Below are 72,089 nucleotides of genomic sequence, written 5' to 3'. Positions count from 1 at the left end.
ATAAAACGCATTATGAATATGATTCACGTTTGCCAATAATGCAAGTCTATAAGCCGTTTTATTGATTCACTCTAAAATCTCAAAAGAATTGATAAATTTGAGGGCCAACTTTCCTTTCGTACCAAATCTTATCACATGTCTATATGGAGCTTCTCTAATGAATACCTTATCCCTTACAACAAACTTAAGATTTTTCTCTTCTTGTTAGTATAACTCTTGCAACTCTTCTATCTTTTTAGTTATCTCTGCTCCAATTTGGTTCTTTCATCCAAATCAACCCAATGGAGAGGTGGCCTACACCTTTTACAATAGAGTGATTTATAAGATGTCATCTTAATTATCGCATGATAATTGTTATTATAGGTGAATTTCATCAAAGGTACAATCTCAACTCAACTAGCGCTATGGTCCATGCAATAGGCCCACAATAAGTTCTTAATAATCTAATTTATCTTTTGGATTTGATTATGCTTTTATAAATTGCAATATTTTTGATTTAATAGTTTGATTAATAGTTAAGATATTATCTTATTTAGATATATAATCTATCATAATTTTGTTTTTATTTTTTATAACTAAAAATATATGTTGATAGCTTAAAAGGCTTCTATGCTAATTAACTATTCATCTTTAAACATCTCTAGCCATGTACGATACATACATGTCCAAAATCCCTCCTGTGCCCCTTAGAGAACTTAAGGGTAAAGTTTGCTCCACCATTGCACGTAGAATAGATTTATCTATTTTATTTTGTGAAAGCCACGATGAATAGATTTTTAAGACTTATATCCTCTTCCATTAATGTAATGTCTCAATATTCTCTTCCTCATGTTCTACAGAGGTGAAGGACGGTTACAGTGCCAAATTACTATAAGTTTAACCCCTTTTTAAAACCCAAATTTTTAGAACATTCAGTTGCAGAATTCGAAGCAGCAGCGGATTTTTTTACTTATCTCCTAATCGTCATTACAACTCACGAAATCTGATCCCAACCTAGAATTTTCCATTTATTGCTCATTACACGGAAGAAAAATCGAAGAACTTCAACTCACTTTGCAAAAGCAACCGTCAGCTCTGCTTTCGTCGTGAAGACTCGCTGGAAGCCACCGTCTGCCACTTACAGGGGATAAAAAAGTTTTTGAAAGAGGTACTGTGTGGTCAATTTAATTATGCAAACTTTATAAAATCAATTTTGAATCTCGGTTCAACGTCACGATCTCACTCTTGGTTTAATACCTTGACGCAATGCAGGATTGTGAAATTCGAATCAATTGTGTTTAATAAATTGGTTATATTTTTTTTATTTTTGATATTCTTTTATTTAGATCTGTACTTCCAGTGATTTTTAGTAGCCATGGACAAATCAAGTGCGCTGGATTACATCAACCAGATGTTTCCCACAGGTTCTGCTTTGTCCCCATGCTTGAATGCTTGATACAGTGGCAGTGTCCATTTTATGAAGATTTCTTTTAGTTTAAAATGCAATGTTTGATTAATTTTCAGTGAAACTTTAAAGATATGTGAATCCCGGTTGGTCAAAAGAGTTTATTTGCATATTGCCTTGTTCAGTGTTTATCGTATTAACTTTGTGAGATGTGGTCGATATTCAGAGGCTTCATTGTCTGGTGTTGAGCCGCTTATGCAAAAGATACATAGTGAGATTCGCCGTGTGGATGCAGGAATATTAGCTGCTGTTCGCCAACAGGTCAAGATTTCTTACTTGTCTGTTTCCTAGTGAGGTGCATGGTCAAGTTTATGAAAGTCTAACTGTAACCTGTTTGGGTTTGTTACACGCCATGATCTTTGAGTGGTTGTTTTTCTGTGGAATAGATTTTTTTAATGTTCTCACATTATTTCCACCTATCTAGTTATGTTTTCTACAAGATTATTAATTATGTCAGAAGCTTTGTAGATCTTATGCTAAATACTTTATGATTGGATTATTTTGAGGATACCCAAATCTAATGTGCTATTATATTATGTTTAATTAGTATTTATCTGTTCTTTATTTTTTAATCTGGGGGAAGCTTTGAGCCTAGTAAAAAATAGTTTGCAACTACAGAACTCAAAACATTGCCTTGAATGCAAAAATAATTCCTGCTAGATTCTATGTTTTGAAAAACAACTTCATAATGGTTGAAAATCAAGAGTGGATTACAATGGAGAAGCTCTTGAAATCATAAAATGGAGCTTGAAAACCTAGCACTTTCATTTAATTGTTTACAATGTGTAAGTTCATTTATTGGGAATAGTGTTCACATTATTATTTAAGCTAAATTCTTCTAAGAGTCAATTGGAAATAAACAAGTTTGGCATTTAAGAGAACTGGTGAACTTATTTGATTGAGGGTAGGGTAAGTTACTACTGTTTTGAAAGTTTTCTCTTTGCATTTCTTCTATTTAATACTCAAATTGCATATACATTTTAGGAATAGGCAAACTCATATTTGGGGTAGGCTTCTATAAGTCGGTGATTGTTGCTTCATTTTATTTCTCTCTTGTCACCTTCTTTTGGTAAAGCAAGCTCAATTATTGGCTCTTTTCCGTCGTATAGTTTAGTGGATATTATTAATTTTTCTTTTCACTTCTGGTGCCAGTATGTCTCAACCTTATTGCTAGACAGTGTGTTTAAACCCTAATTGAAGTATGACTTAATCTGTTACTCTGAGCCTTCCCCACCTTTATGCAAACTCCCAAAACTATTGATGGTCCTTTATTTTTGAATTTCTACCAAATGGAGTAATTGGAGAGTGTCATACAATCACCTTAAACTCATGCATCCAAAAGGATTATATAATATTATTATTAATAGTTCTTTGTGGATTTGCTACTGTGGTTTCAGAGTAACTCAGGAACCAAAGCTAAGGAAGATCTTGCTGCTGCTACGCATGCCGTGGAGGTCAGTTCCTTTTGTATAAAGTTAAAACTACTATAGAATATGTCTATAGTTATACAATATGGTCACTCAAGGAAAAGTTTAACTGTTGCATTTGTCTCTCCTTTTACTAGCTTTAGCTTTCAAAAACTGAAGCCTCTATTATTGCATGTGGGATCTTTTGATTTGAGCTTTTTGGTGGTAATACAGGAACTCATGTATAAGATCCGTGAAATAAAAACCAAAGCTGAACAGAGTGAAACGATGGTTCAAGAAATATGCCGTGACATTAAGAAGTTGGACTTCGCAAAGAAGCATATTACAACTACAATTACAGCTCTTCATCGCCTTACGATGTTAGGTTAGTTGATTATGTTACCTTTATACCTTTATCCCTTTATAGTGAAATTTTTTCTGTGTTCTTATTGTGAAATGTCATCAAGATCGAGGTTGTCAAAAATTTTAATCTAGAATGAAAACTGGCTTTTGCTACCTGAGAATGTTAATCTATTATAAATTTAACATATCTATAATGAAAATATCTTTGATGTTGGATATGTGTCTGAAAGTGTGAGCATTGCTTAGTTAAAGTTCTTTCAATCTACGTTACTCTTTGATATTAATTTTCAGTGCTAAAATTGCCTTCTTCGTCTGTCACTTAATCAATACACTCTTTTCCATGCTATGTCAGTGTCTGCTGTTGAGCAGCTTCAGGTAATGGCTTCAAAACGGCAATATAAGGAGGCAGCTGCACAGCTGGAGGTATTTAATGGGTCAATTATTTAATTTTTAAGCCCCATTATAGGTCAGAGATGATTTGCTTTTGCTTCTCATGTTGCCCATTGGATGTATTTTTGCTTCCTGTTTTGGAATAAGAAATGATAAAATACTACTAAAAGTATTTGAGGTGATGTGAACCAGCAGTATTATACTAGACACAATACAATCAATATATCAAGACTCAACAAGGATATTATCTAACAATAGCATCACCATCAATAGTTTGGGCTAGCTTATTAGCCTTTAAAGAACCATATTTTATCCTTGAAGGTGAAGAATGCTTGTGTGTTGCTTGAAGCTTGCATTATCTACTTGTTGATTAGACTTGGGCCATTAGAATTAATCTTTGCCATTGTTTATTATTATTTTACTGGAAGCAGATTCCCCAAAGATTGATTCTACAACCTTTGAATATTTTGGCATATCTCACCCCTTGAATTTTCTATTGCGGGGAGAAATACCTTGCTCTTGCCCCCCGGATACCACAATGACTATTCTGTTTTTTCCCTCCTGCAGTTTCTTGAAGAATGATGGTATCTGTGGTAGTCCTTGTGATCAGTTCCTTGATTACCACACTTTCTTTTTATCTTTTTCAGCCATCCTATAATTCAAGCAACTATATTCATATTGAACTTCAAGACCCTGACACTTTAATCCTTTCAAGATTAGCTGATGTGAGGCCTCAATATTTTTCTGCAATTTTGTTTTCTGTTAGTTCTTTGACAGAGTCATTAGTGTCTTTGTCATACTTTTCCTCTATTTTCTATTTTCCTCCACTACCATCTTTTTTGTCCACAGTTCCTATGAATCTTTCTTGAGTTGAGATCACTCCTTCCCTGTCTCTTTTAAACCATTTTCCTCAATATAATCAAAACAATTGAACCTTCGTCATTTTTAATCATTAGGTATTTCTTAGGAAACTTTTGGTGCATCTTCTGTTGTTGTCTCTTCCATTACTTCCATCAGCATCTTCTAATTTTTTTTTTTTTTTTGGTTGCTGAGATCCTCTTTAACTGACCCTATCTCCTTCATCATTACTCTGAATATGATCTAGATTGCTTAAGATGAATGAACCAATCCTTAGGAAGCTTGTTCTACTGACTGAAGTTTGGGCTAAAAGGGAATTGAGTTTTTTATTTTGGGTGTTTCTTCTATATTGTGGTTAGCTCTTTACTACATTCTCTTATTTACCATATTTCATTTTTCTGTGGATTATATTTTTTCTGGCATTTTAATTTAAAACTGCTTTGCTTTTTTATTTTAATTTTTATGAGAAGGCATTATGCTTACTAATGCTAGTTGTGATGCATTTCAGGCTGTAAACCAGTTATGTAGTCATTTTGAAGCCTACAGGGATATCCCAAAGATCACAGAGCTTAGGGAGAAGTTTAAGAGTATAAAACAAATACTTAAGTCACATGTGTTTTCTGATTTCTCAAGGTATGCAAACTTTTAATCTTTTGCTCTCCTTTCCCATAATATATAAGTGGTCTATTATAATGCTAATTTTAATTTTTATTTCTGCATAGGGTGGTTACCCCACTTGAGGGTTTTTGTCCTCATGATGATACACTAGTCCACTTTTGTTACTTCATCTGAAAGTAGCTATGATACAAAATCTATAGTTTTTAATTAAAAAAATTGGCTATTTCTGCAAAAGACCCATTATATATTTTAGCCTTTCACTGATGGACTTAACATATAAGTTAGTAACTTATGCTGAATTTTTGTCAGTGACATTTATTCTCTTAATGTTTGATACATAGACAGCTTTTCTGACATCTTATCATAGAATTCTTTTTGATATTCATGTTGGATAGCTTTTCTGACATTTATTTTCTTGGAGTTTTTTCCAACTTGTTTTCTCTTTTCATCTCAGCCTAGGTACTGGCAAAGAGACAGAAGAAGGTAATTTACTGCAGCAGTTATCTGATGCTTGCTTGGTTGTTGATGCCTTGGAGCCATCTGTGAGGGAAGAGTTGGTAAATAACTTTTGTCGCCGGGAGCTAACTTCATATGAACAGATTTTTGAAGGGGCTGGTTTGTGAGACTATCACAGTGTTCATACTTTGTGAAGGTCCATTTTGATGTCCTAGAATTTGAAATCTTGATGCTTGCTGTGTTGACAGAATTAGCTAAGTTAGATAAAACTGAACGAAGGTATGCATGGATCAAACGTCGTATGAGGACAAATGAGGAAATATGGAAGATTTTTCCTCTGTCATGGCATGTTTCTTATCGACTCTGTATTCAGTTCTGTAAGAAGACAAGGTATCTCATCTTTGACATTGATTCTTAATTCTTCTTAATCATACCATCAATCGACTGCTTCTTCAATTTGTAAATGTGTCATAAAAGCCAAAAACCAATGTGAATTTGTGTTGATTTTGTATCACATTTGGAAGCAAAAATTTGTAATGCTAGGAATAGAGGAAATGGGAGAAAATCTAAAACAGAACAATTTTCTATTTCTTCTTTTTGGTGTGACTTTGGCAGGAAAGTGTGATAGTTTCAAAAAATACTTCTTTTCTGTCAAATTATATGGTATAATTACTTTTTATAACTAAGGTAAACATTTTTATGTGCGTGTGTGTCCATTGAGAGGGAGGGGGAGGGAAGGTTGGAACAATTTAAGGTTCCCTTTGCTGCTAATATTGAATTTTGTTGTTACATTACAACATTGCTTTTGCTTTTTCTTAAAAAATTGCTATCTACAAATCTCAGATATACTTTTTGCAAAATTAAAAAAAAAAAGAGTCTTTTTGGAAACTGACACTAGCACTTAATAATGCTTGATTTTGGGATGAGTTTTCAATCTTCAGATAAATTTTATTGGCATAGCTACTGAAAATGGTTCGGCATGACATATTCTTGTTTTTTTGAGCTGATGCTATATGGCTACGGAAATTTGAGGAGGCTGTTAAAAATCTGCTTTAACCTATATGTTATCAAAGAGCTGTTAGCTTATACGTTCTGAAGAAGTTTTAGATTTGGTGGTTTTCTGATTTCAGGAAACAGCTGGAAGACATTCTAGAAAATCTGAAAGAAAAACCAGATGTTGGAACATTATTGTTGGTACTACACATACTCTGTCTGAATGGTGAATGAAAGTCCTCTATTATTTCTTTGATATAATATATTTCCATGTTGCATGTGCTTGGATATTCAAATCTGCATGTAAGTTTGCATGCTTGGTGTCATGTTTTTTCATTCTGTGGCATTTTGTGATTTTAGTTTCAGCTTGAACATACATTTTCTTGTCTTTTTCAAATGTTAAAAATGGAGTATGCTTTATATCCACTTCATCTTTGTAGTGCTTGCAACTGAGTGTCACAAGCACACTTTTTAGATAAAAGTTTTGGTTTTAATTTTGAGCATTCAACCCATGTTTTCATTGCATATCAGTCTCTTGATTGTGCACAGCTGGAACTATGTAATGCCAAGCCAACTGGATCCTTCAATGAATACCTTGGGAATATGACCATTCTATCCTTGTGATGAAGCTTGGTCTTTTGAGGCTACTACTTTCCTGGATGATAGTCTCTTCCATACTGCACGTAGCTTAGGTGCAGGATGTGTTAAAGAGCTATACCAAAGAGACATAGATTAAAACAAGTTTTACTTGGAAGACAGAGCTTGATGCTATATAAGAAGGATACATTTATGGAAAAAGAGATAATTGATTGATAATAGAGCATCTTCAGTGGCTACTGGGATTCGCTTTCTCGAATGTCTTATTTCACCTTTTCAGTCTTATGTATAGGAGGAGTTCTTCCAGCTTGGGTTTATATTTTCACATATAGGCATAACTTATCTTCATACATGTAGCAGTATTATATACATGCCTTTCACTTTTATTTCTGGTTAAATTTTCTTCTTAATGGTGTTTTTTTGCATTATTAAATTTTATAGGCACTACAACGAACCCTAGAATTTGAGGATGAATTAGCTGAGAAATTTGGAGGAGGCAGTATCAGCAGAGAGGTTGGTGCTGACATTGAAGAAATAGGTAGAGCAGAAGATAACAGTCAAAAGGCATCAGATATTCGAAAGAAGTATGAAAAAAGGCTTGCTGTTCATCAGGGAAGTGAAACCCAAGTATGGATCCTATATTCCTATATTGTTTGAAAAACTGTTTGCTCAGTAAGTGATCCATGCCCTATTTTTTACTTATTGATCCTTTCGATTCTGTATTGACAGGAAAAGGATGGAAATACAGATTTGTCAGTGCCAGGGGCTGGGGTATGTACTTGTTTTAGATGGATAATTATGATGTAGTTTTTAAATATACTGTGAGCTTGTAAAGGCCTGTGTTTCTGGGTCCTTTTTTGTTTTCCCTCATAGAAAATAATTTTATTACCTCTAGCCAAAAAAGAAAAAAAAAGTGTTCTCCTTAAATTTTGGTTACATTGACAGGTTTCACCAATTAATTCATTTTTCTTTGAAGTTCTGGCCTTCTTGTCATGTTAGTAGTTTATTTTAACTCTTTTCACTGAGAAGATATCTCACTTTGTAATGAATCCGATGTGGGTGTTCTTACTGATATGTTGCCACTGTAAATTTTTCTTCTCTAAGTGGTATTACGAATGTTTTGTTCTTGTTTCAAGCTTGAAGCTTATGAAGATTCAGATAACTCCTAAATTAATCTTTCCTCATGATTGGCAGTTCAATTTCCGAGGGATTATCTCTTCTTGCTTTGAACCGCACATGATTGTTTATGTAGAACTAGAAGAAAAGACACTGATGGAGAATCTGGAGAAGCTTGTTCAGGTAATTTGGATGTGACATTTTTTTCATTTTGGATAGTTCTTGCGCTTATCTCCAATAATTATCTTGTAATAGGACGAAACATGGGATATTGAAGAAGCAAGTCAAAATAATGTTCTGAACAGTAGCATGCAAGTAAGTATTTAATCATTGGTTTTTGTTTATTCTATTGGCATGTGTGCAGTGTGTCCTTACAAGCTGTGGATCATCATGTGAAGCTCTCTTTCTAGCTTAGTAGTTCAGCTTGGTGCACCTCCATAATTGATTTATTGATATGTTTGGTGTGTTAAAATCTTGTTTGATCTGGCTCTTGAATCCATTTGATCGTGAACCTTGCATTATAATTTTGTGGGACTCCACAGACTAATTTACTAGAGACCTACTGTAAAGATAAAAATATAAATTAATTAGCATCAGTTTATATTGTGCCACTAATAGCTTATTGATAATGAAATATACTCTTGTGAGAGAATATCGAATCTATTCTGATTCACACCAGGAATTTAATTGTTCTAGAGTTTAGGAGTGGAGAGTATGGTGGAGGTAGGGAGACAATGAAAATTTTCTTGCCAATCTAAAGTTTGTTTACTTGTTAGGACTCTTACTGGATGCAATCTTTAATTGTACTAGAGTGTTGTGGGGAGTATGGTGGAGTTTGGGAGATGAGGAAAATGTTTCTTGCCAATCTAAAGTTTGTTTGCTTGTTAGGACTCTTACTGGATGCAATCATCAATTAGATGCCTATCTCCTCTGACATTCTTACGTTAATTATACCATGATCATGTTTAATGCATGCTGAACATTGTTAGATTCTTATATTTAATCAATTATTTTCATCTAGTGATAAAGTCCAATGGTCTTTTATATAATATAGTATCAGGCATCCTAACTATGAATATGGTTATATCATGATTATACTTAATCTCAATTATATTCTTATATGTGAAAATAAGTGCCATCCAACAAGATTTTAAGCATGGTCCTAACTAGAGAATTTTGTGCATATCAAGATGTTTCTTATGTTGATGACCTAATAGAAGCAAAAATGCAGACAGATTGTAAGAATCAAAATAGTCTAACAAGTTATAAGAAAAGGCTTAACCAAATATCAAAGCAAAACACAGAAATTTATGGAATATTAAATGAAGGTGGGATCATTATTCAACATTTAGTTTGAAAACAGTATCTTAATATTAAATTTATTCAAACAAATTCTTTTATCTTGCCCTCTCTTCTTTACCCTCTCACCACTTTCTTGTGTCCATCAAATCTCCCATTTTCTTTTTCTTCAAACTCTTTAAATCATAGGAGCAAATTACTTTCAGAACCAAAAAACCCAACAACAACAAAGAAGAGATAATTATTATGTGAATAATGTTTTTGGACATTTGTTACTAATCCAATATCTTTGTTTTTGTTCTCATTTCACTGTTTAACAAACAAACAATATCAATGGGTCATACTTTTATTCTTGTATCTAATTATCAGAACCCATGATCCCCTATATGTAGTTTCACAATGACTAACTGGAGCCTATTGATCTCTCTGTGTTCTATGAATCAACCTTGGCTGCTCTAATCCCAACCCAATCACTACCAAATGATTTTATTCCCAATTCAACACCTACCCTCCTCAAAATGATATGATACAATTTTGTGTCAATTAACAATCTTTTTCTGAGGTTTCTTTCATTTAATCTATAAAATTCAAATTTCCTTTTCCTATAAACGGTGTTTGAAAAAAATGGAGAGAAGTGAAAGGAGAGCAAGTGACATGAGTGGAAGGAAGAAAAAGAAATAGAGGCAAAAGAGTTTGTTTTCATTAAATTTATTATATATTTAATATTCTAGAAGCCAATTATGAAATGATCCACTTTCAATTATTATCTCGCGTCTTTCTTTGATATTTAGCTAAGATTTTTTGGATATTTTGTTGGATCAATTTTAGTTCTTCAATGAATCCATTGGCCTTATTACGATTTTCACTTTGGCATCTATCAAGTCACCAGCATGATACACACACATGCAAACAAACAAAACACATGGGCACAAAAGTGCGCACACACAGTAATTTTCTAGTCAGAAAATTAGGATATTAAATGTTTTAGGATTGTGCTTAAATGACATTGAATTCATCATCATTTGAGTGAAATAAAATATTTTACAGGTGAATCCAATGAACATGGTCTTGACCTGAAAATTTCCATAAATATAGGGGTACATTCATATATGTATTCTATGTATCGATTTCTTTTTCTTGCATATAAATTGTAAGGACTTCATTCGTTTACCCTTTTTGTGAAATTGCAGTTGAGAAAAAATAGAAAATGGTGGGTGGGAGAGAGAATGCAGGTCCACCCTTTCATACAGTAAAATTAAAATTTTAGATTAAATATTCATATATTCTCTTTTCTTTTTATATTTTTTCATCACTCTTTGGAAAAAAAATCTTTTTGAAATTAGGACTTTTTAACACAGAACTGTAATCAGTATCTAACAATCAACAGTTCATCTTGAATATGCCAATTATTGATTCTCTTTTGCAATTTTGTATTAGGAGTCTTGATTTGAAATGAAAGTTTTCGTTTTAGGAAAGAATAGAGAAAATATACATAAGGAAAGAGAATAAATGAATATTTTATTCAAAATTTTAATTTCTTAACTGAAAAGGGTGTTTCAGTTTCTCTCTCCTACCCACCTTTTCCTTTCTTGGATGCAACTACACAAAAATGGTAAACATGCTTTGTTGTCACGAATTTTTATGCAAGAAAGATGAACAGTAAATAAAATACATTATAGATAGATAGATTAAAAAAAAATAATTAAATCAGGTTGTCTTAACTTATATATATATATATATATATATATATATATATATATATGTATGTATGTATGTATGTAAATGTGTGTGTGTGTGTATTCAAATGCTTCCAGTGCATCTGTTAATACATATTATTCAGCTAAATATGCTATCTATCCTTAGCACTGCTTTAGTCCAACCTGACCCTGCTCTATAGTAACCTGTATGCACTTGGCCTTCAATCTCAACGAGTTAATAGATGCATCATTCTTCTTTATTCACCTTAACCATAATCAAAATTTGGGTTGACCTATATTTTTTGGGGGCTGCTTAACATGTATTCTGCTAAGATTATTTTTTTCTTTAAACCTTGGGGTGATTTATTAGTATCAGTTGATTTCTGGTCCGATCTTTTTTCTTTCTGTGTATCTGAATAATATCAAGAAAGAATTGGTGCAGTCTTGATATAGTTAATAACCTAAGTAACTAGATCCCTTTAACTACTGACAATTAACTCTGTGGTTAAGTGTTTTGGTGTTAAATAATTTTAGTTCATCCTTGGTGCAAATAACTTGCAAATATTAGGATAACACTGAATGCCAAGTTGGTAAAATTGGGAATTTGAACTGTAATTTTTCAAGATCCTTTCATGCAGTTTGTTTTGGATGCATTAATAAAACTTATTCTTATTGGAAAATATGTAATATAATATGATTTCCCAATTATCATATTCACTGTATTTTTTTGTTGCCCTCGGTCATCAATTGCAGTTGTTTCTTATAATCAAGAGAAGCTTAAAGCGGTGCAGTGCCCTTACAAAAAGCAACACATTATTCAATTTGTTCAAGGTTCATTCTTTAAACTTGTCATTAGATCTCTTAAATTATGTTTGTGTTGTATTTGTTGTATGTGTTGTAAGATTATAATTTATACCAAAATAAGAAAATATTTTAACCTCAGGTTGAATTTTAATATAATCTTGAATTGCTACATTTTTGAAAGAGAAAATCTTAATGGATTTAGTGCTCATAAAAAGTTAAACAAAGCTTAGGGAGCCTTTTCAAATGCTCTTTGCTTCCACTGAGGACTAGACCTAGAATTTGCGATGTCTCATGTTTGAAGTTGTACACAATTTGGATCATAACTGTGCCATTGCCAGTTAGACATGGCTAGTTAATTTGTTAGATATTGCTTGATTAAAGCTAATGTTTTCTACCTCTTGCTTGGTTGATTATACTTTTAAAGTAAATTTGGACTGATGCATATGTTTGTCTGGAAGTAGAAACCTTGTTTTCTAAACTCATGGGATGGTTTTGGTATATTCATTCTACAGTTTTTGCCTCCCTCCTTGGGTAATTTGATACTTTGTGGATATCTAATCAACTTTTATGCTCCTTTCTATTTATATGATTTCCTACAGGAAAAAATAATGTGCAATGTGCAAGAAAAAGGGGAAAAGCACTAGCCTCTTGTTTCATGTTTGTTCTACTGCTTCAAATTTGTGGTTTAATATATTCATGGAACCCATAATATCTTTGTCTGTTCTGGGCTCATGTGTGTAGTTATTCATTGAAAGTCATTCTGCTTTCATTGATGATGAAAAAGCTTTGGTTATATGAATGATTTGTGTTGTAGCTGTTTTCGTGGTCATTTTGTTTGAGAAAATTAGAGGAATTTTTTGGTGGACGGGTGGATAAAATTTGTCCTTCAGATGTAGTCTTTTAGTTCTAAACAATGTTGGAATACTACTGTATTCTTTATCCATGGAGACTGGGAGTTTGTTTTAGCTTAAAATTGGGATCACTGTGTTCTTTTTCTCTTTGTAAGATCTGGTCTTTGGCATTAGTGGATGCTGGTTCACCGGTTTTTTTTTTTTTTTTGGTTATTTTGACAAATAATAAAACTTGTATCTTGTTTCTTCAATTAGAAAAAAGAAAAAGAATATCAGTGTTTGATAGTGTTGTGCCACAACTTCTCTCTACTCCATTAAGTGTCTATGAGCACACATCTTTAAAGAGTCAGAGGTGTTTTAACTAAAGTATAAATTTACTAATAGTACTTGAGAGAATTTTTATGCTTAAATTTTCTTGGAAATCGAACACATATATGGGATTGCTGTAGGGGAAAGAGGATGTCATTTCAATAGCAATGGAATTTAGAATTCCATGATCTCCACCAACCTTGCAGCAGATGAGCTTTATATTATCAACACCAAAAGGAAAAACCATAATTGCATCTCCTGTGTTAGGTATTCCAAAAAATGCTCAAAGCATATGCGGCAAAGCTCTTTGCAAGACTTCCTAAGGGTGGTACAGGAATTGTTGCAGCAGCCACTGGTATGGATGGACAGATAAAGGTGCATGGGATTAAGTTCTTTTCTAAAATCCTTTTGGTGATTTTTCTATTTTTGGTATCAAATACTAATTTGTGTATGCTTTTTCTTTTACTATTTTGAGCAGACTTCTGACAAGGATGAAAGATTGATTTGCTATATTGTAAACTCGGCTGAGTATTGCCATAAAACGGTTAGTTTGTTTTTCTGTTTCTTGGTGCTTCTTGTAACTGGTTTTGAACTTATGTTTAATCCAGCTTTTGTGACATATAAAAACTTTGTTGGTATGGTATTAGAGAAAGGTTCTGGGTTCAGATATGAAAACTTATATTGTTTATTATCTCCCTTTGATTTGCATTTGTTGAATTAAGGCAAAGTATTCTCAGCCATGCTTTTTGAGGTGCTGGCATGTATGTTCTCTTAAATATTAAATTTCCATGATGCTTATGTTCTTTGTTGATGATTTGATATAACTTGCTGGCATAATTTTAGTATATCTTTTTATTTATGTACCTGCATAGCACTTTGGCTATAAACAAGGGAAGCATCTAAAAAAACGTTTAGTAACTCGGGTCTGTTTTGGCAGTCTGGAGAACTGGCTGAAAGTGTGTCCAAAATAATTGATTCACAGTTGGCAGATGGGGTTGATATGTCTGAAGTTCAGGTATTAAACTGCTTCATGAAGTTCAGGTTGATGCTTTTGTACTGTTTGCTTCTTTACAATCTCAAAAAATCTTGCAGGATGAATTTTCAGCAGTTATAACAAAAGCATTAGTAACCTTAGTTCTAGGATTGGAAACTAAGTTTGATGCTGAGATGGCTGCAATGACACGTGTGCCATGGGGTAGCCTTGAGAGTGTGGGTGACCAATCCGAGTAAGATAGTTTTTCTAAAATCTTGGAACACTAATTAATTTAAACTCCGACATTTGCATGTGTAACCATGCCACTTTATTGCAGGTATGTTAATGGTATAAATATGATCCTTACTACTAGCATTCCCGCACTTGGAAGCCTTCTGTCCCCCATTTACTTTCAGTTCTTCTTGGATAAGGTGATTTTACAGAGGACTACCAATATTTGTTTGACCTTATAATGATAAGAAATGTTGATAAGGAATGTTATGTTTGAGTATATTAGATTTGATTTATATTTTCTATGCCCTTTTTTATACTTAATTGCTATGTTTGCTGATCTTCTAAACTTTGTTTACTGCCATCTATTTTTCCAAACTTCATAATTGAATGTTGTACTTTATCTAAAATTATGACCTGTCTCAGCTTAATTCATTTTCAAAGCTGCAAGGTGCACTTTATTTTCTTCTGAAAGTCATAAAATACTCAAATGTTCTGCCAAAATGATACCATGTCATACATCTTTTCGACTTATTTTTCTGTAAAATCATACAGTAGCTCATTGCTAATTTGTTTTTTTTTTTGGTTAATCTATGCAGCTGGCCTCATCTCTTGGTCCACGATTCTATGCCAATATTTTCAAATGCAAGCACATATCAGAAACTGGAGCCCAACAGGTACTGACCATTTTCAACATCTATAATTTTTATATGTCAAATTATGCATTTTTCTAGCTAGAAGATGGACTAGGGTATAGTACAACCATGGCTTTAAAAGAAATTTTATCTTGAAGATTTGGGAGATTTGTATTTAATCTTTGTTGTGCCTTGATTCGTAGATCCTTAATTACTTCTTCAAGGCGTAGAGGATGAAAAGTGACAGGATATTCACCTTGACATTTGCATTATTTTTATGTACTTCTCACGCACTAAAATGATTTTGTGTGCATGTTCTTTCTTGCTGAAAAAGCTTTATTTCTTGGTATGTTGCAGTTGTATATCGTTCTGAATTATTGAAGTGTAGTTGATTGCCTAGCATCAGTTTTCTTTTCTTAAGTTATTTTTCCTTGTTTTCAGTGTTAAGAGTTTTACTTGATAACCTCTGTACAAATGAGTGAGACTTGGTATCACTTGTATTTAAAAGAGCAAAGCTACTGAATTGCTTCTTTTTCTTGCAATTATTGTATTTATTTGTCGTTTATGACAGATAAATGCAAAGTTTCTGGATCAATCTTTTTTGCATAGCATGAGAATTAGGCTTCCTCTTATTGTATTAACACTTATTTCTTTTCTTTGGTGAATTGTCATAGCCATTTGACTGATACTTGTAAAAAGATTTGCCACTAATCATGCCTTAAAAATGCATAATTTATAGGCTCTGATCTTTGTGATTCACTCATGTGCCTTGATGATAAATTGTAATCCTGTTGCAGATGCTATTGGATACACAAGCTGTAAAAACCATTCTTCTAGACATACCTATGCTTGCTCGACAGGTGAGTTGGTGCTCTTAATAAACATCTATAGTTATATGATACGATTGAAGAGTCTAGACGAAAATTTATGTATTCATCTGTTGAACGTTCACCAACATCATTGTCATCATCCCACCACACACATGGGTGTTTGTCCACTTGACTGAGTAACTGATTCAAGTTGAAGAAGGGACCGACTTAAAATAGAAAGTAAATATGGTCTTTAGTGAACATGTGAATTGTTCTTTTCAATCAAGTTGAATGACAAATATGAGGATTGAATTGATTGCCATGGTATTTGAAATATGGGGGTTGTATAATCTAATAGATGAAAAAGAACATATTTTACCAGTTCCAAATTACTTTAACAATAAAATTAGTTTTAGATTACCATTTTATATCATATGCTTTCGCTGTGATTACATTGCGAATCCATGAAAGTATCATTGCCAGGGCTTTGTTCTTTAATTTATACACAAATCTAAACTTACCCAGTTCTTTTTTTTTGGCAGTCATCAAGTGCTGCTAACTATTCAAAATTTGTGAGCCGTGAAATGAGTAAAGCTGAAGCACTTCTGAAGGTTTGTGACCAAATTAATGATGGGTTTGTCTTCTGACCGATTAAAATTTTTGTTCTCAATTTAAATTTTGGTTTCAATTTACAGGTAATACTATCCCCAGTAGATTCTGTAGCAGATACATATCGTGCATTGCTACCAGAGGGAACACCAATGGAATTTCAGCGTATTTTAGAGCTTAAGGTTATAGCCAACTATCACTTGCCTTATTTATTTCTTTCTCTCAAACATCTACAATTGAGATTTGATATTGGATGATTTAATTTTTTAGGCAGGGATCTTTATTCGTTTTAGGCAAAAATGTTACATACGGTTAGCTAAATGGAACAACCCATTTTGACTGAAAAGAGACTCGTGACCCTTGGAGAAGTACAAAATAGAAGGAGTGAGGATTGTACTTATTTACAAGTTATAAAATTACCATATAAAATAGTAGTTAAAATTGAATTAGATTAGATATCTTTTATATTAGTGAATAAATGGTGAATCCTTTCAGAGGATCGCTGCGTGATTTTCAAGAGGTTCTTTTCCATGTCAGTCAGTTTCTATCAAATCCATCAGAGACCTGCGAGGGTGACTCTTTCCTAAGGGAATGGTTTTACTGACTGGAAGCTTGAAAAAGTTATATCCAAGAATGACCATTTAACTGAGATTTATTGAAAGAGATGATAAGTTGAAAACATTCTTTCTTTCTTTCTTTTTCAAAGAAAAGAATTTTCTTCGAAGTTGATTAGTGCTGTGATTTTATTAAGAATGCCCTTGACTTTTGAAGATGTTGAAGATTTGTGGTTTCACAGTTGCCAATTTGAATTAATCAATGGAATTCAATACTAATGCCATAGTAGGATGTATTTGATCAGTCTTGAAGATAATTTTACGTATTCATTAGAATTTCCAACTGTGTTATTGAAGATTCTCTACTTATTTGTATTGCCAAGGGGATATATGCTTTATGGGCAAGATAATAGTAGTATGATATGGTTCGAGTTTAAATGTTTCATGATGCATGCAATTAACTTTTTATTTATGGGCTTAATCAGAGTATGGCATTTACAGGGTCTTAAAAAGGCTGATCAGCAGACTATACTGGATGACTTCAACAAACATGGACCAGCAATTACACAACCTTCTATTCCAGCATCAGTTGCTCCGGCTGTCCCAGCCGCTCCAGCAGCTTCTGTGATTGCAAATAATGCTTCACTTGGCTTTATTGCTTCGCGAGAAGACGTACTGACAAGAGCAGCTGCCCTTGGACGAGGGGCGGCCACAACAGGATTCAAGCGGTTCCTTGCTTTAACTGAAGCTGCCAAAGACAGGAAGGATGGACCTTTCAGGAAACTCTTTAACACATGACATTCTCAGTTGCAATATTTTTTTTGAATCAGATTTTTTTGTAGATAACATATATGTATTCTCTCAATAGCTAATAATTTCCATCTGTGTGTTTACCACCTGTCACAGACAACGCAGGCTTACTTGTATATCACCTTGTAGTGCTTCTGATTGAAACAAACATGTTAAAGCTCGAATTTCTGAAAATTTTTATGGGTGCTAAAGTGTTTTGTATTTGTTTTTACTTTTCTGGGTTGATTATTTTTTGGTAAACATTTTTATACTCCTTGTGCTTTTAAAATAATGGAACAAAATCTGAGAACTGCAAAACTCTATGGGGGCAAATGATACGAATTGGTGAGAGAACCACAGGCAGACAAAAATTTGGGAGATGAGAGAGAGAGAGAAGAAGATAAAAATTAAGTACTCAAATTCACATCTTTTCTCGTTAAATAGAATATATATATATATGTATATATATATATATGTATATATGTAAAATCAATTCTAGAATCCTAAATAATAGCTTGTTCACGTAAGCTTTAATGCAAAAATTATTCAATTAAAATTTTCATATGATTCACACCTGTTTCTACGTTCACACCTCTAAAAACGGTGTGCTTCATTAAGATGACCGCTGGTGTACAAAGACATTGTTTGGGCTAAAATGGATCAAATATGTAATATTGCCCCACTCTTTGATTATCTTGTTAGGGAAGCGACTCCTCGTCTCCTTTGTAGACTCCCATAGTGATTCGACTTTTGGAAGACCCAGCTATCGAATCAAGACTTGAGCAGCTGCAACTTTCTTTTGTTTGACCATCTGACAATCCAATATTGTTTGTTGGATTCAATTAGCTGGTTGACTAAATTTGGGTAATGATGATGATGCTTGAGTTAAAGCATGCATAGGTTTCAATAGTGACACGTGGAAGACATTATAGATGTTTGTGTTTGGTGACAATTGGAGGCAGTAAGCAATGGTTCTCATCATGTCTATTATCTGAAATGGGCTAAAATACTTCGCTTGTAGTTTCGCATTTCCTCGGTGCATCATGCTTTACTTATAAGGTCGAAGCTTGAGGTAAACCCAATCCTCCACCTGAAACCTCCTCTCTAATCTTTGTTTGTTTGTACCTTATTGAGGCATCTTTTAATAGTTGGATGCTTTTTTCTCTTCATCCTTAGAAGGCATTAACTAACACAACTTTGGTGTCGTTCAAAAAGTATGAAACATGAATCGAATGAGGATAGCCATACAATGCTTGAAAATGAGTTGTTTGAATGTTGGTGTGGTACAAAGTATTTTACCAAAACTCTGTTAGTGTAAGCCATTTTGCCTAGTTATGTGGTAAATCATTTGCCATACACCTTAGATAGTTTTCCAAACAACAATTGACTATCTTCGTTTGGTCATCCATCTATGGATGGTACAAATGAGCATTTGAAAAAAAGTACCTATCAGCAGACATCCTACACTTGATGGCCCAAAAGTTCATCAATCTAAAGTAGGGCAACATGTCAGTTAAAAAGTTCCTTATCAAATTAAATGCATTAGCCAAGTATGCTCTAGAAGTGACAAGCATAGATATGGGCAAGATGAAGGTTTTCCTTGGAGGGCTTAGGTCAGACATTACCAAAGATGTCATGATGGGAGATCATGCCCCTAGATCCCATTCAGAGGCCCTAAGCAAGGCATTAAGGTCAGAAGCCATAAGGTAAAGAATGACTAGAGAGAGTAGTATTGGATCAATCAATACCAATAACCTTAACCTAGAGACATGAATAAGCAGTGTTAGAAAGTAGTCGTGATGGTGGCATTAGGCACTTTTGTAGCAAGACGACCTTGCAGTCCAAGAGCAATAAAAAGAATTGGTGAGGTAAGAAATAGAGGAGAGAGGATAAACCAATACATGATGATCCTTTTGCTTGTTGTAGATATGGGTAGAGACATGTTGGTGAGTGTTTGGTTGATTAGACGGTGTGTTGCAAGTGGAAGAAGCATGACCACTTTGTCAGAGGGTGCACTACGATAGTAAACCAACCCATATATATTAGACAATTGGGGGAGGACAAACTATAGTATTTACAGCCACTCAAACTTAGGTCGAGGCCACCTCAACAATAATGACAGGCTAGTTAATCTTTCATTCTTATCCTTTGTATGTTTTAATTGACTTCAGTGCTACACATTGTTTAGATGCAAGTGGCATAGTAGAGAGAAGATAACTAAAGCCCACACTAGTCTCATAGATCAATATAGATATGTCTGATACAGATAAAGTCCACAATAGTCATATTTGATAGGAGATACAGTTTCTTTAGAGGCTGAGAGTTGGTCGTGGATTTGATAGTGATGGATATGCCTGATTTTGATGTGATAGTCAGTATAGACTTCTTAAGCAGATATAGTGTAAAAGTTGACTCTAGAAAGAAAAAAGTTTTGTTTTGTAACACCAACAAGTAAGCCTAAAGGTGTTTTAGTCTTTTTCCTAGTTTAAATTAGGTAATTTTAAATTTTCAATAATATATGCCCATGTATGGTCCATACAAGCCCATGTATCACATCTCAAAGATAAAATAAAAATGTGATCAACCCTAATTCTCATATATTATTTTACTTTCAAACCATTCAAAAAGTGAGAGAAGGTGACAGAGGAGTATGTGATTGCTGAAGGAGTCACTGTCAATCACTAGAATCACCTTAACAATGTAAGAGAGACATTTTCATTGGAATTCAAGTAAGTGGAACGGTTTCCCTTATTTGATCATGACATCTTTGAAGTTTCTCCAATATTCACATGATCCAAATTTGTATAGATATGAGTATGTTGATCTGTATAATGAACTTGATTTTGTATGCAATTATAATGAGCCATAAGCATGTCTAGCCTTTTGAGCTTGAACATTATGTGTTTTGAGTTGATAGTTCAATAATGTCATTGATATGATATGTGTAGTTGTTATAAAACATGATTTTCAATGAATAAATTATTTAGAAGACTTAAAGACTCTTAGTATTGGCTTGAATGTGTGCTTGAATGGCTTTATATGTGATTGAAACAACGTAAAAACCCTAAGATATGATTTCTAGATCATGATAGACAACCGTGTGTAATCTTATACATGTCGGTGTGTCATTCTAGAATTTTGAAAATCGAAGATCTTGCACTCATTTTGAGGGAAGAAATGCACGGTCATATGGTATATGACATACGCTTGTGTATGGCTTTCCAAAAGTAGACGATGTGTGCTAAAGGACATGTGGATCCAAGTACACGAGAGTATATCCAAGTTAACTTCCTATGTTTATCTACTCTCACACGACCATGTGTTGAGTGTCACACACCCACATATATGGTTTAGGGGGCGCACAACTTTTACTGGGGCATCAGATATGTCAATTCTAGCTTGGGTCTCTATAGTTTTCATGGATAATCCATGTCAGGGCATTGAGGTGTCGTAGTGTGACAATAGTTAGCACACTAAATGAAATGTGAGTTTTACCACCAGATAGTTTAATAGGAATGGATGTTGAAAAGTCTCCGTTTAGTGAGTTTTATTCCTACATTTCCTTTGTATGTTTTATAGGTAGAGATAAGTAGCAGGACAGACAAGGATCTAGTGGTCTAGTGAGCAACTGCATGAGGAGAGAGATGCTTATGTCACCTTAGTATTAGCAGACATACACTTGTTATTATTATTATAAGTATTCTCGAATACATTGATGCAACTATTTTATCACAGAGATTTTCAGATAACAATTATTTTATGAGTTTGACTTATAAAATGTTTTTATTACATCACCTTTTTGTGCACTTTATAATTATGATCATGCATTAAAGTTTTCAAATAGTCTAATTATACACTTTTCTTTTGATATATTTTCATCAAAAGAATGTATCTAGAGAGAGGTGTTACATCTATGGTATAAGAGCATGATATTGGTACCCAAAAAGGTGAAAAGTTTTGTGTTTGAAAAATGCATATGAATTTAAGCAAGAAAGTAGCCCCTTATACAGTGTTGACCACTTTCATATGCCTACCACTATAAGTATAATATACTTACTTTCAGATTAAAAGCAATATATGCCTAAAAGTTATTGTGATTTCAAGATAAAGAGATCTAGGAGATTAATCAAAGATGCTTTAGAGGTTTTTAGTTAAGAGAAGAGCCAAGCTGAGGCTTAAGGACAGGTATCCGGTGTACCAGTTACACCCTCCATTAATAGTGTTGTCATCCATCAAATTGTGAAAGAGGTTCTGAGATAGATTAGATAGGTGTTAGCTAATATAGGGTATCTAATCTAGGCCCTACCAATGCTAGAGAAACATTCAAAAATAGAGGCACCCTCTTAGTATAGTAGAGAGAGTGTAGAAGCACCTCAAATAAAGATTAAAGGTAGTAGTCAAAGACATGCACATCTTATTTATAGCCTATTTAGTTGTCATCAACCCTCAGATTTCAAAGGTAGTACAGTGTTAGAAGGATTACTAATTGAGGAGTGGTTAGAGGTAGTGAAGGATGTCATGAGGATCTATTTGATGACGGATGCTGATAAGACCCAGTGTGCCAGTCTCTTGCTAAAGGATGATACTAAGGTCTAGTGATGGATATTATGTAGAACTTGTTGAGTTTCAAAGATATCATTAGTAGATTTCAGACAGACCTTTGAGTTGAAGTATATTTCAATTGAAGTCGTATATGTGAAGTCTCAAGAGTTTATCCATTTGAGATAGAGGAACATGTTTATCAATGCGTTCTCGACTAAGTTGAACTTATTGGTTAAGTATATTCCTAGTATGGCTAGTTCAGAGAGAGATAAGCTAGATATGTTCATGGAGAAGACCGAGGCTAAACATAGCCAAAGATATAATGATAAAAGATAATCCTCCTAAGACTTTTTCAGAGGCCTTCAATCAAGCACTAAAATCTGAGACCATGAGGCAGTGCATAGCTAGGGATAGAAAGTTGTTAGAAGAGCTTACACCACTAACTTAGGTATAGAGGCAGTGTTAGTTAACTACTAGTGGCAATTGAAAAAGAGGCAACAAAAATGGTCTTGGTAGAGACAACAAAGGCAAAATGCCCTTCCAGCTTAAAAATAAGAAGAATTAGGAAAGAGAGAGAGTAATAAATAGAGAAAAAAATAGCAGCCTAGACATGATGATTTCTTTACATGTCACAGATATGGTAAGAGGCACACCAGTGAGTGTTTAGCTTGATAGAGAATATATAGATGTAAGTAACCAGGACATTTTGTCAGGCAGTGCACAACCCCAACAGTGGTACCAACCTTAACAGAGAAGAAAGTTAGAGAAGAACAGGCTTAAGTATTTATAGCTATTTAGACATGAGCAGATGTTATCCCTACAACTATGTTGTTCCATAATTGACCTTTATATGCTTTAATTGACTCTGGTGTCACACATTATTTTTTGTTAGAGGCACAATTATTCCCCAAATTAGAATAGAGATGTTATATTAGGTTCAAGTTCACAATAGTTTAATATTGGTAGAAGAGATAGTCTTTTTGAAAGGCCATACAATGGTCATAGATCTGATTATCATAGACATGCCAAACTTTGATATGATACTAGGCATGAACTTCCTGAGTAGATATGAAGTTGAAATAAATTAAAGGAAAAAGAAAGTTATATTCAGTATGGATGATGCTAAATAGTTCATATTTGAAAAGGGTCGAATCCTCAATATGATGATTAGCAGTATCATGGCTAAGAAGATGCTGAGTAAAAGGTGTATGGCGTACTTGGTGCACATGGTTAAAAAATCAGTAGACATGGCTTTAGGCATAAAAGGTTCTCTAATGTTACAAGAGTTTTCAGATGTATTCCTTAATAGTCTTCCAAGATTAGCACCAAAGAGGGAGGTAAAGTTTAACATTGAGTTAGTCCCGAGAGCAACACTAATTTCTAAAGCCCTTTACAAAATGGCCCTAACAGAATTGTAGGAATTAAAGAAGTAGTTACAAAAACTGCTAGATAATGGGTTTATCAAATTAAGTCACCATAAGGTGCACCAATCCTCTTCATAAAGAGGAAAGATAGATCAATGAGGATGTGCATTAACTATAGAGAGTTAAATAAGGTAACAATAAAGAATAAGTACCCATTTTCAAGGATTGATGATTTGTTTGACTAGCTCAAGGGTGTTTTAGTGTTCTTTAAGATAGATTTGAGGGCACAATATTACCAAGTCATAGTAACAAAGTAGGATATACCCAAGACTACTTTCAGAACTAGATATAGGTATTATGAATTTATAGCCATGCCTTTAGATTGACCAATGCCTTATAGTATTTATGGACTTCATGAGTAGGATTTTCTAAGATTTTCTACATAAGTTTTTGATGGTATCTAGTAATGACATCCTGATCTACTCTAGAACTTCAGATAAACATGAACAATACTTAAGATTTATGCTCGAGAGGCTAAGAAAGAGGCAATTGTTTGCAAAGTTCTTTAAATGTGAGTTCTGGCAAAATAGAATGGCATTTTGGGTCATGTGGTTTCAACAGATGGTATAGTAGTGAACCTTAGTAAAATTAAGATAGTGTTAGAGTGACGAAGGCCTAAGACAACTAAGGAGATAAAAAGCTTTCTGGGTCTGATAGATTACTACAGACACTTTGTTGAAGGATTCATTAAGTTAACTCGACCGCTTACAGAGTTGGCACGTAAAAAGATTTCTTTTAGATGGTCAAAAGCCTATAAGTAGAGTTTCTAAGAATTAAAAAAAAATTGACCTCAGTTCTTATCCTTGCCTTGCTAAAGGAGGGCAAGGACTATAATTTATACACATATACCTCATATTAGGGTTTGCGAGCAGTATTAATGTAAAAAAGGAAGGTGATGACTTATGTTTCTTGTTAGTTAAAATAGTATGAGATTATATACCATACTTACAATCTTGAATTGGCAACTGTGGTGTTTGCACTTAAGATATAAAAACATTACTATGGGGTAAAGAGTAGCATCTGTATAGATCACAGGAGCCTAAGATATTTCTTTATTTAAAAGGAACTAAACATGAGATAAAGGCAGTGGTTAGAGTTTGTAAAGTACTATGATTGCAAGATCAAGTACCACCCAAGTAAACCCAATTTAGTTGCAAATGCCCTTTGCAGGAAAATGATCCTATCATAAATTACTACTCATCATGAGTTACAACAGGAGTTAGTAAGAAAGTAGATTAAAATTATTATAAGATAGTTGATAGGTTTCTAGATTCAGTCGATCCTATTAGAAGAGATTCGTGTATTATAGGCTTCATATGAGAGATGTTTATAAATTAGGTAACATATGACTAGAAATTTTGAAATTTAGTTTAATATGGTAGAAGACATTCTAAGGTTTTGAGGGAGGATATATGTTCTTCAAGAGTAGAGTTTGAGTTACATGACCCATCTTTGGAGTATAAAGATGTATCAGGATTTGAAAAGGACGTTTTAGCAGCTAGGAATGAAGAAAGATATGGTAGACTTTGTGGCTAAGTGTCTTGTGTGTTAGCAGGTTAAAGCTAAATATCAGAGGCCATCTGGACTTTTATAGCCCCTTAGTATTTATGATTGGAAGTGTGAACATATATCAATGTATTTTGTAGTTGGATTGTCAAGGATCAAAATTGGCTATAATGCATTATGGGTTATAGTTGATTGGTTGACCAAGTTAGCATATTTCATAACAGTTAGAGACACCATGAGTACTGATTAGTTGGTTAGATCTATGTGAAGGAGATTGTCAGACTTCATAGGGTACCTAAGATAATAGTATTAGATCGAGACACTAGATTTGTCTCAATATTCTGGTAGAGTATATAGAAGTCTTTGGGTACGAGATTAGCACTCAACACATTATATTATCTCTAGATTGATAGATAGACTAAAAGAGTCAACGAGGTGATCAAGAACATGTTGAAGGTTTGTTACCTAAACAAAGGAGCGAGTTAGATGAATATGTTGCCATTGATAGTGTTTACTAACAATAACAGTTATCAGGTAACCATCAAGATAACTCCATACAAGGTTTTGTATAGTAAAAGATGTACATTAACAGTTGCATTGGGATAAGATAGAAGAGAGAGATGCCCTAGCTTAGTCATTTGGACCCAAACTAACTTTAAGGATAATTAAGGATGTGAGGATGATCAGGGAGAGAATGAGGTAAGCCCAAGGCTATTAGAAGAGTTATGTAAATCTGAGGAGATGTGATCTTGAGTTTTAGGTAAGTGATAAGATATTCGTTAGAGTAACCTTCTATAGGCATGTTATGAGATTCAATAGGAAAGACAAGTTGGCACCAAAAGTTGTAAGACCCTTTGAGGTATTGGAACACATAAGTAAGGTTACCTACCAACTTGTGTTAGTAGCGAGCATGGATCACATTCATAACATGTTCCATATATCGTTGTTACGAAGTATATTAGTGATCCCAACCATGTGCTTAATGTTGAAGATGTCGAGCTCAAGGATAATCTGGTCTAAAAGAGCAACTAATTCATATATTAGACAGATAAGTTAAAAAACTTAGACATAAGTAGATTCCTATGGTAAAAGTTCTTTAAAGGAATCACTAAGTTAAGGTAGCCACATAGAAAGTTTAGCAGGATATACAGTAGAGATTCCCACAACTGTTCAAGAGAATTTTGAGGACAACCGTGTATGGGCATTTCAATCTTTTTTCTAGTTTAAATTTGGCGATTTTAAATTTTCAATAGTATACATCTGTGTATAGAGATATACATGACCATATATAGTCTGTAGAAAGTTAAACTTTTAGACTAGATTATGATCATTGCAAAATAGAAAGTTGTCTTAGTTGTGTAGCTAGACACACAACTGTGTATGATCTATACATACCCATGTATCGCATCTTAAAGATAAAATAAAAATGTGATCAACTTTAATTTTCTCATATTTTTTTGCTTTCTAGCCACTCAAAAAGTGAGAGAAGGTGAGGAAGAAGTCTGTGATCACTGAGGGAGACGTCGTTATTCACCGGAATCACTGTAGCCATGCAAGAGAGACATTTTCATTAGAATTCAAGTTAATGGAGTGATTTCCCTTTTTTGATCATGAAATTTTTGAAGTTTCTCTAGTATTCACATGATTTAGATTTGTGTAGACATAAATGTGATGATTTGTATGATGAACCTTGATTCAATGCCTAAACTTAACAGGAACCAAAAATATAAAAACTTTAACCTAATGATTATGGATAATCATGACTTAAAGGTATAAAACACTGACTCAATGTCTACAATTAACATGAACCAAAGGTATAAGTTGATGTCATGAGCTAGAATAGAAAAAAATGAGACTGATAAGTCATATTTGAATGCCACAAAAAAATATTCTTGATAAGTTCATAAGTTCTCAAAAGAGCCAAAAGAAAAGATCTCACAATTTCATTATACAAATGTGTATCATCTATTGTAAGGTTACATGATTATTTATAGTCTTAGTCTAAATAGGATAATAACAAACATAATTTCTAAGATAATAACAATCCTAATCTTAATAAGATAATAATAATTCTAATGTAATTATAATTCTTAAATAAAATAAAACTAAAACTCTTAAAACAAATAAAACTTTTAAACAACTAGAAAACTAGAAATACTAAGAAGCTGAACTTTAATTAAATTCTCTTGCTTTTTTCGTGTGAGTTTTTGCCTAATCGAGCTTCCACTTTATATTTTGACAAGTCAAAAACGTTACCAAAGATGTGTCATGTAACACCCCAGATTCTAACCTCACTTGAAAATGCAAAACTAATTTAATCCATAACTTCATTCTAAAAAAAATAATTATATAGCATAATATAATCTTATTTTTGCCAAAATAATCCCCAAAAAGAAAATAATTAAACATAATCACACATTCTAAATAATCCACAATTACAATATTCATAAACAATAAAATCTAGACATCAAAACTCTTCAATCTCCCAACTCAGCTTGAGTTTATTTTATTCCACCCCTCCTAGCTAATCTAGAAAACTTATTCTGCAAAATAAAGGAGACGAGGAGTGAGCCGTCAACTCGGTAAATAAAAACAAACATAATACATAACTTTTTAATAAATAAACATCATAAAACTTCTTTATTTTCAAAATAATTAGTCAAAATAAAAACCCTTGATATTTCTTAACTATAACGGAACTAAAACATTTCCACAAATTAAAAAAAACAATATAAACAAGTTCATATTCATTATCCTAATGAGAAACAAACATAAATATTTTATATCAATCATAAGGGATAATCTTAAAATAGTTCATAAACATTACTCGTAAATAAATAAATAAAACATAAAATTTGTACTTAGCCTTTGTCACATAGTGTCACCTACATTCGTGGTGACTTGGTTCGATTCTTATTCATATTCATCATAAGTCCGCAGACTTTTCATAATTCATATTCTTATTCATATTGGTCCGCAGACCCTTCATCGTATTCATATTCGTAATAGGTCCGCAGACCTTTCATCGTTTTCATAATTGGTCCGCAGACCCTTCATTGTGTTCATATTCATAATTGGTCCACAGACCTTTCATCATTCAACATATGTCCCTGGATGTTTTATGATCCGGTCATATTTATCGATCCATAAATCCTATGGACATTTGGCAAAATAATCTTATAAAACTTGTTTTTCTAACAAATCTTTATCTTTGAAAAATAGCATAAAATCTTTATTCAAGGAATTCATTCAAATATTTTTATCTTAACAACAGTATAATATAACATAAGTTTTCTTTTATAGAAAAATACCAAAATGCTTTTTAAAAGTATTTTAGATAACAAGATCATATACCTCTAAAACAAAACCATAATGTAACTTATCAATCTTAGTAAAAAGAATTTTATAACATAAATAATCATATAAACATTTTTTTCATATAGAATAAAAATCATTACATATTATGTAAGCTTTTACTTACCTCAATAATTTCTAACTATGTCTTTAATCAACCAACGAGATACCAATATCTTCACGTTGTCCTAGCAATCATAATTCAAACTTAATACTATCAGATCTTAATCTTAGAAGTATCCATTAATAATCTATAAACCGTACAAATCATCACCCTAGTGTTAAATCATACTAAACTCCATTAAAACCAACTGTGCATATACAAACTTCTTACTGGACAGTTATGATTGCAAGATTTTTAATAAATTACTCACTCATGGTAAATTCACAAAATTCGGACAAATTAAAGTAGACATGTAGTAAAATATTGACAAAAAGTTTCAAATGAAACAAAGTTAAATTTCGTTTTCAAAACGTTCAATAAAGAGAGCACATCAACCCTGTCAAAGAAACCAGATCTTTACTGGACAGTCCTTATTTCTTGATTTTTAAAAATTTCTATAGGCATTGAAACTTTATGAAATTTGGGCATGTATGAATAGGCATATAATACAATTTGCAGAAAAATTTTCAGATAAAATTGAGTTCAAATACTTTGTCAAAATGTTCAAGAAATCCAGATCATCAAATTGCCAGAATACAGATTGTTTTTTCTATTGAACAGTCATTGCTATAAGATTTTTAATAAATTCTGTAATTATCAAAAATTCACGAAAATTTGATATAATTGAAAACACATGTTATAAAATTTCCAGAAACTTTTTCGATTGCAAATAAAATAAATTTCTTCATCAAAACATTTAATAAAGATAAAATAACAAACTGTCCAGAATTTTTAGTTTCTAATATGCACAAACACAATTATTGACCTAACTATGATGCTAACATAATTTAAATCTAAATTTAACTAAACTAAATAAAATAAAATTGAAAGATTAAACTTACTCAAATCTCCAACCCTTTTTGTTGATCCAAATAACTTTACACCTCTCCCTTTTTCAATTGCCAAGTATAAAAATAAAAACTAATATTGTTAATTTACTTATGAGGTCTAAACTTTTAGAGAAATAATTTTATAGCCAATAAAAATCTATTCAAAGGGATAAAAACTATTTCAATTAAAATCAATCAATATCTTCTTATCTCTCAATCAATCCAATCATATCCTTTCTTTCTATTTTAAAAAAAATCCATTAAATCCTAAAATCCTTATTTATAATCCTCCCACACATAATTTCCTTAATTTTTGTTTTGCAACCATATCTATTTACTCTTAATATCTCTTCATATCTTCTTATCAACAAGCATACAAAAACTGTATATTACAATTCTCCCCTTCTTACAAAAATTTCGTCCTCGAAATTTGCACCTGCTTTCGTAAGATTATACTCTTCGTAAAATTTCACCTTAGCATGATACCTTGCGAAACAACCCTGTCCGTGTATAGCATCAAAGTCTCACATGTCTGAAAGTAAAAATCCATGCCAAATTCACCATCACCCAAAACTAACCATGCAAGTTTTACAAGCCATATCAATTAGCAAGTCATCACGTAAAAATAGCAGCAACTAAAAAAATAATTGTCCAATGGTTCAAGGGGCTTATTAATATAACCAGCAAAGCAGGAGGGATAGCAGAGTGGGTGGCACCTGGATCAAACTGTACTGTAGCTTCTTTATTAAATAAAGATAAATTACCTGAAACCACTTTATTAGGAGCTTCATCATCTTGCTTGGTTAGGGCAAAAACACGTCCTTGAGTCCTTAGCTTCTTCCTTTCTGTTTCATCACTGGAAGCTCCCATAATAGCACCTCTTTTCTTTGGACAGTCTCTGATTCTATGTCCAACTTCACCACACCCAAAACAAGCACCTTTTCTCTTCAGACATTCTCCAATATGTGAATTACCGCAATACTGACAGAAGGGAACGTTTTTATGCGAAGACCCATTATTGGAATGTCTTACTAGCTCATCACCCTGCTGGTTTGATCCTCCAATTCGAGATTCATACTGTTTATTATTTTTGTTCCAAGTGTCTCTACCAGTTTGGGACTCCCTCAAATATCTTTCTGCTATCATAGCTCGATCAACAATATCCGAATATGTTGTCAACTTAAGAATTGATAATTGAGCCTTAATGGATGGACGCAATCCTTCAAAGAATCTTCGACACTTACTACCCTCTTCATCAATTAATTTAGGAACAAAACGCGACAAAGCTGTGAATTGCTCTTCATATTCAGCCACTGATTTATTCCCTTGTATTAAACTTAGAAAATCAGCCTCCATCTTGAAACGAACTCGATCAGGGAAATATTTCTCATTAAAGGCCTCCTGAAACATGCTCCAAGAGATGGGTCTATTTCCTAAATGAGCCCTCATAAGGCGAGAGGTCGCTTCCCACCAATGATCCGCCTCACCTTGAAGCATAAAGGAGGCAAGCACAACCCTTTGATCATCTGTGCACCCAATAACTGTGAAAATCTTTTCAATTTGCTTCAGCCATGACTCAGCCTTCAAAGGATCCGTTGTCCCTTGAAAAGATGGAGGTCCAAGCTTTTTAAATCTCTCCAACACAAAGATAGGTCCCTCATTGGTAGGACGTTCTTGCTCCTCAGTCCTTGGAGTACCTCCACGATGTGTCAATTCTGTGATCAACATATTTTGCTGTTCCACAATCCTAGCCATCATGCGTATCATAGGGTTACCTTCCTCGGCAATCTCACGTAAGGTTGGTTCTCTATCATCATTTCTTAGCCCAGAGGTTGATGCATTTGCCCTTGGGTTTCTATCTCTATCACTGCGTACCATATCTCTCTCCTATAAAGCATTATACCATGATAGTCTAGAGATTAGAAAAAAAAAAGAACAGAGGAACTTCTACGAAACTAATTAAAATCTAATGTATCTTTTCTTAAAAGTCTACAGAATCCGATCCTTGAGCTCTGATACCACAATTGTAACACCCCAGATTCTAACCTCACTTGAAAATGCAAAACTAATTTAATCCATAACTTCATTCTAAAAAAAATAATTATATAGCATAATATAATCTTATTTTTGCCAAAATAATCCCCAAAAAGAAAATAATTAAACATAATCACACATTCTAAATAATCCACAATTACAATATTCATAAACAATAAAATCTAGACATCAAAACTCTTCAATCTCCCAACTCAGCTTGAGTTTATTTTATTCCACCCCTCCTAGCTAATCTAGAAAACTTATTCTGCAAAATAAAGGAGACGAGGAGTGAGCCGTCAACTCGGTAAATAAAAACAAACATAATACATAACTTTTTAATAAATAAACATCATAAAACTTCTTTATTTTCAAAATAATTAGTCAAAATAAAAACCCTTGATATTTCTTAACTATAACGGAACTAAAACATTTCCACAAATTAAAAAAAACAATATAAACAAGTTCATATTCATTATCCTAATGAGAAACAAACATAAATATTTTATATCAATCATAAGGGATAATCTTAAAATAGTTCATAAACATTACTCGTAAATAAATAAATAAAACATAAAATTTGTACTTAGCCTTTGTCACATAGTGTCACCTACATTCGTGGTGACTTGGTTCGATTCTTATTCATATTCATCATAAGTCCGCAGACTTTTCATAATTCATATTCTTATTCATATTGGTCCGCAGACCCTTCATCGTATTCATATTCGTAATAGGTCCGCAGACCTTTCATCGTTTTCATAATTGGTCCGCAGACCCTTCATTGTGTTCATATTCATAATTGGTCCACAGACCTTTCATCATTCAACATATGTCCCTGGATGTTTTATGATCCGGTCATATTTATCGATCCATAAATCCTATGGACATTTGGCAAAATAATCTTATAAAACTTGTTTTTCTAACAAATCTTTATCTTTGAAAAATAGCATAAAATCTTTATTCAAGGAATTCATTCAAATATTTTTATCTTAACAACAGTATAATATAACATAAGTTTTCTTTTATAGAAAAATACCAAAATGCTTTTTAAAAGTATTTTAGATAACAAGATCATATACCTCTAAAACAAAACCATAATGTAACTTATCAATCTTAGTAAAAAGAATTTTATAACATAAATAATCATATAAACATTTTTTTCATATAGAATAAAAATCATTACATATTATGTAAGCTTTTACTTACCTCAATAATTTCTAACTATGTCTTTAATCAACCAACGAGATACCAATATCTTCACGTTGTCCTAGCAATCATAATTCAAACTTAATACTATCAGATCTTAATCTTAGAAGTATCCATTAATAATCTATAAACCGTACAAATCATCACCCTAGTGTTAAATCATACTAAACTCCATTAAAACCAACTGTGCATATACAAACTTCTTACTGGACAGTTATGATTGCAAGATTTTTAATAAATTACTCACTCATGGTAAATTCACAAAATTCGGACAAATTAAAGTAGACATGTAGTAAAATATTGACAAAAAGTTTCAAATGAAACAAAGTTAAATTTCGTTTTCAAAACGTTCAATAAAGAGAGCACATCAACCCTGTCAAAGAAACCAGATCTTTACTGGACAGTCCTTATTTCTTGATTTTTAAAAATTTCTATAGGCATTGAAACTTTATGAAATTTGGGCATGTATGAATAGGCATATAATACAATTTGCAGAAAAATTTTCAGATAAAATTGAGTTCAAATACTTTGTCAAAATGTTCAAGAAATCCAGATCATCAAATTGCCAGAATACAGATTGTTTTTTCTATTGAACAGTCATTGCTATAAGATTTTTAATAAATTCTGTAATTATCAAAAATTCACGAAAATTTGATATAATTGAAAACACATGTTATAAAATTTCCAGAAACTTTTTCGATTGCAAATAAAATAAATTTCTTCATCAAAACATTTAATAAAGATAAAATAACAAACTGTCCAGAATTTTTAGTTTCTAATATGCACAAACACAATTATTGACCTAACTATGATGCTAACATAATTTAAATCTAAATTTAACTAAACTAAATAAAATAAAATTGAAAGATTAAACTTACTCAAATCTCCAACCCTTTTTGTTGATCCAAATAACTTTACACCTCTCCCTTTTTCAATTGCCAAGTATAAAAATAAAAACTAATATTGTTAATTTACTTATGAGGTCTAAACTTTTAGAGAAATAATTTTATAGCCAATAAAAATCTATTCAAAGGGATAAAAACTATTTCAATTAAAATCAATCAATATCTTCTTATCTCTCAATCAATCCAATCATATCCTTTCTTTCTATTTTAAAAAAAATCCATTAAATCCTAAAATCCTTATTTATAATCCTCCCACACATAATTTCCTTAATTTTTGTTTTGCAACCATATCTATTTACTCTTAATATCTCTTCATATCTTCTTATCAACAAGCATACAAAAACTGTATATTACATGTCATATCATTTCCCTTGTGTTTGATGCTCTTCACGTCATTTGCCATGTCATCCTTGAGTGTCACATCATGCTTCTTACCTTTACCTTATGTATTCAATGTTATCAATGCTATCCAACCTGCCACACTCTCGTCATAGTCCTTCATTATTGGATCACATGTTCTTGGTTTTCCATGGATCACATCATTATGTTTGGAAAACATCTCTAAAAACCAACCAATCATCAAGTATATAGAAACCACCTTTATATTATTTACTCCTATAAGCTCATGGTGAAGAAAATTATGTATCGCTGGCTTGACAACATCCTTGTTGTTATCGCCTCAAGCTTGTGCCTAAAAAATTGAATGCAAATCCCCATAAGAAACTGAATTGCCTCCAATAAGATATCTTAACTTTCAAATGGTTTGCCTATGAGATCGACTCATATGATTCTACATCGATTTAGAGGCTAAACCTTAATTCAATCACCAATGCAAGCTCCAAATGGCTAAAATGAACATCCATTCCATTTAGTTGAAACCAAAACTCTAATAAGAGGTCTCGACAATTAATTTACTAAAAAGCACCCAATGGTGGAGCACAACACTAAACAGATGCTCCTTCGTATCAATAAATTACCTAAAGCACATCCCCTAAAAAGTTGCTTTTGACTCCTACTCAATTTTTCTTGAATTTTTCCAATTATGTCTTTGCTCTCTCTCATAGTGAATTGCACCTTAAAGTAGTGTGTTTTATAGAATCTATATTTTTCTTCTTTGAAATTAATAGGATTAATTGACTACTTATCTTTCTCTTCTCTAGAAGTTGCTCTTTTAAATAAATAAAATAACTCTACATTAGTTAATGGAAAATTAACTTTTAAAGCAAATAAAATGTAAGAAAATTTAACATATAAACATGTTATAAAATTAAAAAATATAGATAAAAAAAAATAAATACCATTTTACTGCCTACCTGCGAGGTATGACCTAACAAATATCCATTTAACTTTGATAGGCACCGCACCTATCATTTTGCCCCTTAAATTCATTGAACATTAAATAGTAATTGGGTGTGATCTTTGAATATTCACTTGCCTCCGATTGACACCATGCTTGTCATTTTGCTCCCTTATATTTTTATGTAACTATGCATAATGAACAATGACTATGCGAGATCATGTCTAATGGGTTTTTCATGCCAAACGATAGGAAAATCTTCTTAATTTCAATCAAATTCATTGTTTCACTCAGCAAATCAAATAACAAATTATCCAAAACAATTTTATATCATCTAACAACCAATTTAAACTTATAACACTTTATTTTCTTAAGCAAATTTTGAAAATTCACCCCTAAATCTTAGATTTCTTATCGATAGAAAATCTACTATTTTTCAACAAAATTTACAATTTCAACACAAAAAGCACATCCAAGTCTAATAAACAACTAATTTTTACCAATAAACAACTAATTTCAAACTCAAAAACAAGATATTAAAAAATAAAATTAGATATTTTGAATTGAAATGAAAATAATTAATATAAAACTTTAAAACTTTTCTTGCTGATGAATTTGATTGAGAAATAGATGAAAAATCAAAAGTTTGAAGTCGGAGAATTTATGGTAGACAAAGTAAACGGTTGAATTAACGCAATAGTGTTTCAACCAACTTTATATAATTTTATAATGGCTAGTATCGTTTAAACACCTTAAAATTATGTTGTTTTATTAATTTCTTAACAAAAAAACTATAATGTTTTCTTTTAAGGCCATTGTCAAATGAAATACAAAGAAAGTGGATTATTTTGTAATTTGATAAAAAATAACTTAAATGGAATTGAATTTATCATGGCTTTGAAACTTGGATCAGGTTTGCCCAACTTCTAGCTTTAGCATCAGACTGAGATGAAGTGTGTTTGAACCATTCGGACCATTCTAATTTGACAACTAAGTCGCCCTAATCAAATCATATAATGATTTCAATATCATAAAATTTTACAACTTGACCAAACACTTAACTCCTAGGGTTAAAGTTGCCAATACACATGAAATGTGTGCCATCATAATGATTATACGTAAATATAATTCGAATTTTATATTAAATGATCAAGTAATCAATTGTTTTATATATTATTTCTAGTGTTAATCTAAACAATAAATCGATCAAACTGTTTATTTATCTAGATCAACTATTTTACATGATCAATAGTTAATACAAATATAAAAACATTGGAATTCTTCTCCTGCAAAAACATATAACTAAATTATTTAAGGTGGAAGGTATTTCCATATTACATGACTTATCGATTGTTTGAGAAACTGAACAAAGACAATAAATTCTGGAATGAACCTCACCTTTTCATTAGTTCATCCCATTATCAAGTTTCTCAATGCTCCTATGTATAGAATTATCCCTCAACATAATAAAAATGAAAACTCTCAAAATCGTTGGTTGTTAATCAACTTCAAGGGGAAGAACCTCTCACTGAACTTCTGAAGAAAAAAAGAATCCTGTGCTACCAAATATTTCCGCTTCCTCTTTTGGAAAATAAGAAAAAAGATAACACTTTTCTTACAGTTAAAATCAAATAATATCTCAACAGGTCATATCACATCCAATTATCATTTACATCCATTTTAGGAAATAAGGGAAAAAGAATTATAAAATTGCTATACCTACCAACAAAATTTGAACAAGAGGAGGGTATAATTTTCTTGTTCAGCAATTCTTCACTGGGTTTTTGGTTTTTCATTCTTCACATACGGGAATCATCCGATTAAGTGAACAACTTTTGGATTCCATCCCCGCTGTTGGGCACGGCAAAACATCAGGAATGTGTTTGCGAAATATGAGTTGAAACTCATGATAATATGCCACAATGCATGACCTTGGGGATTCAAGTACCAAGTAGACACCTTCTCACAGAACAGACGATCAAATAGCCAGCAAAGACTTCCTAGGATTATGGTGCCTACATATAGCTTCGCAAAACGCTTTGCAGATACATCTGCAGTGTGGATGTAGTACTTGTACATCCGAGGGATGCAAAGAAGGCACAGTATGATGTAATGTACCTTGAAGCCAATTTCAAAACGAAACAGCCCCATGTATCATAGCAAATGCAGCACCGTAAACAAACAAGAAGGTGGGCATTGTACTCCTGTAGTGCCAATCTGGTGAGTAGAGAATACAGATATATAGGAGAATTTCCCACACCATTGGTGTTTCATCACCTTGCCGTTGCCTGAGATAAATTAATCCAATGTACAAAATTCAGATCAACAAGGCAAGTAAACAATCTATCAAAACAGGTTAAGTTAAATATATATTAAGATGAGTTTCAGCTAAGATACAAGTACAGTTTGTCCAAGTTCTGCAAATTTCAGTCTTTCCCAACCCTCTCTACTTCCAAAGAGTTGGAGATGATGAGGAGTACCAAGACACGGGCAATGCAACTAGCTCAGAAAAATCAAATTTATTGAAGCAAACAGGTAAGAAAGAATAAATTAGTGTTCCTTTTTGACTCTATCATGTGCTAAGAGTATAAAACCATCAACAATCCTCAAGAAGGGCTTAAAATTTCTAGCATTCTAATTTGACACTTGGCTGAAGCATACCTAGACACTTTGAAGGAGCAAGCCCAATGCTATGCTCTTAGATAGGCACATCTTGACCAAAGGAGATACTTTCCTATCAAAGTGATAGATATAGTGAAATAAAATTTAATAGCTACTTGGTCTAGTTCAGATCAGTATCGCCTGATGAGAATAATGAAGTGTCCATTCATACTAAGACAATTTCCTGTGCTTTGCACAAAAGCATTTTTTTCTTCTTTCCACACGCATTTAATATCTCTCCATGAACCATTCTTTTCTTCTTTCTCTCCATTTTTCATTTTATTTTCTTTTATCCTTATATATGTGTATATATAAATACCTAAGAGATTAGATGACACATGAATAACTGGTCATCTAAGTTTTATGCAGGGCATGCCCATCCACAAATATTATTACTTTTTATCCAAGACGAAGATAAGTTGCACTCATACCCTTTATTCCATAAAAGATCTCATTTCAAATGTTTTACAGACCCTTCACTATGGTGTATGTAATCATCGAACATTAAACAATTGCCCAATCCACCCTGAACAGTTTACTGTAAATCATAACTATAAATAGTTTATTTAAATTTTAGATTTTGAAACGATTCCATCAAGTCTTCTAATTTGCATATATTATTAAAATCATCCAATACTGTTGGATTGCCAAATTCTTTTCTAACAAAATAATCTACCAACTTTTTCTATGAACAATCATATAGCATGCATAAAATTATAACTGCAACAGACTCTTTAAACCAATAATTTTCTAGTTTCTTTAACTTCTAATGCTACTGTGAAAAACAGCTTCTCCAAATACATTGCAAAGTTAAGCCCCTCTTTCTGCTAACTAAATTCCATGAGTTACCTATTCCAGTCACAAACTACACAAATGCAAGGAGAGAAGTAATTAGAAAAAAAAAGGCCAAAGGACTATTTCCCACCCAAAATATCCTCTAATCTCAACTTCCCACCCTTTAACTTTGAAAATCTCATTTACTCACCTATGAGTGGTTAAAATTAACGGAAGCCACTGGACAAAAAACACATAGGAATCACAAGAGCAGAAAAAGTACATAAAATGTTCTACTTTCTACAAAACAACCTTTAACTACTGGGCTAGAATAGATTTAAGAGAAGAGTCAAGATAGACACGAAGAATAAGTTGGCAGCAAGTTTAGGCATCTCAAACATAAATATTATAGTATGAAGTTCAACATGACATTACACAAATAAGTGGCAGAGAGTTTAAGTGCATCAGTATTCCAATGCCCTAATCATCATTTACAAGTCCCTCTGTACTGCATTTACAAGTCTTTCTTCAAGAGAAAAAGAACAGATTGAACTTTGTATGCATATTTAAACAACATAAAGCTTTCTTTTTTCCAAGTGACAGATGTTAGCTTAGCTAGCTACATCAACAAGGACAACTCCAGGGGCACCAAATTCCCATTCAATTAGAGATTACTACCTCACATTCCTACTGAAGCTTCCAACAGTTGTTTCAATGCCTTGGTGATTTCATTGACCTTTGCACCCGTGTTTAAGAATCCAATCAGGGAGCTTTCCTTAGGAACAATGTCATCTCTTAGATCTACCGTTCGGAGTAATTCACAAGAACCCTTTTCCACTGTACCTTTCATGATCAAGGTTTTATGAGCCCCGGAAATCATCTCCTCATAGTCAGTGTCACCAGTTTCACCAACAACCACAAACATGTTCGCCACATTCAATCTCCAGCGGACGAAAAGATACCTAACAACAGCCACAATCAATGCAAATTATAAACTCATTTTCACATTCAACAAAACAAAGCCCCTAAAATGTGTCCAATACCTGAGTGCTTGTGATCGAGAAGCTAGAAGAGGAATAATTTGAATTCTTGTTGAGTTCCTGCAATACATTGGATGGCACCGGAGACCTCTCATCCGAAGTTTTCGCCTCAAATCATCAACACGTTTTATCTGTGAAACCAAGCCACTGTTAGAGGAGCTCAGTGTGGAAGTAAAACTAATGTTTTCCTTACCTTACTAGGATCTTTTATCAAGAATGAAATGCAATGAGCATTGCTTGATTTCTTATCTGGCTCAATGACCCAGGAAGATTGATTCGATTCGGATCCACTGTCAGATGTACTCAGCAGTTTCCAAATAGTTTTCTCTAGGCCATCAATGCCCCAACGGTAATCAATATGTGATGCATAGTCTGGATCAGGAGAAAGTTTTCCAGCTTCTGTGTAAGTGTCGGGATAATATACTTCTCCTCCACTACTACAAATCAAAGCATCAAAGTCATTTACTTGAATCTTTTCTGACTTCAAGAACTCCATTGTCTCCGACACTCCCATTGCTGTTGATAGAGCAAATCCTGAGACTTTTGCAAGTTCTGCGTCAGATCGAACAGCCTTAAACATATCTTGCACAATCTGCGCTGTCTTCTTCTCAGGAGCCCCTTTGCTGTCATAGCAGTCAAGTGCAATAACAATTAATTTGCGTCGCCGCCTCAACAACGGATACTTGCTCATCAAATTGTCGACTGTTTTCTTCCCAACTTCTTTATTGTCTTTTGAATCAGATTCTGGTTTCTTGATCTTGCTTAGAACACGTGTCACTTGATCTTGGACAGGGTCACCGGAAGCTGCAGCCTTATAGTCAAGAGATTCATTGAGTGATGATTTATCCCCATCAACAGAGAGTCTAAGTGACATATCCTGCACATCCTTAAGTGAGTCATTAAGAAATGACTCTTCGTCAGGAATTTCATCCAATGGAGTATCAGTTTGCCACTGTGGGTACCTCATTCGACAAGCAGCCACCCTAGTCAAGTAAGTGCGACAGTGCTCAGGCCACGAGTAAAGATGAATGTTCTTCCAACCATTCTTTCGACATTCATGCCATAAATTCCTATCTGATACCAACTTAAGCAGCGCATCCGTAATGTCTTCTTTACTATGAGGATCGACCAACAGGCCGTTGTTCAGTGCCTAAAAATTATAAAAATTTAAATTATTATTATTATTAATGCTATAAAATCCAATTTTTTTCTCTTTTCCCTAAGCCTTCTAATTAAACATTTCATAACAAAGCTTCTTGTAATTTCAGAATTAGAAAATGGTCATCCTACCCGATGAATGTCAACTGGTCCTCCATTTTTAGTAGCCACCATTGGAAGCCCATGGGCTGCTGCCTACATCATTTTCCAAAAATATAAAGATCCAAACTCATTTTCTTGCATACAAAGATATAGTTTCATCACAAGTATAAACGACTTAGAACCAACCTCAATCAAGGTAAGCCCAAATGGTTCAACCAATGCAGGATTTATGAAGACTCCCTGCCCAATTGTTTCACAACTTAGATTATACTCAGTGTAAAACTATATATAAAAAGCAACTTCTAAAATAATCATCTTCTTTGAATCAAACCTTTGTTTTTGCAGCAAGCCGGTATATGTCTGGAACATCGTTCTGCTTGTGATGTTTTGGGTAGGCAACTTGACCATAAAGGTCATACTTATCAACCATTTTCAGTACTGTTGTAAGCACACTAGCATTTCCACCAGTCATCTCATCTATATCATCCCTGTTCCCCATTATTAGTACCTGCATAACAGCTCAATTGTTTTTCTTAAAAACCTTATTTAAAGGTTCCTAAGTAAATCATGTACTTTTAACATAATCACATACCAGATTAGCGAGCTCTCTTAGGTGACGACTCTCTCCAAAGGCCCTCAAAAGTGTTGTTATGTTCTTCTTTGGGTCAGGCCTTGATAAAGCCAAGATTATTGGTTTGTGGGGATTTGCAAGGAACCGCATTACCTACAAAAGTAGTTTAGTTGAGAAACAACAAGAGTTAAACGAAAACAATGCTTAACAAACAGAGCACTCACTTCAACCCATATGGCTGGAATTGCCTTCGGAGACCCATCAGTACCACCCATAAGTGTGGCAAGCTCCCCATCAACCTCAGGGGCATCTTCTTGTACCACAACACTGCTGAAGTCCATCCCAGGAGGGATTACCTGACCAACTTCTACTTTAGAGCTTGAAAAAAGAAGAATCAAAGAGAAATCATACTAGCTTTAGACTAGTAATTTGTTTCTTTCTTCGTTAATTAAAAGCATGTTAACTTGAACTTAAATAAGTATATGAAAGTGAATCTCAACTTACCACCATCCTTGGCATGTATCTGCCATGGCAATTGACTCCACGTCTAGCCCGAGCACGTAAAACTTTCTCAAGCTTCACATCAAACCCATCATAAAGCCCCCATTGCTCTTCAATCTCCTGCTTGGTACTTGTGATAACAAGTTCTGCAGCATCAAGGGAAAGCTCTTCAGCTTCTATCCTTCTCATAATCTTATATGTCGAATTGATATCCTCCTTGGATTGTCGCCCCTGCTTAAGAAGCTGTTCAAGCTTGTTTCTTCCAAGTGAATGTCCAGTTAGCACCATTGGGACATTCAAAGCACCAGAGAGGAGAGCTGCACTGTCCCCTGCATCCGCATAATGCCCATGGATGACATAAGGCCACACAGGCTGCCCCCCACCAATTTGTTCACCTAAAACCTTTGACATATTAAGAATGTGAGCTAGAGCTCCATCTACAAATTCTTGAATGAAAGGCCATAGTAATTCTTTGCCAAGGTACTTATCCTGTGGACCGAAGGGGATCCTTATAATGTATGCTCCGCTGCTCTCTCCCACTTCATCTCCGTTTCCATCATCTTCAGAGCACATAGTTAGCATTTCCGCAGGCTCACCATAACTCCAATCAACTTCAGGTGAAGAGACTTGGCGTGTAAAAAGATCTACCCTATAAACACCTGGCATCCTTGCAAGTGCGCGGGATAGCTCTACCACATATTTCACCTAACAATTATTTGTATAAGCACAAAGAGCAATAAAATGAGAAAAGATTCATTAATAAACATGTTAATAATTTGAATATGATTGCAATGACTACCTGTCCACCAGTGTCGGAATCTCTACCAAGCTCCATGTTTTCTCCCCGAACCAAACCATGCAAACTGGTCATAAAGGTCCATGTTACTAATTTGAATAATAGTTGTTTAGTTATGAAAATCTTTTCCTTTAGAAATATAATCTTATTAAAATTATTATGATTTTAACCAAACTCAATCATAATTTACTGGAATTAACTCATTCAAACACTTAATAATTTAGTTATAGGACAGAGCATGTATTAAATTCAGTTTGGCTTATATTATTTTCAGCATAGAAACTGGTATTCCTGATGCATTAACATCACACCAAAGAAATCCTTTAATCTGGCTATTATGTGTTGAAAGATTCATACCTGATAAGGACAATGTAGAGTTTCTTTTCCTTCTTATCATCAGACCATACTTCCAAGTTAGACAAGTTTCTCTGAAGGAACCTTTTCCTTGGAGTTTCAGGCTGCATCATCTCCCCCAGACCATCTCCCTTCTCTCCTTCTGACAGGTCTTCAGACATGTCCTCAGTCACATCCCGGCGCCCTTGTTCCCGCTCCCATCTCCGATGGGCCAGCCACTGTCCTTCTTCCCACTCCAACTGTTCAAATATAACATAGTTACAATATTCAAAGGGAGACTGAGCATAGTTATATCATAGTTACAACTAGAATAATTATATCATAGTTACAACTGTTCAAATAAAACATAGTTACAACTAGAATAATTATATCATGGTTACAATATTCAAAGGGAAAAATTCATCTCATATTAACTTCCTTCGTAATCAAGCAAGATCGATGACAGTAGGGAGACTGAGCATGTATGCGGTAAAATAAGAATATTATGCTTTCTGTCTCTATCCATCCCTCTCAACAAAAAGTCAATATCCAGTGTTCACTACAAGAATACCTATCTGCTGAGATGCCACCGCCATTGCCAAGCAGCTTCAGGCATTTGTTAACTGTTAGTTCCAAGGCAGTGATATTACTCCGATGCCAAGACCTGACGTCGGAGTAGTATGGAAACATTTCTGTACAGCAGTTTTTAACAGGACAACTTAACAAAGTAACAAAGTTCCGGTTACTGCTAACCTATTCACACAATAAATTTGCACATAACCCATAATCTATAACCTAAACTTTTCTATATCTCATGAACTTTGAATATCTTTTGTCTGTAAAAAACTGTCTACTCAACAAATACAACTCTGGAAATTCTGTTTTCTGAAGTTATATTCAGGACAATATAACATATCCCCAGCCATCAATTCTTGAAAACCCGGAAATAATCTGAATGAATCATGCAATAATGCTACGCAATCCATAAAAGCCATACAAGAATTCAATAAACGTGAACAAATGAAATTGAAACAAATCCTCTAAGTGGCATGGAAACGGTAAAATGTTGAAATGGAAAATATAAAACACTTTTATTTAAAAATATAAGAAACTGAAACACAGAGAAACATATAAATATAAAAAATTTAAAGATTTTATTATAAATACCCGAATTTTATTTAAAAGATACAACCTTTAAAAGTGTACAAATTTTTTTATAAAATATAAGAACAATTTACCTCTATTATTTTTTACCTTCTATTTAGTGTGTAAACTTCTTATCTTCTAAATTATTTGAACATGTGAATAAAAGAGATGCCTAGTGAAACTAAGCTTTTACTGTTGTAAACCTGTAAATATAAACCGGTTGGAGTTATTTAAACTAAAATCTCCATATAAAATATACACTAAAGCTTAATGAAATTGTTTCTACCTTGTAAACCTTAGAGCCGGCAAATATAAATTCGATCAGGAAAGGGGAAAAAAAAAAGAAAACTCCACAAAACCCAACACTTAATGACCATGTTATTTATTTCTCTCTTTGTAATTCATTTTTAAAACACAGGTGAATCAGACAATGAATAAAAAATGAGAAAGAGGGAATCAATAGTGAGAACAATTGTGAAACAGATAGTAGGAAGGAAACTAATAATTGGAAGGACAAAACAGATAGTTGGAAGGAGGCAACAACTAGTGGGAAGAAGGACAAAATGAAGCACGAGAGATGAGTTTCGCTGGAGAGGAGAGGAGGTTCCGATGTTGGAACACTGAAAAGACAAAACAAGTATGAGAGGTGTAGCTTGAAATGTTTACAGAAGTGGAAATATCAGTTTCGAGGTGCTTTGGAAATGGAAGCGTTTTGGAAACGCCGAAACGCACCCCTTGGAGCGTTTCGGTGCTTCTTTGCGAATCCTAACCGAGTAGATTCTTGACATGTTGAAGACAAGCATGTAGAGAAAAAAGAAATGGAAAGGAAAGGACCTGCTTCTTCTTGCGAGTGAGATGCCAAATGCGCCAGCACATGTTCTCAAGTCTGGAACTCCGCTCACGTGTGTTGCGCATGGCGACAACCTTGAGCCAAGTTCGGTGAAGATCAGTCTCGTCGACTCCACTAACCACCTCCTCCACAAAGTACTTAGTCGGGTTGAAATTATGTCCCGTTTCTCTCAAATTCAATGGCGCTGGCTTCTGTTCCTCAATTGCCGTCGCCCCGGTGTCCAATATCGCCTCCAAGTACCCATTTATCCACTCATTCCCGGCCATTATGGATTACTCTTGTAACAATACAGTGGCATGCAAAATGTTGGTAGAAGAAAGAGAAGAAAATAGTGCAGTTTGAAGGTTGTTTTTTGGGAGTTGGGTTAAGAAGAGTTTGTGTATTGGTGGGATTGTGTAATAGTAATAATATATCCGGAGATAATGGAGAAAGAGAAAAGGAAGAAGAACACGTGGAGAGTGAAGTTAGAGAAATCACAAGAAGTTGTGGCTCTTATTTGCCTCACCATTTCTAATATTGTCCGCTTGCCAGTGCGAGTCTGGCGCTTTATATATTGAACTTAAAGACCCTGACACTTTAATCCTTTTCCAGATTAGCTGAAATGACGCCTCAATAATTTTCTACGATTTTATTTTCTGTTAGTTCTTTGACAGAGTCATTAGTGCCTTCATCGTACTTTTCCTCTATTTTCCTCCACTACCATCTTTTTTGTCCACAGTTCCTGTGAATCTCTCTTGAGTTGAGATCACTCCTTCCCCGTCTCTTTTAAACCATTTTCCTCAATAAAATCAAAACAATTGAACCTTCTTCATTTTTTAATCAGTAGGTATTTCTTATGAAACTTTTGATGCATCTTCTGCTGTTGTCTCTTCTCTTCCATTACTTCCAGCAGCATCTTCTCATTTTTTTTGGTTGCTGAGATCCTCTTTGACAGACCCTATCTCCTTTCATCATTGCTGTGAATATGATCTAGATTGCTTTAGATGAATGAACCAATCCGTAGGAAGCTTGTTCTACTGACTGAAGTTTGGGCTAAAAGGGAATTGAGTTGTTTATTTTGGGTGTTTCTTCTATATTGTGGTTAGCTCTTTACTACATCCTCTTATTTACCATATTTCATTTTTCTGTGGATTATTTTTTTTTTTTCTGGCATTTTAGTTTAAAAATGCTTTGCTTTTTTTTTTTTTAAATTTTTATGAGAAGGCATTATGCTTACTAATGCTAGTTGTGATGCATTTCAGGCTGTAAACCAGTTATGTAGTCATTTTGAAGCCTACAGGGATATCACAAAGATCACAGAGCTTAGGGAGAAATTTAAGAGTATAAAACAAATACTTAAGTCACATGTGTTTTCTGATTTCTCAAGGTATGCAAACTTTTAATCTTTTGCTCTCCTTTCCCATAATATATAGGTGGTCTATTATAATGCTAATTTTAATTATTATTTCTGCGTAGGGTGGTTACCCCACCTCAGGGTTTTTGTCCTCATGATGATACCCTAGTCCACTTTTGTTACTTCATCTGAAAGTAACCATTGATACAAAATCTATAGTTTTTAATTAAAAAAATTGACTATTTCTGCAAAAGACCCATTTTATATTTTCCCCTTTCACTGACGGAGTTAACATATAAGATAGTAACTTATGCTGAGTTTTTGTCAGTGACATTTATTCTCATAATGTTTTATGCATAGACAGCTTTTCTGATATCTTATCGTAGAATTCTTTTTGATATTCATGTTGGATAGCTTTTCTGACATCTATTCTCTTAGAGTTTTTCCCAACTTGTTTTCTCTTTTCATCTCAGCCTAGGTACTGGCAAAGAGACAGAAGAAAGTAATTTACTGCAGCAGTTATCTGATGCTTGCTTGGTTGTCGATTCCTTGGAGCCATCTGTGAGGAAAGAGTTGGTAAATAATTTTTGTCGCCGGAGCTAACTTCATGCGAACAGATTTTTGAAGGGGCTGGTTTGTAAGACTATCACAGTGTTCATACCTTGTGAAGGTCCATTTTGATGTCCTCTACAAATCTCAGATATACTTTTTGCAAAATTACAGAAAATAGTCTTTTTGGAAACTGACACTATATGCTCGATTCTAGAATGAGTTTTCAATCTTCAGATAAATTTTATTGGCATAGCTACTGAAAATGGTTGGGCATCACATATTCTTGTTTCTTTGAGCTGATGCTATATGGCTACAGAAATTTGAGGAGGCCATTAAAAATCTGCGTTAACCTATATGTTATCAAAGAGCTGTTAGCTTATATATTCCGATGAATTTTATTGGCGTGCTTGCTGCCATGTTTTTCCATTCTGTGGCATTTCGTGATTTTAGTTTCAGCTGGAACATACACTTTCTTGTCTTCTTTAAATGTTATAAATGGCATATGCTTTATATCCACTTCATCTTTGTAGTGCTTGCAACTGAGTGTCACAAGCACACTTTTTAGATAAAAGTTTTGGTTTTAATTTTAAGCATTCAACCCATGTTTTCATTGCATATCAGTTTCTTCATTGTGTACAGCTGGAACTATGTGATGCCAAGCCAACTGAAACCTTCAATGAATACCTTGGGAATATAACCAATCTATCCTTGTGATGAAGCTTGGTCTTTTGAGGCTACTACTTTCCTGGATGATAGTCTCTTCCATACTGCACGTAGCTTAGGTGCAGGATGTGTGAAAGAGCTATAGCAAAGAGACATAGATTAAAACAAGTTTTACTTAAAAGACAGAGCTTGATGCTATATAAGAAGAATACATTTATGGAAAAAGAGTTAATTGATTAATGATAAAGCATCTTGAGTGAATACTGGGATTTGCTTTCTCGAATGTCCTATTTCACCTTTTCAGTCTTCTGTAAAAGAGAAGTTCTTCCATCTTGGTGTTATATTTTCACAGAAGGGCATAACTTATCTTCATACATGTAGCAGTATTATATACATGCCTTTCACTTTTATTTCTGGTTAAATTTTTTTCTTAATGGTGTTTTTCTGCATTGATAAATTTTATAGGCACTACAACGGACCCTAGAATTTGAGGACGAATTAGCTGAGAAATTTGGAGGAGGCAGCATCAGCAGAGGTTGGTGCTGACATTGAAGAAATAGGTAGAGCAGAAGGTAACAGTCAAAAGGTATCCGATATTCCATAGAAGTATGAAAAAACGCTTGCTGCTCATCAGGGAAGTGAAACTGAAGTATGGATCCTATATTCCTATATAGTTTGAAAAACTGGTTGTTCAGTAAGTGATCCATGCTGTATTACTTACTTATTGATCCTTTCGATTCTGTGTTGACAGGAAAAGGATGGAAATACAGATTTGTCGGTGCCAGGGCTAGTGTATGTATTTGTTTTAGATGGATAATTATGGTATAGTTTTTAAATATACTGTGAGCTTGAGCCATATGTATGATCTTTGAATCTAAATGCTGCAATAGAGTAAAAAGGTCTGTGTTTCTGGATCCTTTTTTGTTATCCCTCGTAGAACAAAATTTTATTACCTCTAAAAAAAAAAAAATTGTGTTCTCATAAAATTTTAGTTACATTGATAGGGTTCACCAATTAAGCCATTTTTCTTTGAAGTTCTGGCCTTCTTGTCATGTTAGTAGTTTATTTTAGCTCTTTTCATTGAGAAGATATCTCACTTTGTAATGAATCTGATGTGGGTGTTCTTACTGATATGTTGCCACTGTAAATTTTTCTTCTCTAAGTAGTATTATGAACGTTTTGTTCTTGTTTCAATCTTGAAGCTTATGAAGATTCAGATAACTCCTAAATTAATCTTTCCTCATGATTGGCAGTTCAATTTCCGAGGGATTATCTCTTCTTGCTTTGAAGCTCACATGATTGTTTATGTAGAACTAGATGAAAAGATACAAATGGAGAATCTGGATAAGCTTGTTCAGGTAATTTGGACGTGACATTTTTTGCATTTTGGATAGTTCTTGCACTTATCTCCAATAATTATCTTGTAATAGGACGAAACATGGGATAGTGAAGAAGCAAGCCAAAATAATGTTCTGAATAGTAGAATGCAAGTAAGAATTTAATCATTAGTTTTTGTTTATTCTCTTGGCATGTGTGCAGTGTGTCCTTACAAGCTGTGGATCATCATGTGAAGTTCTCTTTCTAGTTTAGTAGTTCAGCTTGGTGCACCTCCATAATTGATTTATTGATATCTTCGGTGTGTTAAAATCTTGTTTGATCTGGCTCTTGAATTTTGTGGAACTCCACAGGCTAATTTACTAAAGACCTGCTGTAAAGATAAAAATATAAATCAATTAGCATCAAGTTTATATTGTGCCACTAATAGCTTATTGATAATGAAATATACTCTTATGAGAGAATATAGAATCTATTCTGATTCACACCAGGAATTTAATTGTACTAGAGTGTTGAAGTGGAGAGTATGGTGGAGGTAAGGAGATGAGGAAAATGTTTCTTGCCAATCTAAAGTTTGTTTGCTTGTTAGGACTCTTACTGGATGCAATCATCAATTAGATGCCTATGTCCTCAGACATTCTCACGTTAACTATATCATGATCATGTTTAATGCATGCTGAACATTGTTAGATTCTTATATTTAATCTATCATTTTCATCTAGTGATCAAGTCCAATGGTCTTTTATATAATATAGTATGAGGACATCCTAACTATGGATATAGTTATATCACGATTATACTTAATCTCAATTTTATTCTTATTTGTGAAAATAAGTGCCATCCAACAAGATTTAAAGAATGGTCCTAACTTGAGAATTTTGTGCATATCAAGATGTTTCTCATGTAGGTGACCTAATAGAAACAAAAATGCAGACAGATTGTAAGAATCAAAAGAGTCTAACAAGTTATAAGAAAAGGCTTAACCAAATATCAAAGAAAAACACAGAAATTTATGGAAAATCAAATGAAGGTGGGATCATTATTCAACATTTATTTTGAAAACAGTAACTTAATATTTAATTATATTCAAAGAAATTCTTTTATCTTGCCCTCCCTTGTTTAAACCTCTCACCACTTTCTCGTGTCCATCAAATCTTCCATTTTCTTTTTCTTCAAACTCTTGAAATCATAGGAACAAATTACATTCAGAAACAAAAAAATCCAACAACAGCAAAGAAGAGATCATTATTATGTGAATAGTGTTTTGGAAATTTGTTACTAATCCAATTTCTTTGTTTTTGTTCTCATTTCACTGTTTAACAGACAAAGAATATCAATGGGTCATACTTTTATTCTTGTATCTAATTATCAGAACCCATGATCCCCCATATGTAATTTCACTATGACTAACCGGAGCCTATTGATCTCTCTAACTGTGTTCTATGAATCAACCTTGGCTACTCTAATCCCCGCCCAACCACTAACAAATGATTTTGTTCCCAATTCAACACCTACTCTCTTCAAAATGATATGATACAATTTTGTGTCAATTAATAATCTTTTTCTCAGGTTTCTTTCATTTAATCTGTAAAATTCAAATTTCCTTTTCCTATAAACGGTGTTCGTAAGAAAAAAGGAGAGCAAGTGACATGAGCGGAAGGGAGAAAAAAAAAAATAGAGGAAAAAGAGTTTGTTTTCATTAAATTTATTATATATTTAATATTCTAGAAGCCAATTATGAAATGATCCACTTCCAATTATTGTCTCGCGTCTTTCTTTGATATTTAGCTAAGATTTTTTTGGATATTTTGTTGGATCAATTTTAGTTCTTCAATGAATCCATTGGCCTTATTATGACGTTCACTTTGGCATCTATCAAGTTACCAACATGATACAGAGACACATGCAAACAAACAAAACACACGGGCACACAAGTGCTCACACACAGTAGTTTTCTAGTCAAGAAAAAGGATATTAAATGTTTTAGAATCGTGCTTAAATGACCTTGAATTCATCATCATTTGAGTGAAATAAAATATTTTACAGATGAATCCAATGAACGTGGTCTTGATGTGAAAATTTGCATAAATACAGGGGTACATTCACATATGTATTCTATTTATAGTTTTCTTTTTCTTGTATATAAATGTGTAAGGACTTCATTCGTTTACCCTTTTTATGAAATTGCAGTTGAGAGAAAATAGAAAATGATGGGTGGGAGAGAGAATGCAGGGCCACCCTTTCATATAGACAAATTAAAATTTTGAATTAAATATTCATATATTCCCTTTTCTTTTTATATTTTTTCATCACTCTCTGGAAAAAAAAACCTTTTGAAATTAGGACCTTTTAACACAGAACTGTAATCAGTATCCAACAATCAATAGTTCATCTCGAATATGTCAATTATTGATTCTCTTTTGCAATTTTGCATTAAGAGTCTTGATTTGAAATGAAAATTTTTGTTTTAGGAAAGAAAAGAGAAAATATACATAAAGGAGGAGAATAAATGAATATTTTATTCAAAATTTTAATTTCTTAACTGAAAAGGTTGGTTCAGCTTCTCTCTCCTACCCACCTTTTCCTTTCCTGGATGCAACTACAGAAAAATGGTAAACATACTTTTTTGTCACGAATTTTTATGCAAGAAAGATGAACTGTAAATAAAATACATTATATATAGATAGATAAAGAAAATTAATTAAATCAGGTTGTCTTGACCTATATATATATATATATATATATGTACATATAAGTGTGTGTGTGTGTATTAAAATGCTTCCATTGCATCTGTTAATATATATTATTCTGCTAAATATGCTATCTATACTTTAGCCCTGCTTTGGTCCAACCTGACCCTGCTCTATACTAACCTGTACGCACTTGGCCCTCAATCTCAACGAGTTAATAGATGCATCATTTCTTTTTTTTTTCACTTTAACCATAGTGCAAATTTGGGCTGACCTATATTTTTTGGAGGCTGCTTAACATGTTTTATACTAAGATTTTTTTTTTTCTTTTAACCTTGGGGAGATTTATTAGTATCAGTTGATTTCTGGTCCAATCTTTTTCCTATCTGTATGTCTGAATAATATCAAGAAAGAATTGGTGCAGTCTTGATATAGTTAATAACCTAACTAATTAGATCCCTTTAACTACTGACAATTAACTATGTGGTTAAGTGTTTTGGTGTTAAATAATTTTAGCTCATCCTTGGTGCAAATAACTTGCAAATATTAGGATAATACTGAATGCCAAGTTGGTACAATTGGGAATTTGAACTTTAATTTTTCAAGATCCTTTCATGCAGTTTGTTTTGAGTGCATTAATAAAACTTATTCTTATTGGAAAATATGTAATGTAATATGATTTCCCCATTATCATAGTCACTGTATTTCTTGGTTGCCCTCAGTCATCAATTGCAGTTGTTTCTTATAATCAAGAGGAGCTTAAAGCGGTGCAGTGCCCTTACAAAAAGCAACACATTATTCAATTTGTTCAGGGTTCATTCTTTAAACTTGTCACTATATCTATTAAATTATGTTTGTGTTGTAACATTATAATTTATACCAAAATAAGAAAATATTTTAACCTCAGGTTGAATTTTAATATAATCTTGAATTGCTACATTTTTGAAAGAGAAAATCTTAATGCATTTAGTGCTCATAAAAAGTTAAACAAAGCTTAGTGAGCCTTTTCAAATGCACTTTGCTGCCACTGAGGACTAGACCTACAATTTGCTGTGTCTCATGTTTGAAGTTGTACACAATTTGTATCATAACCATGCCATTGCCAGTTAGACATGGCTAGTTAATTTGTTAGATATTGCTTGATTAAAGCTGATGTTTTCTACCTCTTTCTTGGTTAATTATACTTTTGAAGTAAATTTGGACTCAGATGCATATGTTTTGTTTGGAAGTAGAAACCTTGTTTTCTAAACTCATGGGATGGTTTTGGTATATTCATTCTACAGTTTTTTGCCTCCCTCCTTGGGTAAGTTGATAGTTTGTGGATATCTAATCCACTTTTATGCTCCTTTCTATTTATATAATTTCCTACAAAAAAAAATAATGTGTAATGTGCAAGAAAAAGGGGAAAAGCACTAGCCTCTTGTTTCATGTCTGTTCTACCGCTTCAAGTTTGTGGTTTATGTGAATTTTAGGGTTTATTCACTTCTCTACTATTCTGTACAAATCAGCCCTAATATATATACACATAAGGCAGTAAGAGACTGTTTAATCTAAGAGATTTGTTTCATTCTTAAAGAAGGAAATTAATAACAAATCATCTAAAAATAGGAAACCTAAATATACACCATAATTAAAATATTAAGATCCCTAGAAAATAGTAACAATATCTCTAACAACTACAATATCTCCAACACTCCCTCTCAAGCTGGGTTGTATATGTTTATCAGACCCAGCTTGCTACATAAACCGTCAAATACAACTCTAAGAACTGGCTTGGTAAGTATGTATGCATTCTGTAATGATGAGGAGATATAGATAGGTTCAATTATCCCTCCTTCCATTTTTTCCTTGATGAAATGCTTGTCAATTTCAACATGTTTGGCTCGGTCATGCTGAACCGGGTTCTTGGCAATGCTTATTGCTGATTGGCTATCACTTAGTAGCTTGATTCAACCATCTATAGGAACCTTTAACTCAACTAGCAATCGTTTTAGCCATATTCCTTCACAAATCCCTTGAGCCATGGCTCTAAACTCGGCCTCAGCACTGCTTCTCGCCACAATTGATTGCTTTTTACTCCTCCAAGTTGTTAAATTACCCCAGACATAAGTACATAACCCTGAGGTAGATCTTCTATCAGTTATAGATCTAGCCCAATCTGTATCTGAGTATACTTCAACTCCTCTCGCTACATTTTTCTTGAAAAACAGTCCCTTACCAAGTGTCATTTTTAGGTATCTCAGTAGGATTATTCATGTACTGACTTACAACACTCACCAAGAAGGCAATATCAGGTCTTGTATGAGAAAGATAGATCAACTTCCCTACAAGTCTTTGATACCTCCCCTTTTCAATAGGAGCACTGTCTTGAATTGACCTAAGTTTAGTAGTTGAGTCCATTGGTGTGTCGGCTGGTTTGCAGTCAAGCATGGCAGTGTCTTTCAGTAGGTCTAACACATACTTCCTTTGTGAGACAAAAATTCCTTTCTTTGACCTAGCTATCTTCATCCCAAGGAAGTACTTAAGGTTTCCTAAATCTTTGATCTCGAACTCTTTTGTAAGAACATTTTTAATTCTAGGTATTTTCTCTTTATCGTCCCTTGTAAGCACAATATCGTCCATATAGACTATTAATACTATCATCTTACCAACCGAAGAATGTTTTATGAACATTGTGTGATCTGTCTGTCCTTAAGTGTACCCATACTGTTTTAGCACCTTAGAAAATCTCTCAAACCATGCTCTCGGAGATTGTTTGAGTCCATACAATGATCTTTTCAACCTGCACACCTTTCTTCTATTAGCAGCACTTTCAGTCCTAAGAGGAACCTCCATATACACCTCTTCTTCTAGATTGTCATTCAAAAATGCATTGTTGACATCTAGTTGGTATAAAGGCTTGTTAAGATTTGCTGTTAGAGATAATAGAACCCGAATAGAATTCAACTTTGCCACAGGTGCAAAAGTTTCCAAATAGTCAATGTCATATGACTGAGTGAACCCTTTAGCAACCAATCTTGCTTTAAACCTCTCAATGCTGCCATCAGCTTTGGTTTTCACAGTGAAGACCCATTTGTAACCAACTAGCTTTTTTCCACTCGACAAATCACATAGTTCCCAGGTTTGGTTCTTCTCTAGGGCTTTCAATTCTTCTTCTACAGCCTTCTTCCATTCGGTCACTAACAATGCTTCTTGCACACTATTGGGAATGTGTATGTCTGAGATTTTTGCAATGAAGGACCTATACCTTTGAGACAGCCCATCATAACTGACATACTTGCTAACAAGATATAACGGCTTACTTATGTAGTCTCTCACCCCTTTTCGAATTGCAATAGGCAAATCACCATCAGTTTATGCATTTTCAGAACCTGTACTGTTAGAAGAATCTTTATCTTCAACTTATGTATGAGTTTCATGAGACTTGGACTCAGGTTTAGATGTTTGAAGTGGTATAGGTTGTGTCTGAACCTCTGTTTCCTTCTGTCTTCCCCATCTCCTTTGATAAACAATTATGTTTTGATCATCAGCAGTAAATGTAGGTTTCTTAGGCTCACTAACAAAAGGGTTGTTATCTTAATCAGTCTGATTAGATTGAACAACACTAGGATAGTCTAACAAGTCTGATTTTGGCTGACTAGGTTGACTAGGAGGCTGTTTTAGACTAACACTAGAGCTGTCAAGAAATTCAATATCATAAGGAGTCAAAAACATATCATCCAAACTCTCAAGTGTTGAAGATGAAGTCAAGATAGGTCTCTCAGATCCCAAAAACTGATATTCACCTAAATTCTCCCCCTAAAGAGTAGTTTTATGAAAATATGGAGTTGTTTCAAAGAAAGTGACATCTAAGCTATGATAAAACTTGTTATTTTCAGGGCAAAAGCACTTATAACTTTTGTGATGTGAAGAATAAACAAGAAATACTCCTCGGACAGATTTCTTATCTAATTTACCACTTGCGTGTTTGTGAAGATGGATAAAAACAGTACACCCAAATATTTTTTGTGGTAAATTAGATATGAGGCGACAGTGAGGATAAACTTCAAGAAGTTTTTGAGTTAGAGTGGAAAAATTCAAAACTTTGGAAGGAAGCCTATTTATTAGATAGGTTGCTGTAAGAAAAGCATCACTCCAAAAACGTTTTGGCATGTTTGCAGAAAATAACAAAGATCGGGCAACTTCAAGAATATGTCTATTCTTTCGCTTAATAATTCTATTTTGTTGTGGGGTATCAACACATGAGCTTTGGTGAATGATACCCTCACTCAAAAAGTAATTGCTAAGAGTATAATTAAAAAATTCTTTGCCATTGTCAGTTCTTAAAATCTGAATTTTTGAATTAAATTAGGTTTGAATCATAGTATTAAAGTTTTTGAAAATTTGAGAGACCTCAGATTTATGTTTCATGAGAAATATCCAAGTGAGTCGAGTATGATCATCAATGAATGAAACAAACCATCGGGCATTAGTGATATTAGGAGTTTGTGATGGTCCCCAAACATCACTATGCACTATAGAGAATGGCTTGGTTGATTTATAAAGCTGATTTGGAAAACTGGTGTGAGAATGTTTAGAGAATTGGCAAATATCACATTGGAAATCACTAGGATTTTTATTAACGAACAATGATGGAAACAACTTAGCAAGATACATAAAGTTTGGGTGGCCTAATCTATAGTGCCATAACATAACATTCTGACTTGGACTAGACACTCTAAGAGACTCATTTTTGCTAACACTGTTGACATAAGAACTATTACTCACTACTGTTGATGTTTTATTTATTGAAGAGGGTTGAACTTCTAGAAAATAGAGTCCTATATAGCCTTTAGCACTGCTAATCATCTTCCCTGAGTGTAAATCTTGAAAAACACAAGCATTTGATCAAAAATCAGCCGCACAATTCAAATCCTTAGTGAGTTTACTTACTGATAAGAGATTGCAGGTTAGCTTAGGCACATACAAGACTGAATTCAAAGTCAAATCAATAGAAATAATTATAGATCCATCCGCTATTCGTACATGAGGACTATTATTATAAGCTGAAAACTGATTGAAAAGTTTTCTATTACCAGTCATGTGATCCGATGCTCTGGAATCCACAATCCATGAATGAGATGTGTCTTGATTTGTAGCTAGTGCAATAAGAAAATTACCTTTTTGTGCAACTGTCCCTGAACCTATTACCATTTGGCTAGACTGTCCCTGAGCAATGAGTTTCTTTAGTAATTCCAATTGTTCCTTGCTTAATGGTTCAACCACAGAAGAGGATGATAGATTAGCCATGCTGTCTCGTTCCTTGGCTAATTTCCAATCCGTCGGTTTCCCATAAATTTTCTAGTACTTGTCCTTGATATGGCTAGGTTTTCGACAGTGTTCATACCATGGTTGGCCCCCTTTTCATACCTCTGGAGTACTACGTGCTGCCAAAGCTAAAGCTTCACCTCTAGCTTCCTTTGGTTCTTTTGGTTCAGCCCCCAGCATCAAGGTCCTGCGACTCTCTTCACATCTGATTTTAGAAAATGCCTCTCGAAGATTAGGCAGTGGTTTAGTCCCAAAAATCCTACTACTCACAGTATCAAGGTTTGGATTTAATCCCAAATAAAACTTGTACACCCTTTTTGTCTTAATAATCTTCTTATATTGTTGTGAATCCTCTGCAGTACTCCACTTGTATTTCTCAAATGCATCAAGTTACTGCCAGTATCGTTGAAGATTATTGTAATAATCTGTCACCGAGAGATCACCCTACCTTAGATCATGCAATGCACCTTCGATTATTACAAGTTCAGGAGTATTATCTTTGTGGGAGTAAGTTTCCTTTGTTGTCTCTCATACCTCTACAACTGTTTCAAGTAGAAGACAATTTTCTCCAATGTTAGGCATCATGGAGTTGATCAGCCAAGACATTACCTGACTATTCTCCTTCTTCCAAATTCAATATTCATCTGCCATTTCCTCTGGTTTGGTGACTTCATTGGTGAGATAACCCTTCTTCTCTCTGCTGCAGATATACAAGAGCACCGATTAGGACCACTGAAGATAGTTTCGGCCGTTGAGCTTGTATGAAGTAATAGATATGTGAGGAAGGTTTGGAGAATCTCCCCTATTACCGCCAAGGACTACTGTTTCAAGGCTAGATATCTCATCTGACGTTGCATCAGAACTGGTAGGTTTAAAAGGTGTTGTCATGATGGATGGGAGAAGATATTGCTGGAAAAAGCAATAAGAGATGTATGGTTACTGTCGAAAAAGCAGTATGAATTAGGGTTGAAGATTTCAGAAACAAAGCTCTAATACCATGTGAATTTTAGGGTTTATTCACTTCTCTACTATTTTGTACAAATCAACCCTAATATATATACACATAAGACAGTAACAGACTGCTTAATCTAAGAGATTTGTTTCCTTCTTAAAGAAGGAAATTAATAACAAATCATCTAAAAATAGGAAACCTAAATATACACCATAATTAAAATATTAAAATCCCTAGAAAATAGTAACAATATCTCTAACAATTACAATATCTCCAACAGTTTAATATATTCATGGAACCCATATTACCTTTATCTGTTCTGGGCTCATGTGCGTAGTTTTTCATTGAGAGTCATTATGCTTTCATTGATGATAAACAAGCTTTTGTTATATGAACAATTTGTGTTGTAGCTGTTTTCCTGGTCATTTTGTTTGAGAAAATTAAAGGAATTTTTTGGTGGACGGGTGGATAAAATTTGTTCTTCAAATGTAGTCTTTTAGTTCTAAACAATGTTGGAATACCTCTGTATTCTTTATCCATGGAAACTGGGAATTTCTTTTAGCTTAAAAATAGAATCACTATGTTCTTTTTCTCTTATAAGATCTGGTCTTTTGCAGTAGTGGATGCTAGTACACCTTTTTTTTTTTTTGTGTTATTTTGGCACTTAATAAAACTTGTATCTTTTTTCTTCAATTAGAAAAAAGAAAAAGAATATCAGTGTTTGATAGTGTTATGCCACAACTTCTCTCTGCTCCATTAAGTGTCTATAAGCACATATCTTTAAAGGTGTTTTAACTAAAATATAAATTTACTAATAGTATGTTTGCTTAAGAGAATTTTTATGCTTAAATTTTCTTGGAAATGAAAGACATATATGGGAATGTTGTAGGGGAAAGAGGATGTCATTTCAATAGCAATGGAATTTAGAATTCCATGGACTCTACTAACCTTGCAGCAAATTAGCTTTTTATTATCAACACCAAAAGGAAAAACCATAATTGCATCTCCTGTGTTAGGTATTCCAAAAAATACTCAAAGCATATGCGATAAAGCTCTTTGCAAGACTTCCTAAGGGTGGTACAGGAATTGTTGTAGTAGCCACTGGTATGGACGGACAGATAAAGGTGCATGGGATCAAGTTTTTTCCTAAAATCTTTTTGGTGATTTTTCTATTTTTGGTATCAAATACTAATTTGTGTATGCTTTTTCTTTAACTATTTTGAGCAGACTTCTGACAAGGATGAAAGATTGATTTTCTATATTGTAAACTCGGCTGAGTATTGCCATAAAATGGTTAGTTTGTTTTTCTGTTTCTTGGTGCTTCTTGTAACTGGTTTTGAACTTATGTTAAATCCAGTTTTTGTGAAATATAAAAACTTTGCTGGTATGGTATTAGAAAATGTTCTGGGTTCAGATATGAAAATTTATATTGTTTATTATCTTTCTTTGATCTGTATTTGTTGAATTAAGGCGAAGTATTCTCAACCATGCTTTTTGAGGTGCTGGCATGTATGTTCTCTTAAATATTAAATTTCCATGATGCTTATGGTCTCTGTTGATGATTTAATATATCTTGCTGGCATAATTTTAGTATATCTTTTTATTTATATACCTGTATAGCATTTTGGCTATAAAGTGTGTTTTGGCAGTCTGAAGAACTGGCTGAAAGTGTGTCCAAAATAATTGATTCACAGTTGGCAGATGGGGTTGATATGTCTGAAGTTCAGGTATTAAACTACTTCATGAAGTTCAGGTTGATGCTTTTGTACTATTTGCTTCTTTACAATCTCAAAAGATCTTGCAACATGAATTTTCAGTAGTTATAACAAAAGCATTAGTAACCTTAGTTCTAAGATTGGAAACTAAGTTTGATGCTAAGATGGTTGCAATGACACACGAGCCATGGGATAGCCTTGAGAGTGTGGGTGACCAATCCAAGTAAGATAGTTCTTCTAAAATATTGGAGCACTAATTAATTTAACCTCTAACTGAACAAGTTTGAATGGAAAATAATTTTTGTTCATATACATTGCTATAACGATACATGTATATATACAAATTAAGAATCCTATATTAGGAAAACAAAATATTTGATTTCTTATGATTACAATCCTATAATCAAATCTTACTATATTTAGATCCTTATAATCTACTCTTATATGATAATACATGATTTACATATTCTGTAACACTCCCTCAAGCTGAGGCATAAATGTTAATCATGTCTAACTTGTTACAAATATAATCAATCTGAACATCATTCACAGGCTTAGAAAAAATATCCCCCAGTTGTTCTCTTATCTTCACATGTTTTGTAGAAATCAAATTTTGTTGAATTTTCTCACAAACGAAATGACAATCAATTTCGATATGTTTTGTTCGTTCATGAAACATAGGATTAGAAACAATGTAAATAGCCACTTGGTTATCACACCACAATTGTGCTTCTAATGGAATTTGGAAACCAATTTCAGTTAACAGTTGATATATCCATATTGTTTTACACACAGACTATGTCATAGCCTTATATTTTGATTCCACACTAGATCAAGATACCACACTTTGTTTCTTACTCTTCCAAGATACCAGATTCCCTCCAACAAAGACACAGTAGCCAATAGTAGATCTTCTATCTATCTTGGAACTTGTTTAGTCTGTATTTGAGAAACATTCAATGTGCATATGTCCTTAATTCCCATGCAGTGTGCCACGTCCAGGGGCTCCTTTTAAATAGCATAGGATCTGTTCTAAAGCTACCCAATGATTGATTGTTGGAAAAGACATAAATTGACTTACAACACTAATAGAATATGCAATATTAGAATGAGTCACTATAAGATAATTCAATTTTCCCATCAATCTTATATATTTTTTAGGATCATCAAACAATTCATCATTTTTTGTAAGTTGCAAATTAGAAATCATCAAAGCAATATATGGTTTAGCTCCTAGTTTTCATGTCTTAGTTAATAAGTCAAACATATATTTCCTTTCAGATAAAAAGATACCCTTCTTGCTTCTCGTCACCTCAATCCCTAGAAAATATTTTAATACCCCAAATCTTTGGTTTGAAATTGGGTGTGAAGAAACAATTTAAGAGATGAAATTCTTATAATATCATTTCCAATAATAACAATGTCATCAATATATACAACTAGAAGAATACTACCAGCTTCAAACTGTTTGTTAAAAACTGAGTGATCACATTTGCTTTTTATCATGTCAAACTTTTGAACTATCTGACTAAATTTTCCAAACCAACCATGAGGACTTTGTTTTAAATCATACAGAGATTTGTGAAGTTGATAATCCTTCCTATACTTCCCTTGAGCAATAAACCCAAGTGGTTGCTCTATATAAATTTCTTCTTGAAGATCACCATGTAAAAATACATTTTTGATATCCAATTGATGTAATGGCCAATCATATGTAGTTGCCATAAAGATGAATAAATAGACAGAAGTCAACTTAGCGACAAGGGAAAAAGTATCAAAGTAATCCACTCCATAAGTTTGGGCATATCCTTTAGCAATAAGACGTGCCTTAAGGTGAGCCACTGATCCATCAGGTTGAACCTTAACTGCAAACACCCATATGCATCCAATAGCTTTCTTTCTTGCAAGTAGGTTTACCAAGTCCCAAGTATCATTAGCATCTAAAACATTCATTTCTTCTACCATATCATCATGTCAGTCAGGATGAGATAAGACTTCTTGAATAGTTTTAGGAGTAGAAATATTGTTGAGAGAGACAATAAATGAACAAGTAGAAGAAGACAAGTATCATAAGAAACAAAAGATGAAATAAAATAAGTGCACTAACAGTTATATTTTTGGAAAGCAATAAGAGGATCAAGATCATTTGAGATTGGATCTACTGACGAAGAGACATGTATTTGAAAGTTGTAGCTGTCTGGAATATACTTGGGTCAGGGATGGATTCGAATTGAGCCGAGCTCAAGCTTGGCTCAGTTTGTATATAATAGAGCTCGTCAAGCTCGAGAAAGCTAAACTCGAACTTGATTCAAATTTGGTTTGACTCGTTTTGAGCTTGAGTTTTTAACTATTTTGTTATTAAAACGACATCGTTTTAATACATATTGGTCGAAACGATGTCGGATTATAACAAAATTTTTAATTGGCAAATTTGGTAAGTAGCTCGAGCTTGAATGAGCTTGTATAAGGTTGACTCGTTTCAGGCTTGTTTGAGCTTAAGCTCAAATAAGCTAGGTTCGAATCCAACCCTAACTTGGGTAATAGGTGACATAGAAGGTGTAGAATCATCATGTGGAAAAACCTCTGAAGAACCATTAGGATTAGGTGGAAACACTTCAGGCAAACTAGATGGTGTAATGGTGTATACCAGCAAATCAGTATCTCCCCCCTGAATTGAATAGGTAAGGGAAGTGGAAAAGAAATGAGTGGTTTTCAAGAAAGTAATATCAACTGACACAAGATATCGGTTAAAAGTGGGATAAAAACACCTATAACCTTTTTGAAGACATGAATACCTAAGAAATATACATTTTAACATTTTTGGATCTAACTTTGTGACATAGGGACGAATATTATGAACAAAACAAATACTACCAAATATTCTAGGTCGATAGGAAACAAAACTTTGTTTGGAAAAGGAACACTATAAAGACTTTGACCTTGAAGAACAAATGAAGGTATGCGATTAATTAGAAAACAAGATGTGGAGACTAAATCTGCCCAAAATTGTTTAGGAATGTGCATTTGGAGTGGGAGAGTTCGAGTTGTCTCAAGGAGGTGTTTATTTTTCCTTTCAGTTACACCATTTTGAGATAGTGTTACAACATAAGATGATTGATAAAGCATGCCATTTTAAACCATGTGTGACTGGAAGGATTCAAAAAAATATTTCTTAGCATTATCACTTCGTAACGTTTGTACCAAAACATGAAATTGTGTTTTTATTTCAGTACAAAAGGCGCAAAAATGAGAAAACACCTCAGAACAATTTTTTATTAAATAAAGCCAAGTTATACGAGAATAATCATCAACAAAAGTAATAAAATACTTAAATCCAGTCTTAGACACAACAAGACAAGACCCCAAACATCAGAATGGACTAGTTCATAAGGAAAACTAGCTCGTTTATTGACTCTAGAACCTGAAGACAAATGATGATGTTTGGAAAACTGACATAATTCACATTTTAATAAAGATATATGATGAAATTTAGGGCATAACATCTTTAACAAAGGTGGAGAAGGATGTCTCAATCGATAATGTGTTTTGAATGGAGTTAAGACACTAGAACAAGCAGTGGGCCTTGGTATTTCCAAGTCAAGGATGTATAGACCCCTAGATTCATGTCCTTTATCAATAATTTGCTTCTTTGTAAAATCCTGAAATTAACAATAATCAGGGAAAAATAAGACACAACAATTAAGGACACGAGTAAGCTTACTTACAGAAAGTAAATTGAAAGAAAATTTTGGTAAGCTTAAAACAAATGATAGAGAAATTAATGGAGTTGGATTAACAATGCTAGAACCAAAAACATGTGATGTTGATCCATCTGCTAAAGCAACACTAGAAGGAGATGCATGGGACTAGAAAGTAGAAAAGAGACTAGGGTCCTGTCATATGATCTGTGACACTAGAATCAATAACCCATTTTGATGATGAGGAAATAAGACATGTTTTTGGTTTACCTAACTCAGTAACAGTAGTGATAGGAGTAGATGAAAACTTCAATTATTCTTGGTATTGAGAGAATCTGGCAAAAACTTTTGCAGAAATCATAATAGTATCTTCAGTTGTTGAATTGGTTGCTACAATTTGTGCTAATTGAGATTTTTGAGTCTGATTCTACAATTTTCTATAAGTACGCTTTGTATACGCAGGCTCATAACAGTAATAATAGACAATCCTTCATGTATCCTGACTCCGATTATCAACACCTCTTTCATGATTGTTGGGTCCTCCTCCATTATTATATCTGTTATATGAAAGTCTTGTGTCAGATGCACTACTTCGACCAATAAGAGCATTATTATTCTAAAACAATGTGGTATTTTCTATGCGAAGTACTCTAGTAAATGCGTCATGCAACAATGAAATCTTAGGATTAGCAAGAATCTGAGACTTAGCGGTCTCAAACTTAGGAAAGAGACCGATTAGGAAACTTATAATGGCTATTTATTCTCGTTGAGCTTGTTGAACTTTCATATCTGGACTGAATGGTAATAACATATTGAGTTCTTCATAAGTTTTTTTAAAGTCTATAAAGTAAAAAGTAATCGTCCTGTCCTGTTTTTCTGCACAATAAAAGGATTTGCACACCTCATATATATAAGAAATATTTCTTCCCCTAGAATACAGGAAATCTAGATACTCCATCAATTTCTGAACCAATTCACAGTGATTAATCAAGCTAATTATCTCACTTTCGATGAAATTTTGTATCTGTGGAAATAATCGGGCATAATCTCTCAGCTATGCCCGTCTAGTACCATCCATAGGACGGGTTTCTGTAAGATGATCATCTTTCTTAAGGCTTAGTAGATAAAGTCGAAATGTCTTGCTCTATTCCAGGTAATTAGAGCCACTAAGCTTGTGCTCCGTGATTTTTGACATTACAGGAACCATATCCCCTATAATTATAGGTTTATTATCAGCCATCATATGTATTCAAAACAACGGGAAGTCAAATCTAGCAAGAAAATGCCTGATGGAATGATTTTTGCATCAATACAAGATCAAGATGAGCTGTATGAAAAGAGACACTACTTGAAAAGAATGAACAAATGTTGAATAGTGTTGGATTTTCCCCCTGTTCAGCTTCTGAGTGCAATGGTGTCGGCGGTGAGACTTCACGCTTACCAAAGAAGGAGATCGACAACTGACGTTGTTGAGAATAGAGGAGGTGTATGCGGCTCACGCCCTGGTCTTCCAATGATCGGATTCTGGGAATTGGCCGGTATTTAGGCAGTGATTCTTCCTATGCCGGCAGTGAGGTGAAAACGTCACTCTACAAGGGTGACCCAAGGCGTTTGCTCTCTAGGGCATTAGGACAAGGTGAATTTCGCAAAGTTGCACACTAGGACAAACCTAGCTCTGATACCATGAACAAGTTTGAATGGAAAATAATTTTTGTTTATATACATTGCTATAACGATACACATATATATACAAATTTAGAATCCTATATTAGGAAAGCAGAATATTTGATTTCCTATGATTACAATCCTATAATCAAATCCTACTATATTTAAATCCCTATAATCTACTCTTATATGCTAATACATGATTTACATATTCTATAACACCAACATTTGCACATGTAACTATGTCCACTATATTGCAGGTATGTTAATGGTATAAATATGATCCTTACTAGTAGCATTCCCACACTTGGAAGCCTTCTGTCCCCCATTTACTTTCAGTTCATGGATAAGGTGATTTTACAGAGGACTACCAATTTTTGTTTGGCCTATGAGGATAAGAAATGTTATGTTTGAGTATATTAGATTTGATTTTTATTTTCTGTGCCTTTTTTATACTTAATTGCTATGTTTGCTGATCTTCTAAACTTTGTTTACTGCCATCTATTTTTCGAATCTTCATAATTGAATGTTATACTTTATCTAAAATTATGATCTGACTCAGCTTAATTCATTTTCAAAGCTGCAAGGTGCACTTTATTTTCTTCTGAAAAATCATAAAATACTCAAATGTTCTGCCAAAGTGATACCATGTCATACATCTTTTCAACTCATTTTTGTGTAAAATTATACAGTAGCTCATTGCTATTTTGTTTTTTGTTAATCTATGCAGCTGGCCTCATCTCTTGGTCCATGATTCTATGCCAATATTTTCAAATGCAAGCACATATCAGAAACTGGAGCCCAACGGGTACTGACCATTTTCAACATCTATAATTTTTATATGTCAAATTATGTGTTTTTCTAGCTAGAAGATGGACTAGGGTATAGTGCAACCATGGCTTTAAAAGAAAATTTTATCTTGAAGATTTGGGGGGTTTGTATTTAATCTCTTTTGTGCCTTGATTCTTAGATCCAAATTACTTCCTCAAGGTGTAGAGGATGAAAAGTGACAGGATATTCACCTTGACATTTGCATTATTTTTATGTACTTCTCATGCAATAAAATGATTTTGTGTGCAAGTTCTTTCTTGCTGAAAAAGCTTTATTTCTTGATATGTTGCAGTTGTATATTGTTCTGAATTATCAAAATATAGTTGATTGCCTAGCATCAGTTTTCTTTTCATAAGTTATTTTTCTTTGTTTTCAGTGCTAGAGTTTTACTTGATAACCTCTGTACAAACGAGTGAGACTTGGCATCACTTGTATTTTAAAAGAGCAAAGCTACTGAATTGCTTCTTTTTCTTGCAATTATTGTATTTATTTGTCATTTATGACAAATAAATGCAAAGTTTCTCGATCAATCTTTTTTGCATAGCATGAGAATTAGGTTTTCTCATGTGGTATTAACAATTATTTCTTTTCCTGGGTGAATTGTCATAGCCATTTGACTGATACTTGTAAAAAGATTTGCCACTTATCATGCCTTAAAAATGCATAATTTATTGGCTCTGGTCTTTGTGATTCATTCATGTGCCTTGATGATAAATTGTAATCCTGTTGCAGATGCTATTGGATACACAAGCTGTGAAAACCTTTCTTCTAGACATACCTACACTAGCTCGACAGGTGAGTTGGTGCTCTTAATAAACATCTATATTATATGATATGATTGAAGAGTCTAGATGAAAATTTACGTATTCCTCTGTTGAATGTTCACCAACATCATTGTCATCATCCCACCACACACGTGGGTGTTTGTCCTCTTGACTGAGTACCTGATTCAAGTTGAAGAAGGGACTGACTTAAAATAAAAAGTAAATATGGTCTTCAGTGAACAAGTGAATTGTTCTTTTCAATCAAGTTGAATGACAAATATGACGATTGAATTGATTGCCATGGTATTTGAAATATGGGGGTTGTATAATATAATAGATGAGAAAGAACATATTCTACCAGTTCCAAATTACTTTAACAATAAATTAATTTTAGATTACCCTTTTATATCATATGCTTTCGCTGTGATTACATTGCAAATCCATGAAAGTATCATTGCCAGGACTTTGTTCTTTAATTTATACATAAATCTAAACTTACCAGTTTTTTTTTTTTTTTCGGCAGTCATCAAGTGCTGCTAGCTATTCAAAATTTGTGAGCCGTGAGATGAGTAAAGCTGAAGCACTTTTGAAGGTTTGTAACCAAATTAAGGATGGGTGGGTTTGTCTTCTGACTGATTACAATTTTTATTCTCAATTTAAATTTCTGTTTCAATTTACAGGTAATACTATCGCCAGTAGATTCTGTAGCAGATACATATCGTGCATTGCTACCAGAGGGAACACCAATGGAATTTCAGCGTATTTTATAGCTTAAGGTTATAGCCAACTATCACATGCCTTATTTATTTCTCTCAAACATCTACAATTGTGATTTGATATTGGATGATTTAATTTTTTTGGCAGGGATATTTATTCATCTTAGGCAAAAATGTTACATACGGTTAGCTAACTGGAACAACCCATATTGACTGAAAAGAGACTAATGACCCTTGGAGAAGTACAAAATAGAAGGAATGAGGATTGTACTTATTTACAAGTTATAAAATTACCATCTAAGATATCTGTTATATTAGTGAATAAATGGAGAATCCTTTTAGAGGATCGCTGCATGATTTTCAAGAGGTTCTTTTCCACGTCAGTCATTTTCTATCAAAATCCATCGGAGACCTGCAAGGGTGACTTTTTTCTAAGGGAATGGTTTTTCTGACTGAAAGCTTGAAAAAGTTATATCCAAGAATGACCATGTAACTGAGATTTATTGAAAGAGATGATAAATTGAAAACATTCTTTCTTTCTTTCTTTTTTAAAGAAAAGAATTTTCTTGGAAGTTGATAGGTGCAGTGATTTCATTAAGAATGCCCTTGATTTTGAAGATGTTGAAGATTTGTGGTTTCACAGTTGTCAATTTGAATTAATCAATGGAATTCAATACGAATGCCATAGTAGGATGTATTTGATACTCTTGAAGATAGTTTTACATATTCATTAGAATTTCCAACTGTGTTATCGAAGATTCTCTGCTTATTTGTATTGCCAAGGGGACATATGCTTTACGCGGAAGATAATAGTAGCATGATATGTTTTGAGTTTAATTGTTTCACGATACATGCAATTAACTTTTTATTTATGGGCTTAATCGGAGTATGGCATTTGCAGGGTCTTAAAAAAGGTGATCAGCAGACTATACTGGATGACTTCAACAAACATGGACCAGCAATTACACAACCTTGTATTCCACCATCAGTTGCCCCGGCTGTCCCAGCCGCTCCAGCAGCTCCTGTGATTGCAAATAATGCTTCACTTGGCTTTATTGCTTCGTGAGAAGACGTGCTAACAAGAGCAGCTGCCCTTGGACGAGGGGCGGCCACAACAGGATTCAAGCGGTTCCTTGCTTTAACTGAAGCTGCCAAAGACAGGAAGGATGGACCTTTCAGGAAACTCTTTAACACATGACATTCTCAGTTGCAATATTTTTTGAAAAACTGAATCAGATTCTTTTGTAGATAATATATATGCATTCTCTCAATAGCTAATAATTTCCATTTCTATGTTTACCACCTGTCACAGAGAACACAGGCTTACTTATATGCCCCTTGTAGTGCTTCTGATTGAAACATGTTAAAGCTTGAATTTCTGAAAATTTTTATGGTTGCTAAAGTGTTTTGTATTTGTTTTTACTTTTCTGGGTTAATTATTTTTTGGTAAACATTTTTATTCTCCATGTGCTTTAAAATAACGGAAAATCCTCTAACAAAATCTGAGAACTGCAAAACTCTATAGGGGTAAATGATACGAATTGGTGAGAGAACCACATACGGACAGAAATTTGAGAGATGAGAGAGAGAGAGAGAATTCCACGAAAGGAGAGAAGAAGAAGATAAAGATCAAAATTAAGTACTCAAATTCGCATCTTTTCTTGTTTCATAGAATCTATATAACAGCTTGTCCACTTAAGCTTTAATGCAAAAATTATTCAATTAAAATTTTCATATGATTCACACTTGTTTCTGTGTTTACACCTCCAAAAACAACATCCCAGACTCATGAAACAATGTGCTTCATTAAGCTTACCATTGGTGTACAAAGACATTATTTAGGTTAAAATGGTTCAAATATGTAACATTGCCCCACTCTTTGATTACCTTGTTAGGGAAGTAACTCCTTGTCTCCTCTATAGACTCCCACAATGATTCGACTTTTGGAAGACCTAGCCATCGAATCGAGACTTGGGCAATTGCAACTTTCTTTTGTTTGACCATTCGACAATCAGAGGTGGTAAGCAACGGTTCCCATCGTGTCTGTTATCTAAAATGGGCTAAAATACTTAGCTTGCAGTTTCACATTTGCTCAGTGCATCATGTTCTACTTATAAGGTCAAAGCTTGAGGTAAACCTAATCTCCCACCTAAAACCTCCTATCTAATCTTTGTTTATTTGCCAATGCCTTCATCCTTGTTTGTGCCTTGTTGAGGCATCTTTTAATAGTTGGATGTTTTCTTCTCTTCATCCCAAGAAGGCATTAACTGACTCAACTCTGGTGTCATTCAAAAAGTATGAAACGTGAATTGGTGGAAAATAGTCATACAATGCCTCAAAATGAGTCATTTGAATGTTAGAGTGGTACAAAGTATTTTACCAAAACTCTGCTAGTATAAGTCATTTTGCTTAGTTATGTGGTAAATCATTTGCCATACACCTTAGATAGTTTTCCAAACAGCAGTTGACTATCTTCGTTTGGTCGCCCATTTATGGATGGTACAAATGGGAATTTGAAAAGGAGTACCTATCAGTAGACATCCTACATATGGGGGCCTAAAAGTTCATCAATCTAAAGTAGGGCAACATATCAGTTAAGAAGTTCTCTATTAGATTAAATGCATTAGCCAAGTATGCTCCAGAAGTGGTGAGCACATATATGGGCAAGATGAAGGTTTTCCTTAGAGGGCTTAGCTCAGACATTGTTAAAGATGTCATGATGGGAAATCTTGCCCCTAGATTCTATTCAGAGGCTTAAGCAAGACACTAAGGTTAGAAGCCACAAGGTAAAAATGGCCAAAGAGAAAGTAGTATTGGATCAATCCATAACAATAACCCTAACCTAGAGACATGATTAGGCAATGTTAGAAGGTAATCATGATGGTGGCATAAGGACTTTTAAGGCAAGATGACCTAGCTGTCCAAGAGCAATAAAAAGAACTAGAGAGGTAGAAAACAAAAGAGAGGATCAGCCAATACATGATGATCCTTTTACTTGTTACAGATGTGGGCAGAGACATGTTGGTGAGTGTTTGGTTGGTCAGACGGTGTGCTACAAGTGCAAGAAACCCGACCACTTTGTTGGAGGGTGCATTACAGTAGTAGACTAACCTTTGCAGATCAAACAATTGGGGGAAGACAAACTATAATATTTGTAGCCACTTAGATTTAGTTAATCTTTCATTCTTATCCTTTGTATGTTTTATTTGACTCTGGTGCTATGTATTTTTTAGATGCAAGTGGCACAGTAGAGAGAGTAGGACTAAAGCCCACATTAATCTCACAGATCAATATAGATGTGTCTAATAAAAACAAAGTCCACAACAATCACATTTGATAGGAAAGATAGTTTCTTTAGAGGTTAAAAGTTGCTCATGGATTTGATAGTGATGGATATGTCTGATTTTGGTATCATAGTTGGTATGGACTTTTTGAGCACATATAGAGTAGAAATTGACTATAGAAAGAAAAAAGTTAAGTTCTGTAACACCTACAGATAAGCCCAAGGGTATTTTAATCTTTTTTAGTTTAAATTCAGTGATTTTAAACGATTAGTAGTACACACTCGTGTATAGAGATATACACGATCGTGTATGGCCCATAGAAAGTCAAACTTTTGGACAAAATTATGATCGCAATAAAACAGGAAGTTATCTTAGTTGTGTAACTAAACATATGATTATGTATGGTCTATACACATCTATGTATCGCATCCTAGAAATAAAATAAAAATGCGATCAACCCTAATTCTTACATATTCTTTTGCTTCTCAACCATTAAAAAAATGAGAGAGAGTGAAAGAAGAGTCTATGATTGTCGAGGGAGTCATCGCTGATCGTTGAAATCATCGTAGCCATGCAAAAGAAACATTTTTACCAAAATTCAAGTAAGTGGAGCGGTTTCCCTTATTTGATCATGAAATCTTTGAAGTTTCTCTAGTATTCACATAATCTACATTTGTGTAAACATGAGTGTGATGATCTATATGATGAACTTGATTTTGTATGCAATTATGATGAGCCATAAGCATGTTTAGCCTCTTGACTTTGAATATTATGTGTTTTGAGTTGGTAGTCTGATAATGTCATTAATGTGATATGTGTAGTTGTTATAAAGCATGATTTCTATTGCATAAATTGCTTAGGGGACATAGAGACTCTTAATATGAGCCTGAATATGTGTTTGAATGGCTTTATGTGCAATAAGAATAACGTAGAAACCCTAAGGTGTGATTTATAGATTGTGACACATGACTATGTGATCTTATACATGTTTGTGTGTCATTTTGGAATTTGTAAACCTGAAGATCTCATGCTAGTTCTGAGGGGAGAAATACACAGTCGTATAGTATAGGACATACGCTCGTGTATAGCCTTTCAAAAGTGGATGATGTGAGTCAGAGGACACATGACTCTTACATATGGATCCAAGTACATGGGAGAGTGTCCAGGTTAACTCCTTATGTGCATCTGTTTTACACACAACTGTGTGTTGAATGTCACATGCCCATGTATATGGTTCATGAGGCACATGGGCGTGAGTTGAGAAGCACACGACCATATACCCTTTGATAAAGTCAAAAGATGATCATACCCCTAAAGTATGTTTATGAGAGGGAAAAGTTACATTAAAAGAGTAATGAGCTAATAGAGGATGAAAAATTCAAGAAAGATATAAATGAGGTGTTAGATTGTGTGGACAACGACATAAACACATATCTAGTTGAAAAGTCAACAACCCTAAGGCTAGTGTTATACAACTAGATAGTCACTAGATAAGTGTGTAAATAACAATATTTGTGAAAGCAATAGCATTGGATATCGATGAAATGCATCATGCATTTGATGTCAAGGCGTATAGTCGTCTAGTTCAATTCA

The 72,089-nt window shown here is 33.7% G+C and overlaps 4 protein-coding genes, 3 long non-coding RNA genes and 1 pseudogene across 12 annotated transcripts; 3 read left to right on the top strand and 5 right to left on the bottom strand.

Annotated features, from left to right (window-relative positions):
• The first annotated feature begins 774 nt into the window (after positions 1-774).
• Positions 775-17,833, top strand: LOC123211162 (vacuolar protein sorting-associated protein 53 A-like). Of its 4 annotated transcripts, none has more exons than XM_044629706.1 (25): positions 778-1,147; positions 1,340-1,403; positions 1,611-1,705; positions 2,842-2,898; positions 3,085-3,235; positions 3,566-3,636; positions 4,970-5,094; positions 5,534-5,694; positions 5,784-5,925; positions 6,666-6,729; positions 7,567-7,752; positions 7,855-7,896; positions 8,320-8,424; positions 8,497-8,556; positions 11,991-12,068; positions 13,469-13,576; positions 13,680-13,745; positions 14,139-14,216; positions 14,294-14,427; positions 14,512-14,605; positions 15,005-15,082; positions 15,838-15,900; positions 16,392-16,460; positions 16,545-16,640; positions 17,514-17,833. In XM_044629706.1, exons 2-25 carry the CDS (start codon positions 1,355-1,357, stop codon positions 17,808-17,810), a joined length of 2,469 nt encoding a protein of 822 aa, XP_044485641.1. In that variant the 5' UTR covers positions 778-1,147; positions 1,340-1,354; the 3' UTR covers positions 17,811-17,833. The 4 variants fall into 4 exon arrangements, with proteins under 4 accessions (XP_044485643.1, XP_044485641.1, XP_044485640.1 ...); XM_044629705.1 differs by having other exon boundaries at positions 1,326-1,403; XM_044629707.1 differs by lacking the exon at positions 1,340-1,403.
• A 9,788-nt stretch (positions 17,834-27,621) lies between these two features.
• On the bottom strand, positions 27,622-31,022 carry LOC123211163. 2 transcript variants are annotated; one of them, XM_044629710.1, is made up of 2 exons: positions 30,385-31,022; positions 27,622-27,816 (listed from the first exon to the last, which is right to left on the bottom strand). In XM_044629710.1, the coding sequence occupies exons 1-2, from the start codon at positions 30,974-30,976 to the stop codon at positions 27,812-27,814; spliced, it is 597 nt and encodes a 198-aa protein (XP_044485645.1). In that variant the 5' UTR covers positions 30,977-31,022; the 3' UTR covers positions 27,622-27,811. The 2 variants fall into 2 exon arrangements, 1 of the variants encoding a protein (XP_044485645.1); XR_006501350.1 differs by lacking the exon at positions 30,385-31,022 and adding an exon at positions 28,755-28,886.
• Positions 31,023-31,724: 702 nt separating this feature from the next.
• On the bottom strand, positions 31,725-32,989 carry LOC123211166. The gene is made up of 2 exons (XR_006501354.1): positions 32,858-32,989; positions 31,725-31,919 (listed from the first exon to the last, which is right to left on the bottom strand). It is a non-coding gene; the product is annotated as an uncharacterized LOC123211166 (long non-coding RNA).
• Positions 32,990-36,832: 3,843 nt separating this feature from the next.
• LOC123211574 lies at positions 36,833-38,225 on the bottom strand (annotated as a pseudogene).
• A 656-nt stretch (positions 38,226-38,881) lies between these two features.
• Positions 38,882-45,446, bottom strand: LOC123211161 (probable sucrose-phosphate synthase 3). The gene is made up of 12 exons (XM_044629704.1): positions 44,976-45,446; positions 43,020-43,255; positions 42,666-42,729; positions 41,870-42,571; positions 41,590-41,721; positions 41,387-41,518; positions 41,126-41,302; positions 40,981-41,034; positions 40,825-40,887; positions 39,728-40,684; positions 39,538-39,665; positions 38,882-39,456 (listed from the first exon to the last, which is right to left on the bottom strand). Exons 1-12 carry the CDS (start codon positions 45,255-45,257, stop codon positions 39,174-39,176), a joined length of 3,210 nt encoding a protein of 1,069 aa, XP_044485639.1. The 5' UTR covers positions 45,258-45,446; the 3' UTR covers positions 38,882-39,173.
• A 134-nt stretch (positions 45,447-45,580) lies between these two features.
• On the top strand, positions 45,581-49,338 carry LOC123211165. 2 transcript variants are annotated; one of them, XR_006501353.1, is made up of 7 exons: positions 45,581-46,071; positions 46,233-46,357; positions 46,798-46,994; positions 48,005-48,188; positions 48,291-48,331; positions 48,793-48,897; positions 49,079-49,338. It is a non-coding gene; the product is annotated as an uncharacterized LOC123211165 (long non-coding RNA). The 2 variants fall into 2 exon arrangements; XR_006501352.1 differs by having other exon boundaries at positions 48,970-49,338.
• Positions 49,339-53,513: 4,175 nt separating this feature from the next.
• On the bottom strand, positions 53,514-54,186 carry LOC123211572 (uncharacterized mitochondrial protein AtMg00810-like). Its single transcript, XM_044630377.1, has 2 exons — positions 53,842-54,186; positions 53,514-53,777 (listed from the first exon to the last, which is right to left on the bottom strand). Exons 1-2 carry the CDS (start codon positions 54,184-54,186, stop codon positions 53,514-53,516), a joined length of 609 nt encoding a protein of 202 aa, XP_044486312.1.
• A 10,999-nt stretch (positions 54,187-65,185) lies between these two features.
• Positions 65,186-68,467, top strand: LOC123211164. The gene is made up of 6 exons (XR_006501351.1): positions 65,186-65,252; positions 65,632-65,709; positions 66,465-66,527; positions 67,020-67,088; positions 67,177-67,272; positions 68,114-68,467. It is a non-coding gene; the product is annotated as an uncharacterized LOC123211164 (long non-coding RNA).
• The last annotated feature ends 3,622 nt before the right edge of the window (positions 68,468-72,089 follow it).

This window comes from Mangifera indica, chromosome 3, assembly GCF_011075055.1.
Source record: "Mangifera indica cultivar Alphonso chromosome 3, CATAS_Mindica_2.1, whole genome shotgun sequence".
Taxonomy (NCBI): Eukaryota; Viridiplantae; Streptophyta; class Magnoliopsida; order Sapindales; family Anacardiaceae; genus Mangifera; species Mangifera indica.
This window is presented reverse-complemented; position numbering and strand designations above follow the sequence as displayed.

Excerpts from the sequence above, each read along its gene's own strand:
- LOC123211162 (XM_044629706.1), top strand. The coding sequence starts at position 1,355 with ATGGACAAATCAAGTGCGCTGGATTACATCAACCAGATGTTTCCCACA. Across the intron at positions 1,404-1,610 it reads CAACCAGATGTTTCCCACAG|AGGCTTCATTGTCTGGTGTT; the intron begins GTTCTGCTTTGT and ends GTCGATATTCAG. Across the intron at positions 15,901-16,391 it reads TACCTATGCTTGCTCGACAG|TCATCAAGTGCTGCTAACTA; the intron begins GTGAGTTGGTGC and ends TTTTTTTGGCAG.
- LOC123211163 (XM_044629710.1), bottom strand. The coding sequence starts at position 30,976 with ATGGAGGCTGATTTTCTAAGTTTAATACAAGGGAATAAATCAGTGGCT.
- LOC123211161 (XM_044629704.1), bottom strand. The coding sequence starts at position 45,257 with ATGGCCGGGAATGAGTGGATAAATGGGTACTTGGAGGCGATATTGGAC. Across the intron at positions 41,722-41,869 it reads GATACATGCCAAGGATGGTG|GTAATCCCTCCTGGGATGGA; the intron begins GTAAGTTGAGAT and ends GAAGTTGGTCAG. Across the intron at positions 39,457-39,537 it reads TCTCGATCACAAGCACTCAG|GTATCTTTTCGTCCGCTGGA; the intron begins GTATTGGACACA and ends GGCTGTTGTTAG.
- LOC123211572 (XM_044630377.1), bottom strand. The coding sequence starts at position 54,186 with ATGGACGATATTGTGCTTACAAGGGACGATAAAGAGAAAATACCTAGA. Across the intron at positions 53,778-53,841 it reads GACCTGATATTGCCTTCTTG|GGACTGTTTTTCAAGAAAAA; the intron begins GTGAGTGTTGTA and ends ACACTTGGTAAG.